This window comes from Vulpes lagopus, chromosome 5, assembly GCF_018345385.1.
Source record: "Vulpes lagopus strain Blue_001 chromosome 5, ASM1834538v1, whole genome shotgun sequence".
NCBI lineage: Eukaryota > Metazoa > Chordata > Mammalia > Carnivora > Canidae > Vulpes > Vulpes lagopus.
The window spans coordinates 123,228,079-123,300,167 of NC_054828.1; positions in this window are offsets into that span (position 1 = coordinate 123,228,079).

The following is a 72,089-nucleotide window of genomic DNA, read 5'->3' on the forward strand; positions in this document are numbered from 1 at the left end:
CATGACATCTTCTCTATCCTCTAAAGTAAGACCAAAGAGTGGGGCCGTAGTGAAACACTGAGATTTTTTTCCCCCGGCTCAGAGTTCCTCATGTGGGATGTGATGGTATCTATTGATGACTTCTCTGAGTACTGGCTCCTTCATCAACAGAATGTGGGAGGATAAAGCACAGGATTGCTAGAGGGTCACATGAAGTTTCGTAGATTTAAGCGCCATAAATTAGAAAACTCTGAGCAAACTTTGTCATTCTTTTGGCCTCAAGCCGTTTGTGGAATGGATATGGAACAAATATATATGTTTGTAACTAAATATATGAATTTATATACAGTACAGATTATTAGCAGTGACTTTCTCCCCCCTCCCTCTCTTTTAATAGAGGGATCTTGGTTATTTTTGCAGAAGGCTTGGGACAGGTACCAGGGATATCCACTCACACTGTTTTGAGAGCTATTCCTTCGTCTGACTCAAAAAGGGCTTTGACTGAGTACAGGATTCAACATGGTTTTGGTCTTTGGTTTGGAAACTGTTCCCCATTTTACTCAGTGAGACCAGTGTGACTGCTATTAATTAACCAGTCTGGAAGAATAGTAATGCTTTAACAGTGCAATTCATCCTTCTTTTGAGAAAAAAAAACATGCAGAAAGGCCTTCAGAGAACCTTCTTTCAGTTTGAATTCAGATCTCTGACCTCTGGCATCAGAAGAATATGATTAGAAGTTTTGATTGCCCATTTTTATAGGGACATAGTAGGAGAGAATATAATTAAGAACATGAGAAAATGACAAAGGTTTTACTTTTTGAATGTTGCCCTCCTGGTCATTGTCTCAGGGAAATTTCAAAACTGTTCCATGAGATCAGGACTGAATACAAGACTCTATAATAAATGCACATGTTTGGATTTTTCTTTCTTTCTTTCCCTTTTTTTTAGAGAGAGAGAGAGAACTGGTTAATCCTACCCCAGGGACCTACTCACAGTCTGTTAAACCTTTAAAGAACATTTCATGGGGCTTCAGTCCCTGCTGCACTCAAAGGGGAACTTTTATGAAAGCAGCTTATGCTCTGAATTGATAACGATGAGGTCCGCAGCCCAGCATTTTGAAACACTGTCCCCATATTGAAGAAGAATAAGCACTGATTTCAAGGTTTCTGTACATTCTTTCAAATAGTGTCCCTATTTACATAAACTTTGACTACATCATTGCATTACATGTTGTCTTCTTGTTTTGAAGCTTCAAATTTATGGTGCTGGCCTATGTCCAGGGTTCCATACATTTTCAAGAGTTCATTTCCGAGGGTCTTTCACAAGAATTCAGAAAAGAGGGTGACCCCATGGTCTTAATGTCACAGAGCTTAATGTCACTAACCAGATCTGAAGGCTGATTGTATCAGGCCCCAGGGACATGGGCGTTGTTGGGGATGTGGTTTATGGCAGGAACAAGAGGATCTTTGGGAGGATGCCCGTTCCCCAGAAGCCCAGCACTTTCTGCTGCTTCTTCCTTGTCTCTGCGGGAGACCCAGACAGGCTGGTTCTCTCCCTTGGCATTGGGGATTGTTGGGCTGCAAGACATGCCAGGCCTTGGTGCTTCTCCCTTCCTGTGGGTAAGGTGGTCCAGGCTCTCTCTCCCCAGCCCAGGGTGTACTCCAACTCATGGGGTAGCTGAGCAGGGTGAAGACCTGACGTCCTCTAATTCTGCTTTACACCCCCCCTCCGAACTTTAGGCTTCAGTTTGTGCCTTCTCTTATGGTTCACTGTATGAGGCCACCATCCCCAGCCAGCTCCAGGGCCCAAGGGAGCACCTCTGCTCCTGTTCCCATCACATAGGGTCTCTGCAACCTCTCCCCTTTGCCCCCACCCATCCCATGGGGGGCACCTCTACTTATTGAAAAACTGGAACTAAGATTTATATCCATGGTAGGAAATGGTACTCATTTAAAGCTCCCCAGGGCCTCATTCTCTTTAATGCACTTTGGTTTTCAGGAAATAATAATTTTGCTTTATTCCAACAACAGAGGAACTTGAAAAGTTTGTCAGTTTGGCCACCATGTTTGAAGGGTATATTAGGAATGGTTTTAGCTCTGGGCAGGAAAATATGTTTTGACAGTTCCAAATGGAGTCAAACCTGCATTTGGATACTTACTGAGCCACTAGTTTAAAAAATGATTTACTTTTCAATGGCAAAATGTGGAAATATTCCATCTTTTGGGGTTTTTTTCCTCCTTGTTTTTCTTCTTACAAAGTGAAAAGCTGCAAATTTAGGGCCCTCTAATGAAGAATTAACCCCAAACTGTATAGAAATTTTGCCATATTCCAAACATGCATTAAAAAGATCTAGTGATGCTTTGAGGGTAAATGTTGAATTTTAACTTATAGTAAGGTAAAAATGCACGTTTGTTGATTGTTAATCTTAAGGAAAAGTGTACACACGTAAAGAACATGAAATTTAGAGTCAAGGTAAGGATTTCAGTCCCGGCTTTGCTACTTTCTAGTCCTGTCCATCTGGGCAAATTCATTTATACTTCCTGTGCCATGGTGATCTTAACTGGCAACATTAACGTCTGCTTCAAATACCGCCAAGATTTAATAACCATAATATATGTGGATTTTATAAACTGTAAAATATTAGTTAATATTTACCTTTGCCCTTCTAAAAGCAGAAACAATTTGTGGTAGTAAAGTCTGTGTATTGAGTTTGATGCTTCTCTAATCCTCAGTGAATCCCATCAAACATTATTGAGGTTAGAACAACCCATCATGCCTCTTTACTTCCGTTTATTTGAATCAAACAATTTAATATTTTATATCAACCTACGATATTGCTGCAACCATCTGTATTTAAGAGTTATGAACTCAAAGATTAGTAGAACCAGAGGCATCTTGCAGATATGTTAGTCCAAAAGTGCCTTTTACAGATGTGTAAACTGAAGCCCAGAGAGGGTCACCAGCTTGCCTGAGTCACTCATGTTGCTCTTCCCTGAGCCAGAGCATTGATGCTCATGCCCCTGCTCTTCTCAGGATTCACTCACCATGTGTCCACTGTGGTTTTGGAAAGAGGAAGGAGACAGCTGTGGCAGGTGGGCAGGAGTAGACCCACACTCCTTTAGGGGCTAGGTGTGAAGTCCTGCACCAGCCCTGCCATGCTTCCTGAGCTTCATTTATTCTCAGACTCTGAGTGAGCATTTTTCTAGGATGGAGATTTGCAGGCCCCCCGCCCAATAGCTGCCAATATTAGGGGGAGCATTGTCAATTATTTACACATGCTGAAAACCAGGATCCTCACTTGTGATTTTTCTTAAGGCCTAAATGCAAGAATTTATATACAGCATACAGTATAATGTCTGATAATAGAAGCTTCCAGCATTTGCCATCTGACTGAAGGCTTTTGGCTTCCTCTAAGTCTTTTTTGAAGGAATTACTTGCCCTTAAAAGAAGAGAGGTTTCTGTTCATTTGCTTCCTGATTTGTTTTTGTACCTCGAAGTGAAAATGCTAAATATTGTCAGAGGCAATGGAGGGAAGGACCTTAGGGATCACATTCTAAAGTTCTCTAACCCCACTGGTCACCTCCATTCTTACAGAGGTCAGCAGGGTGGCAGGTGGCACTGGTGACCTGCCCAAGGCTGTCTCCCGATCCTGTGGCCATCAGGAAGAGCCCTGATTTTCGCTCCTGATTGAGAGAAATTTTCCATTCACCTATAGGGCATTTTAGCAGGCAGGTGAGTTCCTTAAGTGCTTGCTGACAGTCCTCTGAGAACAGAGACCAGGTCATAATTGTATTGAAAAGGTCCCTGAAAGAATTTCTGAAAGGTGTCCCCAAACATCCTGTTTTTATGGCTAATGGGGCTCCATGCAGGGTTTCTTCCAAATGACTGATGGCCTTCACCAGCGTCTGCCTCTCTTCATTCTGATGCTGACAGAAGAAAAGAAAATGTCTCAGAACCAGGCTCGGCCACTAATGCAATGTGATTTTGTTCTTCTTCCTTGAGGAAAAGAGAGAGAGAGAGAGAGAGAGAGAGAGAGAGAGAGAGAGAGAGATGCTGTGAAAAAAACAGGCCCAGCATTCAGGAGAGTCTGACTCTGAACTCTGAATCTTGTCATCTGTGAGACATCTGAGATTTGCCTCCTTGCCTCTACAGTTATGCCTGTAGAGTTAGGCATAAGAGGCAGGATATGGGCCTTGGAGACAAGTGGCCCTGGGTTCAAATTCCGCCCAACCCACACAGCCGGTTCTGGAACAAGCTACTCAAACTTAATAAGTCATGGTTTATCCATAAAGGTGCCTCCCAGTTTTGCTTGGGAGGATCAGGTGAGGTCATGTAAGCCAAGTGCAGGTACTAGGTTTTGAGTGTGCCTAAGTGTTTGAGAAGCCTAAAGTCATTAAGATAAAACCTAACATCAAAAAATCGGAAGCCAAGTAACTTGTGCAGAAGGAATACACAGAAAACTCGGGGTGGTTTGGTTAGACTATAATTAGGGGAGGGTGTGCATCTTCTCCCATCAGTTACTATCAGTTTTTCCCTTTGTTGTATAAGGACATACACTTTGGGAAAAAAATAGGTGGTGACGGAGAGCATAGCACAAAATCATAGGTAGAGAGTAACATTTTGATAAATTGCCATCTCTTCAGAAGACAGGAAACAGCTTCTATTCTTAGTATAACCAGATGCTTTACCAAAGGGTTGCCCTGGAGGTGATCAATATTTTATTTTTCTTTCTTCAGCAGCAGAGGTACTATGCTTCTTGGTATGAGTCAGAGCAGAGAATCACCCTGAGTTCCCTGAGGATACCTTCTTAGAATACCAGATCACCTGGGCATTACTGACCGCAGGCTCCCTTAGGAAGCTGGCTAGCGAATGCATGTCTAATTGCCCAGGAATAAGATTTAATAAGGCTTTTTTGTTTTTGTTTTTAGGAAGTTGAAAATTAAAGATGACCCAGTGTTTTAAGGAGTCAATAACCTGGGAGGCAGGAGGCATAGTAATTTCAGATTTTTGGTTTGAGGTATCTGAGCTGTTTTTATTCTGGGACGTGTGTGCTGAGATTGCTAAGCGCTGTCACCTTGGGTACCTTGTTCACAAAGGTGGATCATCTTTCTATGAGAAACCAGGGGTTTAAGAGCAGATTCATCATTGTTACAGTGAATAAACATCGCCAGTCGGATTGTGTGGGGTGTAAACTTCAATAACAATACAGTGTAAACATAGGGATCTATGACAATAAAAGACTAGCTGGAGTCTAGCTTATCTCATGCTTGGCATTAGAAGATTTGGCTCTTTGGGTCAAGCATGACACTGCGGGTTCTTCTATGATTAAAGGGACACGGTACAAGTATGAATATTTAGAGAGGATTATTGGACTTCCTGCTAAAAAGGAATTGGAGTTCCAATGATTAGTTGGGAAATAAAAGTATGATTTTTTAAAATCCTCGGTTTGTGGAGACTTCAACATTGGTTGCATTGGACACTATCCTTCTTTTATGTATCTGTTTTTAATGACCTCTTATTTCCAGGATACTTTTTTACCTTCCATCTAAATTTTGAAAATTCCATGTTAGCCATACAGAGTACTTCATACAGCGGTAGGAGAGCCTGCACACGCAGAGTGTCCCTACACAGCAGCGGAGGGAAAGCTGTTGGGGAGACAGGTGTTCACTTTGAGGATTGTGCACGTGAGTTACTATCAGGAAGAGGGAAAATTAGGGATGCCTGGGTGGCTCAATGGTTGAGCGCCTGTCTCTGACTCAGGGCGTGATCCCGTGGTCCTATGTCTCTGCCTCTCTCTCTGTATCACTCATGAATAAGTAAATAAAATCTTAAAAAAAAAAAAAAAAGGAAGAGAAAAAATGAAAAGAAGACCAAACGTATTTCTCGTGACATTGATCTGACCTTCAATTGGGTGTCCTGGGCACAATTTTCTAGGGAATAAGATATTTATTATACAAACAAATTACAAAAAAAAAAAAAAAAAAATCCTTTCGCTATAATCAAGACTGATTCTTCTTTCATTCTCTTTGTGTGTAATTGTGATACTTTATTTATACTTTTAAAATTATGTAAAACTTTTCATTGTAACCTGAAATCAGAGAATACTCACTTCCCGTTCTTAACAATTTGCATTTGATTAATTCAGTTGTGAGTTGCTTTACTAAATATTGGAATTTGTGAATAGAAAAGAAGTTTCACATTCAGCTAAAATGGATTTTCTACCAATTTTGGAGTAATTGTTTCCTTGGTTTAGCAAGGAGTAAATTGCTTCAAACCTTTAAAGTAAATCTTTAAAGCAGTAAAACTTTTTTGCTGACCCAAGATAGAGGGAGGGCAGAAGCAAAGGAGATTCTTTTCCCAATAAAGATGCTTTGCATTTAGGGATCTGATACATACTGGTCTGGCCATATGACTACATTAGATTGGAACAAAAACAAGAATTTTATTTTTTTAACTGTATTGTTGTGTGATTAACTCTTTTTCATATAACGGATGAGTTATCTGATGAGAAGGACTTTTTAAGATAGATTTAAATTTTTAGAGTAGTTGTAAGTGCACAGCAAAATTGAGAGGAAGGTACTGAGATTTCCCACATAACTGCTGTCACTACACCCTCACAGCCTCACCTGTCATCAAAGTCCCCTGACAGAGTGGTTTATTTGCTACCATTGGTGAATCTACATAACACACCATAATCATCCAAATTCCATAGTTTACACGAGGATTCACTCTAGGTTTTGTACATTCTATGAGTATGGACAAGTACATAATATTTATCCAGCACTGCAGTATCATACACAGTAGGTTTACGTCCCTAAAATTCTTCTGTGTTCTTTCTGTGCATTCCTCTCTCACGCTTCACAACGCTAACAATCACTGATCCTTCTGTTGTCCTTGTAGTTTTATCTTTTCCAGAATGTCAAGTAGTTGGATTTATGCAGTATGAGGCCTTTTCAGATTGGTTCGTTTCACTTAATGATTGACATTTAAGTTTCCTCCCTGTCTTTTCATGGCTTAATAGTTCCTTTGTTTTTAGTATTGAATAATATTCCATTATCTGGATGTACCGTCGTTTATCCATTCAGCTACTGAAAAACATCGTGGTTGCTGCCAAGTTTTGGCATTTGTCAAGAAAGCTGCTGTACATATTAGTGTGCTGGTTTTGTGTGGATTTAAGTTTTCAATCCATTTGGGTGTAAACTAAGGAGTAGGATTGCTGGATCTATGTAAGAGTATGTTTAGTGTGTAAGAATCTGGGAAACTGTCTTCCAAGGGATCTATACCATTTTGCATTTCTGCCAACAATGGGAGGGAGTTCCTGATGCCTCATACTTTGCCAGCATTTGGTGTTGTCCAGGTTCCAGATTTTGGCCATTCTAAAAGAGTAGAGTATCTTGTTTTAATTTGCATTTCCGTGATGACATATGATGTGGAGCGCCTTTTTGTTTGCTTATTTGCTATTTATATATCCTCTTTAGTGAAATGTCTATTTAGAACACTGGCCCATCTTTAAATTGGGTTGATTATTTTTCTTATTGTTGAGTTTTATGAATTCTTTGTATATTTGAGTTATTAGTAGTTCATCATATATGTCATTCGCCAATATTTTCTCCTGGTTGGTTTCTGTGTCTTATTATCTCAATCTTTTGACAGTGTCTTTTACATAGCAAAATATTTTAATTTCAGTCAAGTCCAACTTATCAATTATTTTCTTCATGATCATGCCTTTTATGCTGTATGTAAAAAGTCATCCCCATCTCCAAGGTCATCTAGATGTTCTTCTATGTTATTATCTAGAAGTTTTATAGCTTTGTGTTTTATGCTGATTTTCTGATACATTTTGAGTTAACCTCTATGAAAAGTGTAAAGTCTATGTCTGGATTGATTGATGATTGATTGATTTGCATATGACCATCAACATGGTTGGTCCAGAACCATTTACTGAAAAGATTATCTTTGCTCTATTTTATTGTCTTTGCTCCTTTGCCAAAGATCAGTTGACTATATTTATGTATATAGATTTCTGGTATTTTATTCCATTGATTAATTTGCCTATTCTTTTACTAATACGCAACATGCTATCTTGATTATTAGAGCTTTATAATAAGTCTTGAAATTGGGTAGTGTCAGTCCTATGGCTTTGCTCTTCTCCTTCAAGACTGTTGGTTTTTCAGAGATTCTTGCCTTTCTGTATAAAATTGAGAATCAGTTGTGAATATTCATGAAATAATTTATTGACTGGTTTTATGTTAAATCTATAGATAAGTCTGGAAGGATAGATATCTTGAGAATACTGAGTCTTCCTATCCATAAAAATGGAATATCTCTCTCCTTTGGTTCTTTGATGTCTTTCATCAGAGACTTGTAGTTTTTCTCATGTTCTCATAGATCTTGTACATATTTTGTTAGATTTATACCTACATATTGTTTTGGTGTGATAATGTAAATGGTAGTGTGCCTTTATTTCCATTTCCACTTGCTCATTGCTGACGTATATGAAACAGTTGACCTTTGTATTTTAACCTTGTATACTGCAGCCATTTATTTAATTTTATGTCAATTTTCTTTCTTTTTTCTTTCTTTCTTTCTTTCTTTCTTTCTTTCTTTCTTTCTTCTTTTCTTTCTTTCTTCTTTTCTTTCTTTCTTTCTTTCTTTCTTTCTTTCTTTCTTTCTTTCTTTCTTTCTTTCTTTCTGAGAGAAGAGGGTGGTGGAGGGAGAGGAAGAGATTCCTAACCAGATTCCACACCTAGCATGGATCCCAGCTTGGAGCTTGATCTCAGGACTCTAAGATCATGACCTGAGCTGAAATCAAGAGTCTGACCCTTAACTGATTGCACCACTCAGGAGCCCCTTCTGCAACCTTTTTGTAATTGCCTATTAGTTCCAGGAATTTGTTGTCATTGTTGATTCTTTTGGATTTTCTACATAAATAATCATGTCATTTGGAAGCAAATATAGTTTTATTTCTTCCTTCCTAGTTTGCATACCTCTTATTTTCTTTTTTTGTCTTACTGCATTAACTTGGACTTCTGGTATAGTGTTGAAAAGGGATGGTGAAAAGGAACATCCTTGCCTTGTTCTTCATCATGGGGGAAAAGTTTCTATTTTCTCACTATATACGATGTTAGCCATAGGTTTCCTGTAAGTGTTCTTTATCAAGTTGAAGAGGAATAAGACATTTGTTTTTTTCTAAATATTTTATTTCTTTATTCATGAGAGACACATAGAGAGAGGCAGAGACATAGACAGAAGGAGAAGCAGGCCCTCTGTGGGGAACCTGATGTGGGACTTGATCCCAGGATCCCAGGATCATGCCCTGAGCCAAAGGCAGATGCTCAACCAACCACTGAGCCACACAGGTGCCCAGAAGAAGACATTTAATGTATGTTTTGAAATATCTGAGGTTTAGAGAAAAAAAGGAACTATTTTACAGATATAAAGACTTTTTTCTCTTATAATGAAAGAAATAGAAGCTTATAATAACACTTTCCAGCAATAGGGAAATTTTAAAGTTAAAAAATGTACCCATAGGGCAGCCCAGGTGGCTCAGCGGTTTAGCACCGCCTTCAGCCCAGGGTGTGATCCTCCAGACCCAGGATCCGGTCCCACGTCGGGCTCGCTGCATGGGGCCTGCTTCTCCTTCTACCTGTGTCTCCGCCCCTCTCTCTCTGTGTGTGTTTCTCGTGAATAAATAAATAAAATCTTTAAAAAATGTACCCATAAATCGTATCTAAGTTTTAGATTTATAATATTTTTGTTAATGTATATCTGTTGAATTATCCATCCACCCATCCACTCATCCCACTATCATCTTTAGATTGTCTGGTTGCCTCTTCCTACTTTATAATAGTATGCTTCTCACTCATTGCAGTAAATAGAAATTATGTTTTACTATCTCTCTACACTCTTTGAATTTGTTACCATTTTGGAACTCTTTTTCCTTCTACTTCCAGTTCTTTGGGGAGCTACCCTTCTCTTCTACTAGTTATTGCCTTAAACTAGTCAACATAGGAGTGACCTCAGCCCCATGGAGTTTTCAGATTGATGGGGTTCAATGGTCCTACTTTTCCTTACTCCCCCAAGACTGCCAAACCAGACTGTATATATTATTGATTTTTATACCCAAAGAATAACATGAGATAACCGTCTTCAGAAATATTTGTGAATATATTCTCTTGAGGCCTGACATGTCTTAAATTTTTTTCTCTTAATAATAAATACAATTTACAATAAAATTTTAGACTCACAATCCTCTGTTTCTCCCAGAATCCAGAGTTGTTTTTAAATTTTTTTTCTGGGTATATCATACATATCTCCCATAACTTCTATTCCCCTGTATTTTTGCTCTGAGTTTTGGGAGAATTTTGGCCATATTTTTGTTAATTTTGTTTGCAATTCTGTCCATTATGATATTCACTACTTAAATGCTTTTTTTTTTGTATTTTTATTTTATGATGTATTTTTTAAAATGTCTCATTTGCCAAAAGAAGCCAGCTCTTACTTTGTTAGTACTCTCATAGCACCTTAGGTCTCCTGCAAAATGTGTATGTATGTATGTTGTGTGTGTGTGTATATATATACATTTTTGGTATCGTGATTTTCTGTGTCTCAAACCTTTTCACTGGGCAATATTCGCTATGACTTCTCTGGTAACCTTTTTTATACTTACCTATTTTCTTCATATGTTTGGTGATCTGTGCTTGCCTGCTCACTTTTACAAACACAAATGTATGTTGATTGTATTGACAACTACCTTCTGTGATCCCCCCTCAGCACATACGCAATTATTTGAATCCCACAGCAGAATCCTATCTGAGGATGGGAGTTCTGTTGAGTTAGTGGTGGTGGGGTGAAGTCCTGCACTTCCTTTTAGACGTAAGTCCTGAGAAACATAACACACCCTTGCAGAACTACATTTCCTTCATACAGAACAATATTAATTTTGTCATAGTGCTGCTTCCTTGGTTTGCCTCTTCTGCAACTATTAGGTAGGATCTGGCCCAGCAGGTTATCTATATACAGTAATTAACTCAGTGAAATTATTTCCTCTTCACTCCTTCTTGATTACGAATGAAACGGTTTAGGGCTTTGCATTTTTGTTAGAACATTCTTCACATTAGCTTGTGGCTTAGATATTAAGTGCTGGTTTGACTTCTACAGCTCAAACCACAATGATATCATTGACATTAGTTGTTAGACATTCTGCTTTAGACACATACACTTGCTGGAGCCAATAGTGTTTAAGAGAGAGTTTTTAAAAAATAATTGATTGCTTTTAAAATTTCTCTACTTTCGCTATTTATGAGGTTAGTCAATTGCACTGAGCAAATCTGATCACTTCTATTTCTAAACTATTATTCTTTAAAATGCAGTTTATGAACTGCAGTGTTTGAAAAGAAGTGCCGTCCTTGTGTAAAGGGTATAGAGTTTTATATGTGCACATGTGTATAAAAACAAACACAGATACTTGAGATAGGCATTTTTATGGATATTTTTCAGATACTCTGTATCAGGGGTTGGCAAAGCACTTCCTGCTGGCTAAGTCAGCTGGCAACTGTTTTGTAAATAAAGATTAGTAGGTCACAGTTATGCCAATTTGTTTACACATCATCTATGGTTGTTTAACACAACAGCAGAGTTGAACAGTTTCAATAGAGACCATAGACCTGGAGACTTTAAAGTATTTACTATCTGGCCCTTCACAAAAGACATCTGCCAACTTTTGCTCTGTATCTGTGCATAGTTGTGTTTATTTAACCTGTAAACAATGAAAAAAGTGTGTTAAAGATTCCTGTTTATGTTACATTTTTTATATCATTTGTTGCCTAATTATTACTTTTTGTTGCTTGACTTATGCAAACATACGTAAGTCATACTTTCCCTGTTGATTTGTCCCATTAATAATTATAAAGGGAAGCCTTATTTTTTTATGATTTCTTATATTAGTTTTGAAACCACTGTTCCTTTTATGTTTGCGTTTGCATGATATTTTTGTTGTTGTTGGTATTGTCTCCCCACCCACCAAGCATTTTAAGGTGGTACTCTGGTTAGGTAAGTATCACCTACCTGTGATTAACTACTTGTGGCTCTCTATCACATGGGTACATGTTACAGACACATTTTATTTGTGTCTACAGCCTGTCTTTCCATTCTCTTAACAGTGTTTTTTGCAGAGCAGATTTTTTTAAATTTTAATGAAATCCAAGTTATCAATTTTTTTCTTTCATACATCATGTTGTTGTTGTATCTAAGAAGTCATTGCCAAGCGTAAGGTTTATATTTTCTCCTATGTTATGTTCTAGGAGTTTTATAATTTTGTGTTTTATGTTCAAGTCTATTTTGACTAAAGTTTTGTGAAAGATGTCATATGTGTCTACATTCATCTTTTTTGCATGCAGATATACAGTTGTTCCAGGGTTATTTGTTGAATAAACTATCCTTTCTTCATTGAATTCACTTTGATCCTCTGTCAAAGATCAGTTGACTATATTTGTGTATGTCTACTTCGGGGCTCTCTATTCTCTTCTAATGATCTGTCTTTTTACCAATACTCTATTCTCTTGATTACTATAGCTATGTAATAAGGCTTGAAGTTGTCTAGTGTCAGTTGTCCAACGTTGTTCTTCTCCTTCAATATTGTGTTGGCTATTCTGAATCTTTTGCCTTTTCTTAAAAACTTAAGAATCAATTTGTGAACATCCACAAAGAAATTTACTGAGATTTTGATGGGTTTGTGTTGGAGTCCTTGCCTCTTAGGTGGGCAATTATTACCTAACTCTCCTCCCCTAACTGCTCTGTATCCATCCTCTCATCTGGTACAATTTTTCTCTCATCTCTTTACCTTCCAAATCTCTCACTGGGCACTCTAGAACTTCTGCACTGTTTTCTTTTAATGTTTGAATACTCTGAACTTCTTTTTCTGAATATTCCTATTATTACTTTGACTTAAGTAAAATAAGGCTGCCCTGTGAAGATACTACTTTTCTTTATGTTCTTTCAAAATTAACTTGATTGTAGGATTTTGTTTGTTTGTTTGTTTTCCCCTCTTATCTTAGGGCCAGGAGTTTGGTTAGGTGCCCACTTGTTCCTCATTACATCCTTTCTTCTCTTGTGAACTATGAATGGGGTGGACAGATCTCTTCCTCTTTTGAAGCTCCTATCATTTAGTTAGGACCTTTTCTTCCCTCTTAGTCACTGTCTTCTATGAATAACCTTGTCTTTTCTTCATTTCATTTTAGCTCTGCTACTGTAGTATTTATCTCAATTAATGTTGTTCAGGACTTCGATGTCTACATGAATAAATCATCCAGGAGTCTCTGGTTCTTTATCTCTTCAACTCCAGTAAAATTATTTACAACCCCACTATAGGTTACACTCCAAAATTTATTACCACCCAACATGATAACCTCTGAAGTTACAATAATAAATATCCTAATTTCTACCCACAAATTTCCTATTTTTCTTGATTTAAGAATCTCCATTTTTTTCTTTGCTCCCCCACTCCCCTCTCCCTTAAAAAAACACATCCAACACTTCAAACCAAGGAACCCATCACTTTCTCACTGTCAATGAATTCCATGCTTTCCAGTTGTTGGTCATGAATTCCTTCACTCATTCTTACAGATTTCTTGGAAATACTCTCAATATTTTTGTCTTTATCTTCTTCTCTTTTACTCACCTTGGATGGAAATTATGATCCATCTTCTTAGGATCTGCCCCTGAGCAGCTGACTCTGGATGAGGAAAAATCACACAAGTGAATGAGCAAGTTTTGTTTTCCCCATGAGATCACAAAGTGGAAAGGAGAATGGCCTAGGAATCCTTCCATGAGTCTCTAATACCTCTGTTTATCATGATCTAAGGTGACTATCTCAAAGCTAATTCACTCCTCAAATCATTTCTTCATCACTCTCAGCTGATGACCTAACTTCATATTTCAAACTGAAAATTGAACTCATCAGATGTGAATTGCTTTATCTTTTTGGCATGGGAGGCCTCTTAATATATACTATGTGACAGCTGGTATTCATCTCTCAGGTGTGTGTGTCTAGCACCATAAATTTAACTAAGACATGTCTCCCTTCACAACCTCCAGCCTACTTATGTGTCTTGTTCCACATTATTTTTGAGATAAGTTTCTGAGAAGGGGAAAAGAAGTCTAACTTTCATTATACCAATCTTTGGTGCAGGTGTTTCACCTTCTCTGTTCTGAAATCTCTAGCAGAGGAACACATTTGGAAGAGAGAGTTATTACAATGCAAGAAGCCAAAAAACCCACCTGCATGCAGGTATAAAACGTGCCCTTTGGGGAGTAGATGCAGCTTGAGGTCAGCACTACCTCTGTGTGAAACTTCCTTCTGTAGCGACCACAATACATTAACCTCAGCACAGCATCCTTGCAGACTTGTTTTGCCTTCCAAGACTGGGCTTCAGTAATGATGACTGCAAAATTGGATAGCTTCCGGCCTCCACTGGTTATTAGAAGTCACTACTCTAGCTGACTTCTCCAAATCTAACAGGAGGAAGAGCCATCCTAATTGAGGAAGACTCTACTTGAGCATTCCTCACACACACCAAAGCTATCGACACTTTTGCACCATCTTTTCTTCCTATTTTCAGTGGAGAGAGCATCTTTCTATCTTTCAAGGACTCCAAAATTCTAATAGATTTCTTTCCCTCTTGCTTTTCCACAGCCTCTGTCTTTGGTTAGTCCATCTCTCTACTGCATCATTAATTGTAGCTTCTCTGGCGAATCTTTCCCAATGTCTCTGAAGCATTCTTTAGTCTTTTCCACCCCCCTGCCCCCGCCAAAAAAATCCCTTAACTGCAGCTCCCATAGGTTTACTCCATTAATTGTCCCAGTTCTTGATTTCTTATTAATAATCAGATTTTTCAAGATCTTTTTTATCCATCTTTTTCCTGTTTTTTTGCTTTAGTGACCACTGAGTGCTCAGTGTATGTGTGTTTCATTTTTGAAAGGTTAAAAAAATTATAACTAACCAACATCAAAAAATAATGAAAATGCTTTCTCATTTAAGCTCTAGTCATGCAATAAGGAGGAAGAAATTCCTTTTTTCTCAATTGTGTTGCTAAGTCTCCCTTGCTAAAGTAAATGATCTTGATCTGGGTGTGTCTTTTCATGCCATTTTGGAGGAGTGTGTGTGTGTGTGTGTGTGTGTGTGAATGTATGTGAGTCTTATTTCCTTAATGCAATCATGTCATAAATGTTATTCCATAATTACATATTTAACATTGTGAAGATTAACAGAGATCTGGTTTGTTTTAGTTTTAAAGCATTTTATTTAAAAATATATCATATTCCTTGGACATTCATGCTATTTCAAGTTTTTCTGGTAGATGTGTCTTTTGTTTTTGTTTTTTTTTTTTAATTTTTAATTTGTTCTCAGCTTTATTGGAGTATAATTGACAAAGTGGTGTATGTACACAGTGATGACTTGACACACATATGCTTTATGAAATGATTAAGCAGTCAGGTTAATTAACATATCTGTCACTTCACACAATTATCTTTTTGTGTGTAGTGAAAATACTTAAAGCTTATTTCTTAGTATATGAGTATGTGAGTTTTTCTATAGTGTAAACCAAGGAGCAGAGTTACTGTAGAGTAGATGTGTCCATTTCAATTTCAGTAGGCTTTTATATGCTTTGTAAGTTAGTTTCATGAATTAATATTCATTCAGGGAGTATGAAAACTTTGGTTTGCCCTCATCATTGCCAATACTTTGTAATGTCAAACTTCCTGAATTTTGCCAGTCATCTGATGTGATTTACTTCATGTTTTACTCATTGCTTTACTTCATGTTTGCCTAATTTCTCATGAAATGACATGTATTTTCATATTTATTGGCTATTTTCTCTTCTGGGATTGCCTGTTCAATTAATTCTTTTGTTCATTTTTTTCTATTGGATTTTTTTTTCTTTTAAATATTTTTTATATTTAGCAGAAATCGCTTCTCCCCATTTGGCCCTTCTCAAACTTGGTATATACCATCTTTATATTATAGGAATTTTAAATTCTGATATAATCAGAGTTATTGACTTTCTCTGTTCATTGTTTTTTAATCTATCTTATCTAAGAAATGTTTATATTTTTAGAAGTCCTAGAGACATCTTTCCACATTTTCTTTTAAATGTATTATAAGTTTGATTTTATAAATTAGATATTTCGTGCATTTGCAATTTATTTTTTGTCAGATGTGAAATAGCTCTAGATTTGGTTTTCCAGGAGAAAAGCCAATTCAGTCACTATAACTTTTACTGAATAGCCCATCATTGCACAGGATTTATATGCCTTGCACACCAGGTACTAATCTCCATACAAACCTGAGTCACTTTCTGGTCTCTCCTGTTGATTCCCTTCATCTGTTTGTTTACAGTTGAGTGCCCTGATGTTTTAACTACCATAGTTTTATAAAATCATATGTTTAATAGGGCAAGTTACCTTGATTCTTTTTATTAAAAATTATTTTGCAAAAAAGAAAAAATATTTTGAAATATATTAGATAATTGCTTTTTCAAATAATTTTAGAATCATTTTACTTAGTTTCATGAAAAACCATGTTGAGGGGTGCCTGGGTGGCTCAGTTGGTTAAGTGGCTGTCTTCAGTTCAGGTCATGATCTTAAGGTCCTGGGATTGAGCCCCACATTGGGTTCCCTGCTTAGTGGGGAGTCTGTTTCTCCCTCTGTCCTTCCCCTTGCTCTTTCTCTCTCTCAAATAAATAAATAAAATCTTTAAAAAATTCATGTTGAGATTTTTATTTAAATAGTCTTGAATATATGGATTATTTAGGTGGCGGGGGGAAGGCTGTCCACATTAGGATGGTGAGATTTTTCTGGCCATGAACAAGTTATACATGCTCGTATGCTCATTTATATAAATATTTTATCTCCTTCAGTAGTGTTTTACAATTTTTTAATGTGGGTGTTATGCTTATTTTATTATTTTATTATTTCTATATGCCTTATGTTTAAGTTCCTATTGTGAAGGATACCTTTTCCAATAAAATAAATTATTATTAGTGTTCAGGTTATCTTTGAATCTTGATCTTGAATTCAGAAACACAACTGAATTCCCTTGTTAGCTTATTCAGAGTAGTGTTCTCTCACCATAATCATTCTCTAACTCAACCCTGCATTTGTCTTCCTATGACATTTGTTACTCTTCTGACCTCAGTTATAATTCATTTATTGGTAGGCTTAATTTTTTCAAAATAAACCAAATGAAATTAGAGGTTATGTCTCCACTGTTTATCACTGCATTTCATATCTTAGCACACTTTATTGAATAAATGTTCACCCAAATTTTAGTCTGTTTGTTGTTGTTGGTGGTGGTGTTTGTTTGTTTTATATCTGGAAGACGTGGCCAGAAGTGGTTGCAATTACATCCTGGTTTCATTTTACATGGGAATTCCTTTTCTGCTTTCTTTTTTTAACACAAATTTCATGGCTTTCAAGGAGGGACCTGTGTAAGAAAGTACTCCTTCCATGGTCTAGCCTAGAAGATCATTGTGTATTTCATTACTGATTTTTTTTTATCCCTCTGAACTTTTTCCCTGATAAATTCAACTCATCCTTTGAGGCCCAGTATGAATCCCCAAATACCTTAACCAAGGAGACTCTTGTCTCTTTGAACTTGTGCCTTTTGGTATACTTAACACTCACTGGGTACAGGCCTATGATATCTTGAATAGTGGTCTAAATTCCAACTTAGGAGCTACCCCGTAGTTTTCTACGGTAACTTGGCCATCATCTTATTAACCATCTTCATTTTGTTGGGGTTGAGTTACTAGCAAGTGCTACATGATTATAAAAAGGCTCTGATGAGGGCGCCTGGGTGGCTCAGTAGTTGAGCATCTGGCTTCTGCTCAGGTCATGATCCCAGGGTCCTGGGATCGAGTCCTGCATCAGACTCCCTGTGGGAAGCCTGCTTCTCCCTCTGCCTGTGTTTCCCTCTGCCTCTCTCTCTGTCTCTTATAAATAAACAAATATAATCTTTTTTTAAAGATTTTATTTATTTATTTATTTATTTATTTATTTATTTATTTATTTATTTATTCATGAAAGACATACAGAGAGAGAGAGAGAGAGAGAGAGGCAGAGACACAGCAGAGGGAGAAGCAGGCTCCATGCAGGGAGCCTGACATGAGACTCGATCCCGGGACTCCAGGATCATGCCCTGGGCCAAAGGCAGGCACTAAACCACTGAGCCACCCAGGGGTTCCCAAAATAAACAAATATAATCTTTAAAAAATCTTTAAAAAAAAGGCTGTGATGAACACCTTTGAACATGAAGCTTTTTTTCACTTTTAGATTCTTATGCAGTAGTGGAATTACTTGGTCAAAGCAGGCCGCATCTTTGTTGATGCTCTGGCTGACTCTAGAAACTTAATCATCCCTAACATTGGCTATTTAATAATAGAAGAGCTGTAATGATGATTCATCTCCAGTTCTTGAAAAACGGTACCCTCCATTTGCAAAGAGCTTCAATGGTATGTGGGGGCCATAGTTTTGCAACAGAGAGATAACCCTATTCAACCTCATGCAGACAGCTTGAACATTAACTTTTCATCTCTTCCTCCATGGAACATTGTCTGCCAGACCCAATTTAAGTGGTCTGTTGCGCTCTGATACTTTTGAACATTCTTTTCACTGGCGGAGTTTCCAAAAGTCATTCTGAGGATGAGAAAAGGGAAATGTTTCCTTGTTCCTACTCCTTGGGTTTCTTCCTCCTAAGTGTAATTTGGACCAGAACATGCTAATATACACCTCATGTTTCTCCCAACATAGACTTACTAAGTTGCTATCTTTACAGATAGTGTACAGATTTCTACCATGGCAAGTGGTATGATTTAAAAATCAGCTACCAGGGGACCTGGGTGGCTCAGTGGTTGAGTGTCTGCCTTTGGCTCATGTCTTGATTGCGCGGTTCTAGGATTGAGTCCTGCATCAGTCTCCCTGTAGGGAGCCTGCTTTTCCCTCTGCCTATGTCTCTGTCTCTCTGTGTGTCTCTCATGATTAAATAAATAAAATCTTTAAAAAAAGTCATCCTAGGAACTAAGATAGGGATTTTCCCCAAGGAGACTGGTAGCAGAACAAGCACAGGGTTCTGAGATGTTCATGGATAGTGAAGCCACGCTGACTTGTGTGAACTTTTGATTTGGGCACTTAGCAGCTCTGCAATTCATTCTCCCATCTTTGTGGCTTGTGCTGCAGTAACACATACAGGGTTCTCATAATGATAAGGATTCGGATTTATTGCATAGCCTGTTTTCCAGGCAATTTCTTATCCAGGGCAAAGCTTCCCTCTCACTCCTATCTCATCCCCACCAGCAACTCAGATGTGGCTTAGACTTGCATACCTTCAATGGGGAGGAGCATTGTGGGCAGCTTTTATGTTTTGTACTGAATTAATCCCCCTTGCTCTGCACTAACATCCATCTTACCTAGACATGAAACAGGGGAAAGTAGAACAGAGGTCACCAAACATCTGACTTGAATGGGGTAGTCTTCATGAGGCATGGACGCCCCCTGGGTATTACAGGGGTACAAATGCCAACTACTAGGAACACTTTTGTGAGATCTTGCTGGAGCTTCTCCAGGGAAGCTGTCCAGAATATCAGTGAGGTGGTCTGTGGCTGTCTATTGCCTCCTTTCCTTCCTTAGCTTCTTCCACTGCTGGTGCCATTCCAACTTGCATCTGCTAGAGCCATTTTGATCTTGCCAGGAGGGATATACTGAGATTAAAGTTTTTCAATCTGACTACAGCTTGACTTGTCTGACAGGTCCACTCAGACCTCATAAAACCTCACCAACTTCAGCTGTGAGATGAAGTAGAGGGCTCCCACTAGAGTTACCTGTGCTCAGCCTACTGTCAGGGGAGCTCTGGCTGGCTTCTTATATTCAGACTCTTCCAAATCAGAATCTGTACTTGTCCCAAGCATCCATCCCCTCAAACACCACTTGGATCCCTTGGTAGCACTGGGCTGATGATTTCTGTCCTCAGGAGGTGGTGGGAGACTGCAGCTAGTGAGTGAGAATGGCCACAGGGAACTGAGGAGTTGCTAGAAGTGTGGGCTTGCCACCAGGAAACCTGCATTTAAATCCTACCTCTGTGGGTTGGAGATGTTGTGACTTTAGGAATGTTTGTCACCCAAATCTGATTTCTCCTGAGTATCACATGTTGTGTAGACTAAAGAAGAAGATGAGGTTAGGTTCATATACAGCCACACAGGCATGCTCTAAATTTTGCTTTTATTTTGGCATTGGCTCTTCAATTCATAAGACGCTTTCAAGGAGAGAAATCCCAAATCATCAATCAATCAATCAATCAATCAATCAAGCTTTTTCTTCCCATATGGGGCAAGGCTAATGTGGTTCACATGGAACCACTTCCTTCGGATTTGCAAAGTGGAGGTAGCATCAGAGGATGACATTTCTCATGCTCTAAGCTGGTGATGGCTCCCCTGATGGCCCAGGTGCCCCCGATTTGGAAGGTAAAGGAAAGGCACATGGTACTTGGGAGTGAGCCCGAGGAGTTTCTTCTCCTTGTGATCTTATTGATTCCATATTTTTTCTCACCTGGCACACTGTATGCAGCTGAGGTCAGCAGATAACTATAAATTTCCTCATACTTACTCCTCCTAAATGTGTTTAGAATTGGTTTCAAAGAGGCAAAGGAAAACATGAGGTTCCTTTCAATATTTCACTCATCCCTTATACTGAATTAGACCTTGAGTTTGACCAAAGCCATTGACAGTGGAGATAACTTAATTTGCCATTAATCCAAATTACATATATAAGGGGCACCTGGGTGACTCAATGGTTGAGCATCTGCTTTCAGCTCAGGTCATGATCCCAGGGTCCTGGTACTGAGTCCTCTATCAGGCTCCCCACACGGAGCCTGTGTCTCCCTCTGCCTATGTCTCTGTCTCTCTCTGTGTCTCTCATGAATAAATAAATACAATCTTTTAAAAAATACAAATAAAACACAGGTGAGCTGTTCTATACTCTCTGGAAGCAGAATCCTTCCATTTGTGTAACCTTTAATTATGATGGACACTTTCTCTAATCTCTCTGGGTTAAGATTGGGGCCTCTTTGTTATTATTAAATATTTTCCTTTAGAGCCTGGGTCCTACATTTCTTCTCAAAAGTTTCCCATATTGATGACATTGGGTATCATGAAGGCACTTAAAGTTTTTAGAACTTCTGCATTCATTCAAATGTAGGCTGTGCATTTCTATCCCAATTCTTTGTGTCTTCAGTGTTGTGTTCCTAGAGTGTTTATTCCATTATTCATTTATTTATTCAACACACATTTATTAAGAATCTACTCTGTGACTGGAATTCTCTGTCTAAATTCAATCTATTCTTTATGAGCCAGTTGAAGTGTACCTCTTCCATAAGTATGTCCCCTTCTGTGTAACTAGATTTAATTTTGTCTCTTTTTATTAGCCAGCAGTAGTTTGCTTACATATTTGTAAGATTAAATCTCACAGTATAACAGTTATCTCATAATTGCTTGTGTTCACTCCCATCTCCTCCCACTTGACTTTAAATGTAGTTCAGAGGCTATATGGACAGAATAAGCCTGCCCAAAAAGTGATGACTACCTTTCCTTTGTGCTGGACTATAAGCCCCATTCGCACAGGGACCATATCTCTGATGTTCAATGTTTTGCCAGGGCCTGTCCCTGTCTCTAGGACATAGGAGTCATAGGATAAAGTTTTGTCTAATAAATACATAAACAAATATTCTCATGAATGGAATTTCAGCATATACCAATACAGAGCAAGAATAATATGGTGTACTTTGAAGAATTCCCTCAGGATTTGCAAAGTGGAAAAGGAGATATTTGATGATGATGATGATGATGATGATGATGATGATGATGATGTAGTCAACATAGATACATTGTTTTTTCACTAAATCTTTGGTGAATATATACTGGAAGATATCTTGTTTTATCTGTTGGAGATTATAGTATATATTGATGTGTATATTAATTTTGTAATAAACTATATGGATCAGAAGCTCCTAATTTTTTTCTAATTGTCTATGAACACAGCTTATTTTAATTATGACTATTATAACTAATTTACTTTTTAAAAGATTTTATTTATTTATTTATTCATGAGAGACACAGATAGAGACAGAGGCAGAGACAGAGGCAGAAGCAGGCTCCATGCATGGAGCCCGACATGGGACTCGATCCCAGGTCCCCAGGATCACACCCTGGGGTGAAGGCGGCGCTAAACCGCTGAGCCACCTGGGCTGCCCGATTATAACTAATTTACATCATTTTCTCATGCCTTATATACTCTGTGAACTCATTACGGGGTGGGAGCTATTTGGGATGATTTTGGCATGTGGACCAACCCTCTTTCCCCATGATTATGCATCTAGTTCAGCTCCTTACACAAAAAGACCTCAGCAAATGTCACTTCTGTTTCCTTTTTCTTAATCTGGATGAACAAACCAGGAGAGATAGATCTGTGCTTTATAAATAAGATTGCAAAGCTCCTTGGAGTGGCATGATTCCCCCACGAACATGCTCAGTCTAGCTCTTTTGCTTTTGATCCTGCAATGCTGCAGGAACCCCAGCACAACCGGAAGCTCTTCTATTCTGGCTTCCTAATCCTAACTTTGATTGCCATTCACATGGGGGAAGGAAATTTTGCACTGGACATCTAGAGACCACCTTGCATAATTCTGCTTGCCTATTTCCCTTTGCAGCTTCTATCAGAGGTGACCTGAAACTGGTAGTTATGGATTGTTCTCACTTTCCGTTCAGGATTATCATTCCAGGCATGCAATTGATGTAAACAGGAATGCGCACGCACAGGAGAAAAAGGAAAGCTGTGTTGCCAGAGTTCAAATGCTAAAACCATCAAATCAGTGCTTGGGAGGGTGAGGGAGCAAAAGGATTAGAGGAAACTCATTCCCTATGTTTGTCATTGTCAAATTTGCTCACTTTTGGTTTGTAGATACTATACATTAACTCCCACTCCAAACTCTGTCTTGCCAGCTTGCCTGTACCAGAAAGTTTGCAAAGCTAGAATCTACATTTCCCAGACTCTCTTACGGCTAAGCTCATGTTTGTGACTGGTTTTTCAGGGAGCTATACCCACAGGAATCTTGGAGATGAAAAGAAAGTGAGCCACGTAAGATGACAGCAGTCCTCCAGCTCATCACAGCCTCTGAAAGCATGATGACAGAGGTGTTGGTACATTTGGGCCAGAATTCCTGGGGTCCAGGCCTTAGCATCATTGGTGCCAAGAGGAGGTTGTGTATAAAATGATGTGTCTGCTGCATTCATTCTGTGGTATGTTTGGGCATTACTCTGGATCTGTTGTTCCTCACTGTGTTTTTCTCATTGTGTAGTTCTACAAGCCTAGTTTCTCTGCCCTCCTGGAAATTTAGTGAATAATACTCTTTATTAATTTCACTTGAAATGGGTAGAGTGAATTCTGCTATCTACAATTAAGGACTCAATGACACATACTGACATATGTTTCTGATAAAAGCTGTCAGGGGAAAAACACTTTGGTAGTGTTAACTGGAATTCTTAATTTAAACAAATAATTTGTGATATGCTCTTGTAGAAAAATGCTGGAGAATTTTGTGTTTGGAAATCCCTTTGAAAATAACTGAGAGATATCATGGGCATTTGTAAATCGTTTTCCAGTTTATAAAATCCTTTCTAGCATTTCATCTTTTTTCCTTTATTTATAAATATATTAAATGCCTACTACCAGCCCTGTTAAGTTTGCAGATGGTTTCACAACTAAAAGGACTTAAATCATGTATTTAAAATTGCGTTTATACCAGGGATGTCTGGGTAGCTCAGTCAGTTAAGCATCCAACTCTTGATCTCAGCTCGAGTCTTGATCTCAGGGCTGTAATTTCACACCCCATGAGGTCAAGCCCTAATGAAAAATAAAAATAAAATAAAATTGTGTATCAGTAAATGAGAAAGTTGGAGTTAGTGTTAGTTTCTTTTATAAAGATTTTATTTGTTTATTTATTTGAGAGAAAGAGCATGTGCTCAAGCAGGGGGGAGGGGCAGACAGAGAGAGAGAGGGAGAAACAGACTCCCCACTGAGCAGGGAACCAGACATGGGAGGGGAGCTCTATCCCAGGGACCTGAGCCAAAAGCAGATGCTTAACCTACTGAGCCACCCAGGAGCCCCAAGTATTAGTTTTTTTTATTCCAAATGTTTACTTAGATTCAGCAAATGATTCTTGATATTAGCTTTGATCAACATTTTTCAGTCCGTGTTATGGGCAAGCCACAGTACTAAGTGCCACATGGATACTCAGATGTCTCAGATGAAAGCTTCAGCCTCGTAGAGCTCTGATAGAGTGGGGGTACCATTTGTACTCACAGCTATTCGTAAGTCAAGGAAGAATGGGCTGTTTTCTGGACCCCAGAGAAGGAAGAGATTTATTTCAACTAGGGTCCCAGGAGAGCTGGGAGAGGTGGAGTTCGAAGTAAGATCAGTAGAAATAGGGCCATCCTCACAGGTATGTGACTTGTACAGTTACACAGGCTACATGCTTATACTTCCTCTCTTGGTTTAATGACCTGCTGTCTTGAAATTCTTAATAATTTTAGCAAAGGTCCTAAGATTTCTATTGGGACTGGATACCACAAATTATAGAGCTGGTCCTACATAGTGGGAATTCCATGGGCAGATATATTGAAAGGAAATAGGAACTTTAAATAAATATTCATATATGAAAACTACCCATCATGTAATTACATGTTTAAATGTGTGCATATTAATATATGTTTTATATTAATATATATTTACATGTTAAACATAAATTCATATGCTAAATTAATGCGTATAGAAATATAAATGACCTGGGAAATAAACCCGCTTCTTAATTTTCATGAATAATGGTGATTGTGTACTGTCTTCTCTTTTTCTACTTCTTTAAGTATAAAATAAGGTGTAGAAAGAGAAAATTGTTTTTCAAAAATGTGTAAATGTATAAAGTGGGAAGTGTAAATGTCTCCCCTCTTAATCTCACCATAAGTGAACAGCACTTAAATTTCAGTATACTTACTTCCTGAAATTTTCATTTTTCCGGCATTCACTTTCTTTGCTTGTTTCTATGACAATTTTTAAACTTCTTTTAAATTCAGTCTTCCTGTATTTCCTAAAAAGTTAACTAATTCATTTAGATTTTTATGTTATTGTCATAAACCTGCACATAATGTTCCCTTATTTAAGTAAAGTTCTTTGCATCTGAGTTGCATCATCTTCTCAATCTTCATATCCTATATCTGTACTTTTTCATTCGTCAGGCTCAAAGGCATTCCCTCCATTTTAACCATCTCTAATTCTACACGTTTTGCCTCTTCATACCTTAATATTTGCTCCTGTCATCATTGGTTTATTCATCCTGTTTTCTTTTTTTTTTTAAGATTTTATTTATTTATTCATGAAAGACACACAGAAAAAGGTAGAGACCTACGCAGAGTGAGAAGCAGGCTCCCTCTAGGGAGCCTGATGCAGGACTCCATCCCAGGACCCCAGGATCATGACCTGAGTCAAAGGCAGATGCTCAACCACTCAGCCACCCAGGTGTCCTATTCATCCTGTTTGGATTTGCTTTTGCTTATTTAAAAACTAAGTTACTTTTTAAGTGCTTTTTTTCTGTCTAGATCTTTAAAAAATTTCCTCCTTTCTTCTTCTTCTTCTTCTTCTTCTTCTTCTTCTTCTTCTTCTTCTTCTTCTTCTTCTTCTTCTTCTTCTTTTGTTGAGAAGCTGAGACAGGTAGAAGGAGAGAGAATCCAAGCAGGCTTCACACCCAGCACAGAGCTCCATGGGGGACTTGATCCCACAACCCTGAGATCACGACCTGAGCTGAAATCAAGAATCATATGCATAACTAACTGAGCCACTCAGATGCTCCTTTCCTCCTTTATTCTTAGAATTCAGGAAAACTCCTTAGATATGTGTAGATGAAACTCTCCTTCAATGTGAAGACAAAGTTTTTCATCAGCTCAGGTCATTTGTCTTTTTTTATTTCTTTAATAATTGCTTTCATTACCTCTATTCCTTGCTCTTATGGTGTCCTAATTATACGGCTAATGACTTTCCAGATTTATCAGCCATGTCTGATCTTTTCTCTCATAGTTTCCTTTTTTCTTCTTGACATATTCTGAGAATTTGAGTTGGTTTGTCATTATTTTTGTCCCTTATTTTCAGATTTGCCAGCTATTTATCTTAATTCAAAATCTGCTTAAATGTTTTAATTTATTAGTATCTAACTTTTTAATATTCTCTATTTCTTAGCTTCGGTTTCTCTTTTGTCTTTGAGTTGCTGTTTCTCTTTATTTCTTGAATGCTATGTACCTGTTGTTATTGGTTCACATTCATAAAGATGTGGAAAGATGAGTCTAAGTGATAACTTAAACTTCTGCTGTGGTACAGACACTCCACTTCTTCTGGCAGGACACTCCTCCAAGAGTGGGAGTGATTCCAGAGGCCAGGGGGCCATGTCTCTGTGCTTTGAACACTGTTTATACAAATGAAGACTGGAACAAATAATACAGCTCACCACATTCTATGTAGGAGGCTGGTAGGATGCCTGAAGTTTTCAAAGTGCTTGATGACTTCTCCATTATCAACTGCTCTGTCTCTCTGTCTTTGAGCTCTTTTTCTTTTTCTTCTTCTTTTTTTTTTAAGATAGAGGGTTTGGGGAGAGGTAAAGGGAAAGCAGAAGAGAGAATCTTAAGCAGTCTCCATGTCCAACACCCAGCCAATGCAGGGCTCCCTCTCACAACCCTGAGATCATGACCTGAGCCAAAATCAAGAGTCAGATGCTTAACCGACTAAGCCACCCAGGAGCCCCTGTCTTTGAGCTTTTGCTGCTGAAGCTTAGGGGACTGTATTCTGTTGAAGATGCAGTGGGTAGTGGAGCATAGTGGAGGAATTAATTAGGAAGAAAAATACAGGAGATTTCCTTATTTTTTTTTTTTCCAGGGGCAGCTTTGAGTTAACTGGTAGATTGCTTCTCACTCTTGTTTCCTTTGACTATTTCTCAATGAGTTCATATTCTTGGTCTTTCCTCTGAATTTACATTAAAAGCATAATCTGTTTTAGATGAATTGTATTTGCTGGAGAATTATTCAGTCTATAAAATTAAGTTGGCAAGAGGCCTGCCAACATGCTGTACTTCTTTCCCAATTATAAACTCTATCAAGTGCTTATCTGCTGATGGCAAAAATTGAGATAGATGTAAAAAGGAAAACAAACTTTGGCATTCGGTGTGGGTGGAAAAACTTTCTCTTTTTTTTAAGTAGACATTATTTTTAAGGCCCTTTTAAATTTATAGAAAAATTGCAAAAATAGTTTCCCCAATTATTATCTTATATTTGTATGTTACTTTTGTTAAAATTAATCAACTACTATTAATATGCTACTATTAACAGATGTCCATATCTTATTCAGATTATCTTACTTTTTACCTAATGTCATTTTTCTGTTCTAGGATCTCATCCAAGATACCAATATTCTATTCAGTCATGCCTCCTTAGGGCCTTTCTTGACTGTGACTATTTCTCAGATTTTATTTGATTTTGAAGGCCTTGACATTTTTGAGTAGTATGGGTAAGGTATCGTATAGACTATCTCTTAATTGGTATTCATCTGATTTTTTTTTCTCATGGTTTTACCAGGGTTATGGACTTTTGGAAGAAAGAGCACAAAAATAAAGTGCCATTTTTTATCAAATTATATCAAGGGTATTTAGTATCAACATAGAGTATCACTGTTGATGATAATGGATCATCTGGTCGAGGGAGTGTTTGTCAAGTCTTTCTACTGTAAAGGTTTGCACCCCCATAGGCATACTGTACTCACTTAGAGGAAGTAGCTATCCCTAACTCACACTTAAGGAGTAGGAAGTATGCTCCCCATCCATGAGGACAGAGTATCTGTGTAAATTACTAGCAACTCTCCTGCATAGAAGATTTTTCTTTTGGGATGCCTCGGTGGCTCAGGGGTTGAGCATCTGCCTTTTGCTCTGGTTGTGATCCTGGGGTCCTGGGATGAGTCCTGTCTCAGGTTCCCCGTGGAGAGCCTGCTTCTCCCTCTGCCTATGTCTCTGCCTCTCTCTCTCTCACTCTCTCTCTCTCTGTATCTCATGAAAAAATAAATAAAATCTTAAAAAAAAGATTTTTCTCTCTTCCTCCATTTATTTATTCATTCAGTATTTTATTTATATCAGTGTAAACTCATGCATATTTATTTATTTTTAATTTTTTATTGTGGCAAAATACACATAACGTAAAATTTACTATCTTAACTGTTTTTAACTGTACGGTTCAGTTGGTATTCAGTTGGATAATGTAAAATACATCCATAATGTTATGCAACCACCACTACCATCCATCTCCTTAACTCTTTTCATTTTGAAAACTAAAACTCTATACCAGTTAAACAGTGACATCCCTTTCCCCCACCCACCTCTGCCAGCACCTGGCAATCATAATTCTACTTTTCATCTCTATGATTTTGACTACTCTGAGTAACTCATATAAGTGAAATCATGCAGCATTTGCCTTTTTGTGACTGGCTTATTCTACTTAGAATAATGTACTCAAGTTTTATACATGTTGTAGCATATGTCAGAATTTCCTTCTTTCTCTAAGGCTGAACAATATTCCATTGTATATATATATATATACCATATTTTGCTTAGCTATTTAGCCACAGACACTTGGATTACTTCCATGTTTTGGCTATTGTGAACAATGCTGCTATGAATATAAGTATACAAATAACTCTTTGAGACCCTTCTTTCAACTATTTTGTATATATATCCAGATGTAGAATTTCTTGATCACATGGCAATTTTTAAAAATTTTTAAGGAGCCAACATACTGTTTTCCATTAAGGTGTATCATGTTACATTGACCTTCACATTGCAAACGGGTTCCAATATCTCCACATCCTCACCAACATTTTTTTCTGAAAGTAGGATTTATGGCTTGGAGGTGGTATCTCATAGTTTTATTTTGCATCTGCCTAACCATGAGTGATGTTGAGTATCTTTTCTTGTCCTTATTGGCCATTTGTGTATCTTCCTTGGGAAAATGTCTCTTTGAGTCCCCTAGCCCATCTTTCAGGAAGGTAGTGGTTGTTGGTAAGTTTTATGAGTCCATTGGAGAGGTCCAATCTGGGTATTAGTCCCTTATCAGAATATGATTTGCAGACATATTCTCCCATTGTATCAGTTGCTTTTTTACTCTGTATTGACAGTGTCTTTTGAGGCACAAAATTTCAAAATTTTTATAAATCCAGTTTGTCTATTTTTTTCTTTTGTTGCCTCTGCCTTTAGTGTCATGTCCAAGAAATCATTGTCAAATCCAATATTGTGAATATTTGTCCTATGTTCCTTCTAAGAATTTTATAGTTTTAGATCTTGCACTTAAATATTTGATCCATTTGAGTTAATTTTTGTGTATGGTGTTAGATAAGGGTCCAACTTCATACTTGCACATGTGGATACCAGTTTCCCAGCACCATGTGTTGAAAAACTGCCTTTTCTTCATTGAATGGTCTTGACGCCTTTGCCAGAAATAATCTGGCAATTTTTTAAACGTACTTCTCCAATTGATTGATTGATTGGAATGGATTTTGAGAAGACAAAACATGCAGCAGAGAAGTGTGGAATAGGAAATAAATACAATTGTAAGATGTTTGCTAATTGCTTTATAACTATAACAAATCAGTATAGAAGGTGCCCTGTACAAAACAACACAACAAAGGTTCAGAGATTGAGATATTCCTTTAGGCAAAGCTAAATATTTTGGTCTTTGGAATTTAGGCTACAGTCATTGTTTCGGAAAGGGTCACTGGGTGTGTGGCATAGTCTATCCTTTAATTAGAAATTAGAAGTGGTCACTTTATAATTTTCCCCATATATGGCATTGCTTTTGAATGTCCATGTCTTCAATGTCTGGCTACCAAAAGAGGAAAAGGAAAAAAATAAAAGGGGGAGAGGGGCTGGCACTTTAAGTCTCCTGGTAGTCAGCTGGAGGGAGAGAGACTTACAACAGTAGGGGAGTTGCAAGAGTGGCCCACCTGTTCCTTTGCAGCTCAGGAATCAGGAGCACCAATCAGAGATCCAAGCACAGATCCCCAGTATTTGGAGGTCAGGATCCTTTGGGCCCACCTTGGTTCCTGCAAGTTGTGTACAAGCTGCTCCAGGAACACATGCACAGCTGTATCCTTTGGGGCTGAAGGTAGCTAATAGGTAACTGCTACTGTGTTCCAAAGGCTAAGATTGATCAGAATTAACCATGATTTACTATCTAAGCCTTTCCCTGAAAACAGCAAGTTCCAGCAGATTCCAGAGAAGTTATATCAGACATTCGGCCAACGCCATTGTTTTCTAGGTGGAGACAGATTCTTGGTGCTTCCTATTTGCCATCTTCCCAGAATATTTCATGTATACTTATTTGTTTTATGCTTTGGGCTGTATTCCAATACTACTTGATTTATTTTGTCACTCTAGATTTTCTAGATTTGTAAATTAAGGGCTCCTTCAGTTGGCTTCTGTGTCCCTTTGACATATTCCCATAACATGGATTTCCTTTTCTTTTTAGTACTTTCTGGCCTTTAAGATATTCCAAAATCACCTTGCATGCTCCCTGTTGGCCCTAGGGTCAGCTGTTTCTCCATGGAGATCGGTCTCCTTTTATTGGAAAATGGTGTCAGAAACCAAGATCTGGGTGCTTGGTATGCTCTTGTGACTTGGAGCATTGTTTCTGCGCTCTCTTATATGACTGAGAGGACACTCTTTTCATAGGCAAACGATCCATATGTGGTTTAAGGAGGAGGACATAACTCAATTCTGGGATTGTGAATATTTCTGCAGTCTGCTCTGCTTTCTATACAAAGCTGGTTGCTGCCAAATTAATGCTTAGTATTAGGATTGGTCTCCTTTAACTCCAGGGTGATGTACGGATTTGCCCTTTCCATTCAGAATCTGCCTAAAGGATAACAATGTATATAATCAGCCTTACTCAGGGTATCTCGTATAAATACATTGAGATTTTTCATACACTCTTATCCATGTCTTCTTGTTCACTACTGGCTTCCTTTACACTGTTCTGAGCTTCTGTTTATTACAACACTCCCAATTTAACAACCCGAAGCATTGGCTTCTTTGATCCTTGAATACTGCCACTGCTTGCAACTTTGTACTCAAATTTTGCAGCTTGTGTAGACTCCATTTCCTATTATTAATCTTCTTTGGTTTACTCATCCTATGAATACTCTATTATTTCTTGAGTCCTTATCAACTTTTGCCATGTGGCTTTGCCCTTCTAAAGAGGCTACAGTCAGTGTGGGCCAGTGTTATTAGCCCAAGCTTAGAAACTTGGAGGACTTTGGTCAGGGTAAGCATATTCTGCAGTGGGCCTGGCTTTAGAACAACTGATCTTCACTGTATTCCAAATTAGAATGAGCTCCTCCCTAGAAAGCCCACCTTAAAGGGAAAGCTCTGACAAACAGCTGGGAGTCTTTTTAAATTTTTATACTTTCATTCCAGCCATTATCAGGACACCTTGAAATATGAGTTTATGAACCAGGGCCTTGGATCAGAAGTACAGTTTTCTTTCTGATGTTCTTGAAACTTGCACAGAGCATCAGAATAATCTTTTACTTATTTGTGTTTATATAACCTAACACATTAGTTATGAAATCTCTGAATGTCTTTTAGCATTCAATTCTAATTTCAAATAAATAACAAAGAGTGGGTAACTACCCCCTTCCTGTCTTTTTAAAAACAGTATTTTGAAAAAGTATTTTAAATAGTATTTAAGAGCATTCTAAAAATGTGTTGTCTTTCACAAAAAGCCTTTCTCAATGTGCACGTGGGCACTGCCATTGCTACAGGAGAAATCACTCATCAACCCTAAGATACAGTCCTCAATACCTCTTTGGTCCTGGCTTCTCCATGCACAACTGTCTCTGAATATATGCCCACCTCATTGCACTGGATATACCTCTTCACATCTTTGTGTCTCGGCAATTCCATCCTGCTATTCTACAGTGAAAAGCACTTTGAAGACAAATAGATTAATAGATTATATTTATGTACTAATTATACCACTGACCAAGTGGGAGACCTTGGGCAATGCTGGTAAATTCTACAAACCTCATCTTCTGCATCCATAAATTTGGGAAAATAATATTAAGCTTATGATATTTTTCTATTTTAATGATGTCACATTAATTTGAACAGTCAGGGCTTGACATAGATAGGTTGTCTATAAATGTCCACTTTTCCCCCTTCATCTGATAACTCCTATTTATCTTTCAGGGATTACTGGAGGCTCCCTACTTTCCAAAAGCAAGTCTTCATTACTTGTGCTCCCCATCAACCAGCATTATCTGCTAATCCTGTGTACTTAATCCCGCAGTAATTGTTGCCTCGCCCTATTATAACTGTCAGTCTTACTGGGGGGACTATATCTTTCTTATCTGAAAATCCCCAGGGAATGTCCCTGCTCCTGGCTCTACCTGTCATTGGAATATTCATTGGAATAATGGATGTTAATTTTGTTAGTCAGCCCACCTAAATAAGTTTACATTTTTTTAACTTGATATGATATCCTCGTGTAATTAAATGTCAAATATCCTCATCTAAGCTCCCGGGCCCCTACCTGTCTGTCTTGGTGATGTTTTCATTTCCCAGACCATCTCTTTAGAATGAAAGGTGGGGTATCGTGCTTCATCAGCAGAATTACATACACATCAGCTTAGTGCCTTGGCAGCTGTTTGAGAGAGACTTCTTCTCAGATTGAAATTCTTAGGGCTTTGAGATCTCCTTGTGTTTGAAACATGCAATTAAGACATCTGCATCACCCATGTCGAAGCAAATGGTGGGTATTTGTCGTTTCTAATCGACTGGGTGACGGGCACCGAGGGGGGCACTTGATGGGATGAGCACTGGGTGTTATTCTATATGTTGGCAAATTGAACACCAATAAAAAATAAATTTATAAAAAAAAGACATTTGCATCACTGATGCATGTGGAATTTCTTGGATTTCAATCATATTTTTCTTCTGGGGACCATGGTCTCAATCTCAAACTCTAGCTTCCTAGGAACAGCCGACTAGGTCCATCAGAATTTTCAACTTCACAGGAAACAGGACACTCAGTTTCTCTGCCTCATTGTGCCTAAGTTGTTCAGCCAATCCCAGATGTGCCAGGGTCTCCCCACCTATAGCTGACTGGCCCCACATGGTTCTCATGCCCTGTTCTCATCTTCGCTGATGCGCTGGCCAAACAGCAAAGCAGTGAATGTTGTGCTGTGTTAGTTATGGTTTAGTAATTATGAATCACCATTGCTACAGACACATGTACACACTTTGCTGAGCACAGTAATACGAGGCTGGTGACCCACTGAGCCCACTGACTGGCTCTCAGTTCTGCACTCAGTTCTGCACTGGTCAATGGGATATAGCTCAGATCCACAGGATGACCTGTCTCAGGCACCGAATTAGTGGCTTGAGCTCCATTGGGTCATTGACACTCTCTTGTTCTAACCCAGCAGTTTTCAAAGTGTGGTTTTGGGGTCCCCATTCCCTCCTGAGGATCCCCAGGTAAAGTCAAAATTGTCTCCACACTAACACTGAAACTATTAGCCAATTTGCAGCCCTTTCATGAGTATACAGTGGAGTTCCCAGAACCTACCTGTCATGTGATGTTACAAGAAGACCGAATGCAGATAGCAATATTAGAATCCAGCTATTTTTGATGAAGCTGGGCATTTAAGAGATTTACCAAAATATCAAATAATGACAGACTTTCCATTATAGTTTTGTTTTGTAAAACACACTAATTTTAAAATGTAAAATTTTAGGGGCACCTGGATGCCTCCATCAGTTAAGTGTCTGCTTTTGGCTCAGGTCCTGATCCCAGGACCCTAGGATCCAGCCCCTGCGTTGGGCTCCCTGCTCAGCAGAGCGCCTGCCTCTCCCTCTGCCTCTGCCTGCCACTCCCCCTGTCTCTCTGTCAAATAAATAAATGAAACCTTAAAAAAAAATAAAATTTTAAAACTAAAATAATGTGTTCATGTGAAATGGTTTTATGATGGTCTTTTTGTGTTAGTTTCTAACACAGTAAGTATTGATAGTAATTATGAAGAGACACAATAATAGATTTAACCCACACAAAGAAGCCTTTAAGGGGTCCTCAATAACTTTTAAGAGTGTAAAGGAGTTCTGAGCTTTCATGTGTGCCAAAATAGAATGATAATACTTGTCTTCTGGGGTTCTTGTAAAGATTACTTAATATAAAGCACTTACACAATGTTTTGTGAAAGATGATCCTCATTATAGTAAAAGATGATATTGTTCTCATTAACATTTATTTTGGAAGGGTAAAAGATTTTGACTTGGAAATGACTTACACCAACCTCATGGCTTCCTTCTGCTTCTGGAGATCATTTAGTTGTTAGTGACAGCATGGGATGTAACAAATACCATAGTGCCTGCAGTGGGTTTTCATTGTTTCTTATAGCTTGAAAGGTATCTGTTATTATAAACTACAAGAAATAGAATGTGGTTTCATGATATGTGTTTAGAATTTTTTTAAGGTTTTATTTATTTATTCATGATAGACATAGAGAGAGAAAGAGACATGGGCAGAGGGATTAGCAGGCTCCATGCCGGGAGCCCGTTGCGGGACTCGATCCCAGGACCCCAGGATCATGCCCTGGGCCAAAGGTAGGTGCTGAACTGCTGAGCCACCCAGGGATCCCCTGTGTTTAGAATTTTAACAGAGTTTCTTTCCAGTCAAAAAAAAAAAAAAAGGTAATAAGTGCCAATTATGTGTCTAGGCACTAGAAATACAAAATGAAAACATATAGTTCCTTCCCTTAAAGAGCTTGTGATCTAATAGGGGAGATGTATGTTACTACTTGATTGTGTCAAAGCAGTGTGATGGCTGAATTCAATGAAAATATAAAGTAGACGTATGGTGGGAACACAGAGAAGGGCCCCTGAGCCAGTAGGAAAAGTGTTAGGGAAGGCTTCCTGGAAGAGATATTACCTACATTGAGTCTTTTTTTTTTTTTTTAAGATTATTTATTTATTTATTCATGAGAGACACAGAAAGAGAGGCAGAGACACAGGCAGAGGGAGAAGCAGGCTCCATGCAGGGAACCCAGTGTGGGACTCGATCCCGGGACCCCAGGATCACGCCCTGAGCCAAAGGCAGACACTCAAGCACTGAGCCACGCAGGGATCCCTACATTGAGTCTTGAGTGATTAGCAGGAGTTTCCCAGTGTGGATGTGCAAGTAAAGGGAAATAGGGTATAACATAGGAAAGGAAGAGGGCAGAGAACTGCAAGGCACTGAGTCGCAGAATAGTTTGGTGATCTCCTACAAAACTGAGATATTTGGGATGACCGAAGCCTAAAGGGGGAGGCAGCCAATGGTAGGAAAATAGACTGGAGACCTAGGATAGAGTGTGAAGGATCCTATAGGAACTTGAACTCAATCCTGTATATAAAGGGACTTCATTAAAAGGGTTTCAATAGAGGACTTGTATGGTGAGATTAATCATTTAGAACATTTACTGTGTCCTCAAAAGTTTTGTGAGAAAAGGCATCTGACTTTGCTACCTAAGCAGTGCTGTTATTGAAGGACTTGGCTGTAGTTTTGTGAAGTCCTCTTAAAGATCACATCTCATTTCCCGGTTGTATCAATTAGTCCCTTAAACATTAAAAGAAAACACATATGCACACATACACACCATTTAATGATCTCAGTTGAATGAGGTGTTGAGGTAGGCAGTTCAAGAACCCGTTTTCCCTTGGAAATGCCATCTTCAGCCTGTCGGTGGTCTCTCCCTTCAGGTCTGCAAGACGGCTGCTGTAGATGTAAGTATAAGTCCCCATATAAGAGTCTCAAGTAGGAATGGTGTCTTCTCCTCATGAAATGATCTCCTTTATCATGAAGGAAATGACTTCTGGAAGTCACCTACTATATTTTATGTCTTGTAAGCTTGGCTACATTTTTACTGCTGGAACAATCACTGTTTAGACAAATCATGATTTATAAAGTACAGTCCCTATCCCCCCCGCCCCCACATACACAATAGAATCAGGATTCTGGTAGCAAGACAAAGGAGAGAGTTAGATGGTGGATAAATACCCACATTCTCTGCCATGTCATGCTAGTCTAGCTTCAGCATAGAAAAACAGGTGTTTGACCCAACAGGTGATCTACGTAATGCTTTTGAGTCTGATTCTAAAATCGTAGCTCTTCTGTGTTACTTTTGGAACCTTCCTGGGCTTCACTGGCTCCCCGATTAGATAGTAATCCTGGCATCCTTGGCTCCCTCTGAGTCACCTGTGCAAGTGAACATCTAGGCCCTCAATTTCTTCCTCCCCAGGTCTGGCCTCCTTGTCTATGTCTAATTCCTCTGTCCTCAGGCCTTTTCCATCAGATCTTGAGTTCCTCTTTCTTTGTCTTCTCAAAGTCTTTACTGAGCCATAAAGAATGGTGCATACGTTTTAGTGCAAGCTGTTTAATATACTTTGCAATGTATGCATGAGAATTGCCAAAACCCTCTAGCAGCTTTTTTCTTAGATTAATCATTCCAGTCATGATTCCAGTCTGTTCTTCCTTTGACTAGTTGGATCTGGGATAAAGAAAGTACCTACAAGGAAGGAATGGCTCTTAGTATTTTACCGCACTACACAGGGGTTGTCAAAGAATGGTCCTTAAACCAGCAGCATCAGGGGAAAATGGAAACTCATGCGGCCTACTCCAGACCTACTGAATCAGAAACCCTGGAGTGGGGGCCGAGAAATCTGTTTTAATAGGTCCTCCAAGTGTTTCTGATCCATGTTCAAGTTTGAGAACCACAGCGATAGAAATACCAGAACTCTGGAGTTCAGAAGTGAGGTTTTGGTTGAAGTCATACACTTTTATGGGTCTCTGTTATGCTTAAGAGGCATAGAGTTATTTATGATAAAATACTTACTTGAAGGCAATTAAATAACAACTATTTGTAGAGCAGTTCGCTTGATGTTTATCACTTGTGAGGAATATAATTTTGTCCTCATACCTTCTTCCTGTCTTTCTGAATGTTACTTACAATATACTTTTGGAATCACAATTTTTATGTTAATCCTATACTGGAAGGCATTTATTCCAATTACTCACCTAAAATGGTTTTATGTGTTAGGTTCCTCTTTGGAAAAGATGGATACATGTTAACTAGTGAAGTTTTCCTTTCCTTCCTCAGCGTTTTGACTTTACTGTCTGTTACTGGCATTATGGCTCCTCAGCACCCAACTATTTTGCTTTGCTCAAAGCTCTGAGGAGGAAGCTACAGATGAGTCTCCAAGTCGCCTACTCTCTCTTTTCTCTCTCTCATCTCTTGGTTGGGATTCATACAGCTGGTATTTCATTTCCTTAAAAGTCACTTTTCTTCAGGTGAAAATGATGCCTGCATATGCCAAGTTTCATGGCCATGGGATTATAATTGAGAAATATCACCGTCTGTTCTTATCCTGCCTGAGACATGTGCTCAAGTAGATGTTGATGATGGCTGCAAATGGTCTGTTACCAGGAGTGTGTGGCTTCACATTTTGGTGCATGATGTCACAACATAAAGTGGGCATCATTTCTGGTACTGCACACATGTTTCTAAGTGATTCCAAGCTCTGGCTCTTTTGAGCAGCATGTAGACTGTTCTTAGTGTGGGTAATGGGTGATGGTATTTCAGAATGTTTCTGGGAGGAGAGACTCTCTGTTTTGTTTTCACCTCTGAAAAAGCCTATTCTAAGAACTATAGCATAAGAACCAGCATTTCCGGAGCTCCTGCTATATGCAGACACTGCTCTAGGTGCTTTTAAACCATTGACTTGATTCTTTACAACAGTCCTTCAAAATAGATAGTAAGTACCATTTTACAGGTGAGAAAACTAAGGTTCAGAAAGTGTAACTGAGGGACACCTGGGTGGGGTGGCTCAGTCAGTTAAATGTCTGACTCTTAATTTCGGCGCTGGTCATGATCTGAGGGTTGTAAGACTGAGCCCCCTCTCAGGTTTTGCTCTCAGGGCAGAGTCTGCTTGAGAGTCTCTCTCCCTCTGTCTCTCCCTCAACTGGAGTACTCTCTCTTTCTCTCAAATAGATAAATAAATACATAATTAAAAAAAAAGTAGAATTGATATCTTCAGAGTCACACAACTATTAAATAGGAGCATTTTATTACTACCCAGATCTCTTTGATTCCAGTTTCTCTGCTGTTTTTAAAGTGACGTGCTGAATAAGATGGGAAATTATTAGAAATGTACAGTGAACCCTCACATCCTAGAGGATATGATCGTATGTATTTTGGTGTAAGGTAGCTGGATATTGTATATGTGCATGTGTGTGTGTGCACGTATGTGTGTGTGTTTTAGATAATGGATATGCCACCAGCTGAGAACTACTAGTTATGAATAATCTTTGGGTTGCTGAATTTTAGCTTAAACTCCTGCTGGGTATCATAGAATCATTGCGTATCTAGTTAAAAGAGCAGAACATTCACTTATTCATTTTTCATTGTTCACTACTCATTTATCAGTCATCACAAATATTGGGCAGCCTCTAGGCATTGCATAATGCACTGGGAATAAGCAGGTAAAATGCCTTTGAGTCTTTGACCTTCACATCTTAAAGAAGTTGTGTGTTTTACATTCAAGACTGTCACGCATTAGTTATTTCAGAGGTTTAGAAGGCATCATGTTCCGTCTTTGTTCTGCCGTATTAACTGGATCTATGTCTCTAAATGACTTTATCTTCTGAGTTTATATATTCATCTGTCAAATGGAAAGTATTAGTGCTTACGATGGCATCTTCTCAAAATGAAGATCAAATGACATGATGTATGTAAGGGTGTCTTGCAATCTCCAAAGTATGATAAAATATTTAATGTTAATGTATTATTGATAACATTTTACTATCACTACAATTATTATCAAAGAGATCATGTAAATAAGCTAATAAGCCTACCAGTGCTCATGGACTGTACACCCATTAAAGTCTAGTACTCTGCTGTTTTTACTCAGTAACTAAGGGTGATGGCTTTTTCAGTTCTATTTCAAGGGTTTGAAAGCTTAAATAATTCTCATCTGTAGTCCTGAAGAAGCTCCAGTGGAAGCTGATTGAGAAGTTTTACACAAGATTGGAGAGATAGCATGTGCTGGATAATCATGCAGACCCGCTTTCCAAACTCTGCCTCAATTTTTTGCTAAAAGACTTGTGGCTAGAATTAAATGTTCCTTAACGAGAGGATAGTGGCATCTAACTTGCAGAACTGTTGTGATGATTAAGTGAGATAAAAATACATAAAAATGATCAACACATTATACAACATTGTACACAACTTCGCTTGTTATTCTTAGAAGTTTACAAAACATAGTCCTAGGAGGGAATGATGGTGAATTTATTTTTTCATTTTTAAACAGTAATTTTCCCTGTTTTGAGAAAATTCAAGTAAATCTGAAAAATTAAATTTAAAAGATTTAAGTGTTGGTTTCTTCCATTCATAGAGAAAGTTGTAGTTATTACATAGCCACGCAGAAGTCAAGATCGATGAATGCTTCCCTAACATCCACAAGAGATATGTATCTACTCCTTGCTTCCCATCCCTACTTTCCTTGCTGTATCTTTTCATGCTATCATGTACATATCTTTCTGCTCACTAGATTATGAACTCCTGAGGATAACAACTCTTCCAATTATCTCTATGTTCCTAGAACATTTCACAGTTATTGGCACGTGGAAGACACTGACTACATATCTCTTGCATAAATGCATGATTGGTTCTAAATATATGAAAGAATTCTTTATTATACAAAAGCAATTGTACTGTTTTCTTAAAATATTTTATTCCTAACTGTACATAAGTTATGACTCAGACAATTGATTTTAGACACAACTGAAAAGGATTCTATAGCAAAGTTATATATAGAGATCTTTAATGAGACCTCAAAATACACCTTCTGCACTTCTATATATAGATAAATTGAAAGTGTTTTAGGGTAGGACTTTTCAGTATTTCTAACCTCAAAAGGTAAGTTATTGCAAATAACTTTTTTGAGTGCATTTCAATTATTCTTTTGAGTGCATTTCAATTTTTTTTTTTGAGTGAGGTTTTGTGTATTTTCAACTCTGAGTGAGGTCACCAGGCAGTTAATTAGTTTGGAAAATACATCTGTGCTGAAGAGAGCTGGAATTGTTTTCTTATAGGGATAGAGACCAGATCAAGAATGAAGCACTAGACATGTGTAAAAATGAGAGTTAATTTTCATTAAAAAATGTCAGGTCAGGCGTTAGCTGACTACTTACCTGAGTGCAGGTGTTATGAACATGTATGGTGTGAGTTCTATGATACTGTGCCTGTATCACTATCCATATTTAAAGGTTTTTCTTTTCTTTGTGGAGCAGAAAATGTATCACTGTCATAGTAACTCTGGTATAGGGGCAAAGAAGGAGTGTCAATCTATGATTGTGACACACTTTACCTGTTTCCCATTTTTCTTAAGGTAGGTTTATCATTAGATTCTATAGAGGGGAATGATGTACAAAAGACATTTTGGGATGTGGTATACCTGGTTCTAAAGAATGGAACAAGACAGATGTGAATACAGAAGAAATCATTGGACAAGAGGCTCACAGTCTACAGAGATATGAGGATTTTTGAGAAACATTATTTTTTTGAGATACATTGTGATTGTGGTAGTGATCACACAAATGTACACATGTTGTAAACTTTCATGGAACTAAACACAAAAGAGTGCACCTGAAACATAAAATCTAGGCAGCCTGGGTGGCTCACCGGTTGAGCATCTGCCTTTGATTCAGGGCATGATCCTGGAGTTCCAGAATTGAGTCCCACATCAGGATCCCTTCATGGAGCCTGCTTGTCCCTCTGCCCGTGTCTCTGCCTCTCCCTCTCTCTCTGTGTCTCTCTCTTGAATAAATAAATACAATTAAAAAAAAAAACCTGATAAAATCTAAAAAGCTTGGATTATATCAGTGTCAATTTCCTCAGTACATTGTTGTACTATAGTCATGCTGGATGTTATCATTAGGGGAGAGTTATATAGGATGTCACTGTATTATTTCTTCTAACGGCATTGAATTTATAATTATTTCCTCCAAAAAGCCAAAGGATGCATGATACATTCTTTGGGTGGAAAACAGGAGTATAAATATGGGTCACTCATTAAAAATAGTGAACTTTATAGGACAAAGAAGGAGAAGATTAATTGTTATCCATTGATCCATCCATTCATCCGTCCATATACTCCCAATTTCTTTTTAAAGATTTCAGTTATTTATTAGAGAAAGAAAGAGAACGAGTGGGGAGAAGGAGTGGAGGGAGAGGGAGAAGCAGGTTCTCCACTGAGCAGGGAGCCCAATGTAGGGTTTGATCCTAGGACCCTGGAACCATGACCTGAGCTGAAGGCAGATGCTTAACTGACTGCGCCACCTAGGAGCCTCATATACCCATAATTTCTTGAGTGCTATAGCACTAGACAATGAGAAGAGTATCAGGGATAATACAACACCTGCCTGAGAGGAATGTCACCTTTAGAGGGAGGCAAATATGTAGCTCATCATACAGTGGAGCATGACTGGTTAAAGGATGGAAGTGTGGGGTGACATGGAGGTGCACTGAAGAGAGTGGTCAGTACTTCCTAAAGAGTGTTGCTTCTCAACCAAATGTGATGGATTGAAATCCCTGGAGGAGAGACATCCTTTTGTACACGTTGTTTCCCCTGCAGTATGTGACACCATATATATGGGAGGGATTTGACACATCTCTATTGCTTACCATGATTTTCAGCCTCCTCTTCATATCCTGTAATCTACTGTGATTTCTTTTCAAACACTTATTTTTACTTGCTGAAAATATAAATGTTCATTCCTTTTTAAATTGTACATTTCCATTCCATTTTATATGTTTAAAAACCTGGTTCATTGCAGAAGAATTCCAGTTAGAATATGTAGATACTCCACCCTCGAAGAAGTGGAACATAATTTTCCATTCTTTAAGTGTGAACTGTGCATAGTGACTTTCCCCCCAGTGAATACAGTGTGGAAAGGGGCAAAATAACCTACAGTGAAGAATCTTAACAAATGTTACCTCAGCTGGGAGACCAAGGTCACCATCAGCAGTGATAAGCCATATAGAAGGTAAATACTTTGATATGTGATAAGAGTGACAGCTTTACCTCTGTAGTTCTCCCCTAAAGCAAACCATAACCTCAGTCTAGCCATGAAAAAAAAATCATACAACTCTCAATTGAGGGACATTCCTCAGAATACGTGACTATTACTCTTCAAAATTGTCAAGATCATCAAAAACTAGGGAAGCTAGGGGGATCCTTGGGTGGCTAAGTGGTTTAGTGCCTGCCTTTGGCCCAGGGCATGATCTTGGAGACCCGGGATCGAATCCCACATCAGGCTCCCTGCATGGAGCCTGATTCTCCCTCTGCTTGTGTCTCTGCCTCTCTTTCTGTGTCTCTCATGAATAAATAAATAAAATCTTAAAAAAAAAAACCTAGGAAAGCTAGAGAAATTGTCACACCCAAAGGAGTCTAAGATCCATGATGACTATTTATTAGTTTTGATAATATTTATTAGATTCATCACTAATAATATTAGTTTTGATAGTAATAGCATGGTTACAAAGGACGTTAACATTAGGGAAAACCAAGTAAGGAGTATACAATAACTGTATTAAATACGTAATTTTTCTGTAAATCCAAAGTTATTCTAAGTAAAAAGTCGATTAAAACAAACAAAAAAAGGCACAGCTGTTCCATTCCTAACACAGTTGGGAAAGATTAAGGAGAGATTAAGTAGGTATGGGAATATCAAGTACCTGTGGTTTTTCCATAAAGACTTAGGATGATACCCAAGCTACTTTATAGTTTGTTAACTCCAGAGTCGTCAGGCCTAAATAATGCCTATTTAGTATATCGCCAAATCCCTACAGATAGTGTTTGAACCCAGTTTTAAGGAAAAGGTTATAAGAAGGTTTTGGCTATCAGCCTTGATAGGATATTCCCTTACCTGTACATTCTTAAATATTTTATTTACTTATCCCATATCTTCCCAGGACACTTGGAAGCTAATTGTATAATTGGTAGAATTATTGGTGTTTGGAAAATGAATGTTAAAAAGAGTAAAATAATTTCCCTTTGATGTCACCCACAGTTTCTTAAAGGTTTAAACACTAAAAAAAAAAAAAAAGAAAAAGAAAAAAGAAAACAGGGCAGAGTCATCATGTTGGCCTTTAGAAAAATTCTAGTCCAGCAATTCTTCAACCGAAAGCCAAGGAAACAGTAACAGATGTGACTTTCCAACACCCCAGCATGTGATTCTGATACACCTTTGTGTTCTTGACTTTACTAAGAATCAGTGCCATTGTGACATGCTGACTGCTGTTGATGAGAGCATGTCCTGTTCATCAGGTATATTAGAGAAAGAAAAATATGGAGAACCTTCCTTTTGATCTAATCTTCTCTTGATAGATGAGAGAACTGGAGCCTGGGGTGTAGTTATAATTTTTTGAAGGTTATATCATATGTGGTTGACAGAGCTGGAATGAGAACTGGAGTTTTGTAGGACTTCATCTGCTTCTAGTGTGTTTTCTTCTCAAATGGTAGTCTCAGCCACACCTGAGTGGCTTAGCGGTTAAGTGTGTCCGCCTTCAGCCCAGGGCCTGATGCTGGAGTACTGGGAGCAAGTCCCGCATTGGGCTTCCTGCATGGAGCCTGCTTCTCCCTCTGCCTGTGTCTCTGCCTCTCTCTGTGTCTCTCATGAATAAATAAATAAAGTCTTAAAAAAAAAAAAAAGAATGGCAGTCTCCACCTCTGCCTTGTAGGCAAGCAATGGGTGGAGGTAGGTACCCTGAAATCTAGCTGATGTGTGTCAGCTTCATCTCCATCATTTCTTAGCTGTGTGAACTAGAGTGAGTTACTTGGCCTTTTGAAGCCTCATTAATAAAGTGGAAATAACCAATTTCATCCATATGGTTTTTGTGATGATTAAATGAAGTAGATGTAGGCCTGAGACACTCAACCAGTGTTTGTTGTTTTCATTAAGCAGCCACAGAGAATAATGGGTAATGCTGGTGATTATGGTTCTAGGCTCTTCACTTTGGCAGGAACAAGAGCAGAAAGATCTTTATCTTCTTTTTTTAGATCTTTATCTTCTGTTTTATATGTTTTGTTAATTTGAAGAAAGATTTCTGCTGCTAACAGTAAGTTTGCAAAATGTTGCTCTATCTTAAGCTATTGTAACATTCCTAGTACCGTTGTTGAGAGAAGCTGTTCCATTTCTTCTGCTGTATCTGATGCCAAGGAATTCCTGGAAATATTCATCCACGCCCTTGTCTGTGTGAGTACCAGCAGTACCACTGAACCCACGTTAAACCTTCTGAGGTAGACCCTCATATTTGTGTATTTTGGTTTTCTACTTCTGCCCTCAGTCTTGAGAGACTCTCTTACCAATTTGTGGCATGAGAAAGTATGCAGGAATCATTGTTTGTACCAAGAAAGGCACAAAGGAGAAAGAGTCTTAAAGAGGGGCTCTTGATCCTAGAAGCTGACGTTGAATTAGCTTAGCTCAGAGGAAATATGATTAATTCAGATTAGTTCAATATTTACTGCCAGGCACCTGCCTTATTATTGCACTTATGTTATATTCTGAGTACCTGTGAACTTGTTTAATGCTTCCACCAGACTGTGAGGCTTACCGTTGCCAAGTCTGCCTCTCCCCTTACCCTCCCACCCTTAGCACAGAAGTAGCCATTTACCCAGTGTTGATTCAATTACTGAATGATGGCAGTGTCCTTCAATCTTGAAGGAAATGTAAAAAACATAGATAGCAAAGAGTAACAGAACAGCATGTGTATGGTGCAAAACTTTAATTCAGAGGGAATAACTGACCACTTTTGAGGTTGTGGGTAGGTGGAAATATGCCCAGGAATCTTCTGAGAAGAGATTGCACCTAATCTAGACTTGAATAACAATAATTGACCCTAAGCAAATATCATCACTGTAGATTGTATAATTATTATTCACAGTTATTCACTTTTCCTCTTCCCTATAAGAGGCTTCTGCATTCTTGCCCATTACCACGAATCTTGTCCACTCCTTGTGGAAGTGGTATCCCCATCCCATTGACTTTAGGCTTAGCCATATGACTTGCACCGTCCATGAAAAGATGTAACTATGGATATTCCACTTACATTGGAATATGAACAGATGTAACTGTGTCCCATCCAAGAAAACTCTAGCATGGTTTGGGTAGTTACATTTTTTGTCTTTTGTTTTTTATTTCCCCTTTATCTCTGCAGTAAGAATAGGTATATCTACCATGGTATCTGCTTCTTTAGCCTGGGTATGGGAATAAGACATGTAGGGCAGAGCCATGCAAAACTGTGGCTGACCCACAGATGAAAATGCAATGTGAGCAAGAAATGATTTGTTGTTGTTGTCATAAGCTACTGAGATCTTGGTGTTTATTTTGTAGAAAAATTCAATAATAAAAGCCCAATGAAATACAGACTATTATTTTTCTTTGCAGAAAATAAAACAGAGATGATTAGTACTTGCTCAATCACACATTTAGTAAAAAGGGAGATTTAGGACTTAAAACTAGATATGCCATAGTATATGTTTTTCTAGGTATAAGGCCCCACATGTCAAGAAGAGTTTATGCAAAGGCACAGAAACAGAGAACAATTTTTACTCTGTAAGCAAGGAATTTGGTATTATTGGGTCAGAGATTATAGACGGAATGAGTAATGGTGGGAGATGAAGCTAGAAAAACAGACAGAGGTCTCATTTGTGAATGGCCTTTTAACATATCCTAAGATGAATGACTTATAAATCATGAACCAATGTCTAAATTGATTAGATGGCATCTGGGGTTGGTATCTGCCTTAGTCTCCTTGGGCTGCCATCACAGATTACCACAGGCTGGATGGCTTAAACAACAAAAAAAATTATTTTCTCACAGTTCTGGAGGAAAGAAGTCCAAGATAAAGGTGCTAGAAAATTTAGTTTCTGGTGAGTCACCTCTTCCTGGCTCGTAGACGGCGACCTTCTCTGTGTCATCACATGGACTTTGCTCTGAGCTTGTGAAGAGAGAGAGAGAGAGAGAGAGAGAGAGAGAGAGAGCGAGCCTACATATATGCAAGCAAGAGAATGAGGGGAGGGGTTTGATGTCTCTTTATTTTCTTATAAGGTCGCTAATCCTATTGGATCAGGGCCCCACCCTTTTGACTTCATATAACTGTAATTACTCCCTTAAAGGCCCTCTCTCTAAATACAGTCACATTGGAAGTTAGGGCTTTAAAATGTGAATTTTGAGGGGGACACAGTTTAGTCCATGAGAGTATGTAAGTCTCTATATATTTAAAGTTTGTTTGTTTGTTTGTTTATTTATTTTAGAGCTAGAAAGAGAGAGTAGGGGGAAGAGCAGAGGGAGAGGGGCAAGCAGACCCTGCACTGAGTGTGGCACTCGACATAGGGCTCAATCTCATGACCCTGAGATCATGACCTGAGCTGAAATCAAGAGTTGAAGGTTCAACAAACTGAGCCACCCAGGCACCCTCAGGAGAAATACATTGTCGATGTGAATATTTTGGAACTCTAAATTGTTTGTACTGATCTACATTAAGTAAAGGGCTTTAAATTTAGACTGCTAATAAAGGCATGGCTATATAATCTTTTTGCACGTTTTTATTCTACATCAGTTAACTATATGGACGTAAAAGAAAAGAATCTTTGGCTCGGGCCACATGTGTGGTTAATGCCAAGCAAATACTAAGTAGTAATCTTGTGACTCCCATTGAGTTCCTACTCTGTAGTTACTCCTGGTAGAGGAAAAGAAATGCATTTGCACTTGAGATTTCTGCAAAGTACTGACTTCTCTCAAAGCCCAGATGCCTTCCCATGGCTTCTCAGTCACCTGCTTTGCTTCTTTGGGTAACTTGCTTCTGGGATTTCCAAATTTGCATAGCACCCACTTCATTCCAACCGTCACATTTCCATCCAGATTCCTGCCCTAGGTAATGTTACTTCCAAGGAGAGTAAATGAGCCATTGTGTGCACCCAAGGAGCTAACCCAGTAATTTATTGAAGCATGGGAAAAAAGACTTGAAAACACTAATGAAAGTTCTAGTAACATGTCAGCTTTTATTTTTTTCTTCCATTGAAGTATCATGTATTTCACAACAATGCCAACATAGGAACAAATATTATTCCTCTGTAACATTTCAAATGGAGGGGCACCTAGGTGGCTCCGTGGGTTGTTTGCCTTCAGCTCAGGTCATGATCCAGGGTCCTGGGACTGAGCCCTGTATCAGGCTCTCTGCTCAGTGGGGAGCCTGCTTCTTTCTTTCTCTCTACAGCTTCCCCTGCTTATATTCTCTCTCGTGCTCTTTCACTCTCTCTAGAAATTAAATAAAGTCTTTTTTAAAAAAGATTTTATTTATTTACTCATGAGAGACACACACACACACACAGAGGCAGAGGGAGAAGCAAGCTTCATCCAGAAAGCCTGACGTGGGACTCCATGAGTCTCCAGGATCACGCCCTGGATTGAAGGTGGCACTAAACCACTGAGACACCTGGGCTGCCCATAAATAAAGTCTTTTAATAAAAAATACCAAAACACACAAAAAAAATCAAATTTAATGAAAGGACAACTCTGTTCTCAAATGTAAGTGACCATGAAAGTAGCTGGGAATGTGCTGGCATGTGATCTCTACCCGAATAGATACCTTCAGATATGTGGAATTTCTCTCCAAGGAGGTCCACATATTTGGTCAATGATGCAATTTCATCTACAAACAAACTTTACGATCACAAAGTTGCTATGACTATAGTAATTACAATAGAGCTATCACTGAAGAAATGGATTTGACAATGGGGACTTTCTAAACATTGTAGATAGATTTTCCTATCCCATTCAATAAAGTAACAGGAAACATAAAACATTCTCTTTATTGACTTAAATATCTCCATCTCACTTACCTTATTTTTTAGTATAATTCTCATCAAATGTTAAATTTGCTTTGGATATTTTCTTTACTTTTTTTTTTTTAGCTGAAATCCATACTTTATTCAGATTACCTTATTTTTTCTTTTTTAGCTCCTGCCATTTTTCTATCCTAAAACTCCATCCAGGATATTATATTACATTTGGTTGTCATGTCTCCTTGGCTTTGGATATTTTCTGAATACATAGTATGGGCTAAGAAATGTTCCTGGTACTTTAAAGTCAAGAGTTGACTGATTCTCAGATCTTGAGGTTTAATTGTGGAAATAAGGTAGTGACTCTATTCAGGGCTACAAGTTCTTCTAAATTTGATTCCTTTGGAATATTTTTTGACACAAGTTCTTCCATTTTCCTCTTGCATTTTAAACCCTACCTATAGGCTGGCTTCTTATTTGCAGACTATAAATAGTCACAGATCCCACTTAAAAGATCCCTTACTTGACATTCTGTTCTCTCTGAGACACCGCTTTACCCTACTCCTTGCTTTTACATACAAAATGTTTCACCAAACAATTGTCTCCATTTCCTGAACACCCATTATCTTTTTACTCACCTGCAGTTGGGCTTTGCCTCCACTGAAACACCCTTATAAAAAAAATGCCTTCAGGTAGCTTTGTAATTGCCAGATTCAGTTCTTATTCCTTCTCTTCTCAAATGGCTTGATGCCATTGGCTACTCTTCTTGATCTATTGCTTCTGTGGCTTAACACATCTCTTTTGATTGATTCTTCTCCTCACTCTGATGTTGTTTGCAGGCTCCTCTGCTGGGTCTTTTTTTTTTTTTTTAAGATTTTATTTATTCATTCATGAGAACACAGAAAGAGAGGGGCAGAGACACAGGCTGAGGGAGAAGCAGGCCCCATGCAGGGAGCCTGACATGGGACTCGATCCCGGATTCCCAGGATCACATCCTGGGCTGAAGCCAGAGCTAAACTGCTGAGCCACCCGGGCTGCCCTCTGCTGAGTTTTTACAAAAATTTTTTTGATACATTATATAGGGCTTTGTCTTGGCATTTATTTTCCCCATCAGCCCCCTGACTGACCCTTTTACTATACCTTGAAATTCAGCCAAATATGGATGTCTCCCAAATCTGTTTTCTTAGCCCAGATTCCTTCAGATTTGTGTACCCAGCTGCATAGGAAATAGCTCCATTTAGGTGTTTTGTAGCACCTCAAATCTGCTAAGTCAGATGGAATTGTCTGCACTTCTTCCTGCATTTTTTTGTCTATGATGACTATCATCAAGATCCAATCAGGCACTTCACCAGAAATTCAGGAGTTCTCCTGATATTTTTCCTCTCTCTTATACTTCTCTCTTTTTTAAAGATTTTATTTATTCATGAGACACACACACACACACAGAGAGAGAGAGAGAGAGAGAGAGAGAGGCAGAGACACAGGCAGAAGGAGAAGCAGGCTCCATGCAGGGAGCCCAATGTGGGACTTGATCCCACGTCTCCAAGGTAATGCCCTGGGCTGAAGGTGGTGCTAAATCGCTGAGCCACCTGGGCTGTCCATCTCTTACACTTCTCTATACTCAATCCAAGCAATCATTTAGCTCTGGAGATTCTATTTAACGATTCTTAAATACAGGTGTGATCATCTCTTACCTCCCTATTGTAATAGTTTCTATCATAACTGGGCTCTTAAAAAAATAACTGAATTCTTTGTCTCTCTGTGTCTCTGTTTCTCTGTCATACAGGCACATACATACACATTTTTTTGCTCTCTCTTTTCTTCATCTGTCATAGGTTGGCCTGTTCATAACACAAGCAAATCACTCCTGGTTAATTCCATTGGGTGTCTCATGCATGACCTAATTCTTGAGCATGGCCTGCAGAGTACACTGTCATATGCCCCAAACCCTATTTCCACCCTCCTCTCTTTCTTCAGTCCTATCCAGTTACTTGCAGTTTCTGGTTTCATGTAAATGTTTCTCATTCAATGCCTGTGCTAATCTTGATGTTTTCTTCCAGTAGTGCTATACCCCTAAACCAATCCCCTTGGCTAATGCAACTCTCAAGGTACCTCATGGTTATATGTTACCTTCTCTATATCACATTTTATGATCTCTTACCACTCCAGGTAGAATTGATCTTGTTTCTCTACCAGAATCTATGCATTTATCAGTGTACCTCTAATATTGATTGGATGAATGTGGTATGCCTTTCTCTTCTCCTGGTCTCTATATCTTTTGTATATCTAAGCATGGTGCCTAGAACATAACAGAAGGTGTATGATAAAAGTTGGTTGAGTCGATGACCTAAAAAATAGACAAAATTTCATAGAAATTATTGGAAAGGGAGAAAAAAATGCTCCTGTTTCAGAAATGAGTGGAAACAGAATTTTTGGCAGTAGGAAAAGTTCATGAAGGAAATGCAATTGTTTCAGGCCTACAGCAGATATAGGAACCTAGAATGAGGGGAAGATGAGCATGAGACACAGACTATTGTCTGTCATTCTATCTTTTATTATTATATCATTGCATAGATATAACATAAAGCAAAATAATTTCTGGCCGATGGAAATTTCTTTTTATTTGAAGTTTTTCTATTTGATTAATCATATTTTTTTTCTGACCATTAGCAATAAATGATTAGTATTGTCCTAGGTAATTTATTCTATTACACATTTCTTCTCTAGTCTTTGCTATTATAAATACTTTTCTTGTATCTGAAACCAGAATTTCCATTGTTTTTTTCCTGGTGATTATTTGTTGCTATTTTCTAATACAGATTTTTTTTTTAATTCCTTAGAATGGTAAGGATAAGTAAACAACACCCTGGTTCTTTTCTGTATTTTATCTTTCCACTGAATCCCTGAAATGATTATGGACAGCCTCCATAATTATGGATATGCAAAAATTTGTCTATATTCCAAAGGCGTTGTGTACTTTGGAATCTAGTTAGTTTATGAGAATTCCAATGACTTAATATTTTTTCCTCATAAAAACATCAACTATTTACCTTTGCATAAGGCATAACAATTTATAAACCATTTTGGTTTGCATTATTTTATTTCAGCCTCACAACAAAACTGGAAGGCAGTATTGACATTTTCTTTATAGAGATGAGAAGACTGGAACTCAGACTGACTTTCTTACTCAAAAGTGTACAAGTGGTAAACAGTCATACTGGGACTTGAATTCAGTCAGACCTTTTTCACTTAGTACTTCCATCAGGATGGTACTCTTTCCTCTAATTATTTCTCTTCTGAAAATTTTTTAAAAAGATTTTATTTATTTATCCATGAGAGATACAGAAAGAGGCAGAGGGAGAAACAGGCCCCACGCAGGGAGCCCAACTTGGGACTCAATCCCGGGTCTCCAGAATCACACCCTGGGCTGAAGGCAGCGTTAAACCGCTGAGCCACCCGGGCTGCCCCTCTCTTCTGAAATTTTTTGCAATGAGGCTATGACATCTCAGCTCATTTAGGGTTAGTTTTAAAGAAAAATTAGATTGAATAGAAGTTTCCTAAAATATATATATATATATATATATATATATATATATATATATATATCTCCACCATTTATGTTACTGATAATTCAGATTATTTCCCTAGCATTTTAATATAAAATAATACAATATAAAAAATTGGAGACTTTTGATTAAAACTCAAAGAAAATATTTCTTACCGATTGGAGAAGAGGAAAATATCACACACTCTAGCTGGAAAACTAGATCTACCATGAATACTTGTGCATGGCTTTATTCATTAGTTTCTGCATTTATTCATTTATCTGAGAATCAACTTATACAAAAAAAAAAGAAAGAAAGAAAGAAAGAAAGAAAGAAAGAAAGAAAGAAAAGGAAAGAAAGAAAGAAAGAAAGAAAGAAAGAAAGAAAGAAAGAAAGAAAGAAGAAAGAAAAAGAAAGAAAAGAGAAAGAAACCTACAATGAGCCAAGCATGTGTTGGTCCTGAATGGGCCACAGAGGTAACTTGATGAATCCTGTTCTTAGGGATTAATTATATCTTCACAGGTTGAAGTTAATTCAGACTCTTCTACAAAAATTATGTAGGAAAAACTGTAGGAATATTTTGAAAGTGTAATCCACCATATCACAAAGTCCTGTTTTTATGAGAACTCCTAAGAGAAATTTCATAGGTTGGAACTAAGAGTTTTCTTCTAAGCAGAAAATATGTTGCTGTTTCTAACTAGCTTACTCCTTTCAAAGTAAGTAAATTCCACCATTGTGTTTATACTTCTACCTTTAATGTATTAGTCTTAGCATCACATGATTTTGGCCACTAAGAGGCACCCAGCAACACCTATGGCTCCCTTCCAGGAATGGCATACTCTTCTGTGGTTTACATTTTGGCTCATAATCTCTGCATACTATCATATTTTCCTTTTATTTTGCCTCTATTTCCTTATTTTCTCTATATTGTGTTTTATTGGCAACATCTCTGTAAGCAATGTTTAAGTATTCTTCTGAAAACCACAGGGTATGTATTTAAAACAGAGAATGTGTGAGGGGGAAGAAAGGAAAGAAAGGGAAAGAAAAGAATAAGAAAGAGAGAATTTTGGATTTAGAAGGAACTTTCAGAATTTTTTTTTTGCATTACACCCAGTGCTCATCCCGCCAAGTTCCCCCCTCAGTGCCATCACCCAGTCACCCCAACCCCCCCCCCCCCCGGCCCACCTCCCCTTCCACTACCCCTTGTTCATTTCCCAGAGTCAGGTGAACTTTCAGAATTAACTTAGAGTTTGCTTCAATGCACAGGAATCTTCTTATCAGTGTTCCTAAGTGATATTCATCTGCTTTCCTCTTGTATATTTTTATAGGTAAGAAAATCATTGTCCACCCCCCCCCCCCGCCCCATCCTTCCACGACAGCCCACACCATCGCGGGAGAGCTCTGATTATCTGTAAGTTTATCCTTCTGTTAAGTGAAATCAGCCTCTGACAAAAATTTCATTTCCAACTTCAAAGCTTTGAGTTTTATTTAGATTCATAAACACGGGGAAAAATAAACAGCATTTTCTTTTTTGTTTTCCTTTGAGATGACATGAAGCCCAAAACCCAATTGTAGAATAAGAGGTGTTAATAGGATCTGGAGGAGAGGAACACAGTTTGATATTCAGAGACAAAGACAGGCTTGCTGGGCTGTTTCCTCTATCAAATCTTCATTACCAGCCACACTGTGTCATTACTCACAAGCTTTAGCATCAACATGCTGCTCTGACATCCCTCCCTAGCCCCTCTTTCTAGAAATAAATGCTATTGATCAGCAGTGGCCATATCGAAAGCTGGCAGCAATGCATGAGCTTATTAAGTTTCTTTATTAAAGTTGAATATAATCTGGAAAGAAGAGTTGATTCCCCCTGGATTTATGGTCATTTATATTTTTCCTTTGTAATCCTCCATTTGTAACATTTCATTACACACTGTCTAATGGGGTTTGGGGATATTTTTGTTTGGTAAAGGATTTTTGTCATGCTGCTTTTTCCCAATCATTAAAACCTCAGTAGAGGGTCTGTAGGGAAAGATACAAAGTGCAGCTGTGGATGTCTACAGGCTTAACATGTGGTCAATTATATTTGCTCTAATTTATAAGGTGATTTGAGACTAAATTTTAGATCCCAAGAATTTAACCATACCATCATCCCTCTGTGTCCTTATGTCCTGTCATCTTCCCCTCACCCACACCGCCATCCCAGGTCTCTCAAATTTCTTCACAGCTTTATTTTTGTAGGTTTTGTGTGTGTGTGTGTGGGGGGGTGGAGGTGGGGGTGTTTGTTTTTGTTTTTAGATGAGGCCTCCTCTTGAATTTTGGGAAAGCCTCCTGTTTTCTCTGTTTGACAGTCTCTCCTTGTCCTCTACTCTCCCATCCTTTATCTTTCTTCTACAGCCTAAGCAATCCTTCTAAAATGCCAACCTGACCATATCACCCCACTATGTACATTCTCCAGTGACCTCTCATTACATTTAAGATGTAATTCCAAATACATTGCTAAACTCACCAAGCCTCCCTCTTATGAAAATGCCTTGCCTGATTCTTTGCTGTACATTTAGCCAATCCACCTGACCCTGCTCATCGCACATCTCACCTCTTCAGCTTTGATAAACCTCTTACCATGTTCTTAAGCATCTTCTTGGCCATGCTCATGACAGCATATCCTTTCTTCATCAAACTAACTTGTTCACTCTCTGAGAGTTACTTTGTTTTCCCCCGGGACTTCCTTCTTGCTGTGTGTCTCCCATGTGTGTCTAGGGGATCACTGCCTCTCTACCAGAGCCCTTCATCCACATTCGATCACAATTACCCGATTGAGTTGTAACCACTGCTCTGAAGTGCTTTGAAGATAGAGCCTGTGTCCTTATAATTCCTCTGTCTGTAGTTCCTGGCTCTCTGCCTGGCACAAAGTAGCTATTTAATAAAGTTTATTGAATGATTGAATGGAGGAATGAATCAATAAGATGTGAAATAAAATCATATGGAGCAAATAGTATGGAATTGGTAATGCTTGTCAGAAAATTCTCTGCTTCAGAAAGCAAGGGTCGTGATGTCAGAAAAACCAAACCTAGATGACATGTTATATAAACACACGATGCTTAGAACTTTATGTCTCGAAAGGACTTGATAGATTCCTAAGGTGTTTGAATGACTCTTGTCCAACCTCTTCAACTGGTGATGGCAGAAACTAAATCCTGAAAAAGTTCCGGTCTTCCTGGGGTCATAGAACTATACCCTTGGAGCTAGAGCACAAGATTTTTAATCACTGTTGATATATGACTGTGAAGAGCTAGTTACTTCTTTTTTATCAGGATTGCAATGGTATATGGTATGTGCTATCTTCCTAAAAATATATATTACTCAGCAACCCATATGGTTAGAGGCAGGAGTTCTAAAAGAAGACTCTTCAAACCACAGGGTTCTCTAAGTTTTCAAGTTTTACTGGGGAGAATTTCAACATTTCTCTGAAATATATTTTTGACTCATCATGAGTTAGGAATGCATTAACGCCCCCACAAAATGTAACCAAGAAAATGTGTTTCACCTGGAGGTGTATAGTCTAATTAAAAATGAATAAAACCTGAATATCTCAGTTTCTTCTTAATACTTATTTTCCCTTCTACTCTAAGGATTGTCCAATTATCTACTTAGGTCTTCCCATCTAGTGTTGAGTATCAGGAAATACTTAAATTTCTCAATTCCAGGGGGCCACAGGGATAATTTTGAGCAAGAATTCTCCTGGCTCATTAATGGTGATGTCGGAGGCACTACAGAACTTTCAATATGTCTCCTACTAAAATAAGTGTTATGCATTACTTCCCAACAAAACTATACAGATTTACTGGAATGTCAGTTTGGCTGAAATGAGTACAACTGGGAAGTGCATGCTGGTAGGAAGCTATTCTAGATAGTTACATGTTTCTTTGCCAATAACAAATGGAAGCAAAAAGAAATAATCATTATAGAATAAATGTAGTTTATTGCTTTCTACAAATTGGTGTTCAAAAAGCTAATAAATTAACAAATTAATGGTTCCCACAAATAATAAAAGGTTGACGCCCTGTGGTAGAGTGGCATCTCCTCATTTCCTAAGAAATCTGATATTCTGGAAAAAAGACTGTGGGAATGCATGAATTGAAGCCATCGTTAGTTTTTGGCCCTGCCTGGTGACCTAACTGAAACTTTTGTGAATTCACCAGATTATTAGACTTGTGGGAGATAGTCATTGTGGGCATAGTCATCTCTCTATCTTGCCATAATAGCAACATTATTGCTAATGCTACTGAAGAATCTTGGAGATTGAGCAATATCCTACATTGGGTCTCTGAGGAACCTCTTAGGTCAGAGATAAATTGTGTCAATATAATTATAGGATTTGAAGGACCGAGTAGGAGCTCACAAGTCAGCAAACTGTTGGAAAGTTCTGGGACTGCTTATAATATTTGAATATTTGATATCCAGCCAAGGTGGCCAGATATGAAAACTGGTAATGGGAAGGTTTCTAACTGATTAAATCTCACAGCTGCTCAGTGGCAGCTCCTCTGCTGGTTGCCAGTGCCCAAAAGACAACAGCTCTCTTTAATTCTGTTGTTAACACCGTGATCTGTCAACCAACTAATTGTCATTATACCCAACTATAATATAAAGAGAGAGGATATCATCAGAATATTTTTAACAGAAATCACACTATTCAAAAACATTATTTATACGCTTATACATACTGCTTATATACTTATATACAAAAACGCTGAGATTTTGTCACTTTTCTATTGCCAACACATAGGGAAAGTGAATCTTCCTAAAATGCAGTTTTCTATTAGTGATGTTGTATATGAAAATAATACTAGAATTGGAGCTATAACCTATATCTAACTTTGTTTCTTTTGCCAAATTTTTCTATGACCTTGGATAAGTCACTTTTACTTTCTAGCTTTCTTTTCCTTATATATAAAATTGGTGTGTTTGTGTATGTGTTGGGGGGGGAGACTTGTTAAAATGTGTTCTTAGGAGCCTTATGGCTTCTTTAAAACAGCCTTCTGACAAGGATGAAGCCACTTCTATTGCAACCAGTGCTGATTATGATCTCTTAAAGAAATCGGCCATAATATCCCTTTTATATTTCTGGCAAATTATTCAGCTACATTTGCCTCTTAAATGCTCTAAGCTTAGTGGACAGTTTGAACGTCCACATTTTATGGAAATGAGTGATTTCCTTAAACCATAGACATTTTTTCTGCTAGGCTGAATTGTTAAGGCTTTTTAAAAGTTCTAACTCAGGTTATTTCCTTTCCTTCAGTGATTGATTGGCGATGGTTGAAAATAAAATTAGAAGGTGTCCCCCAACTGTGAAATGACTCATAAGGAAGGTTCAAAGTGTTCTCTTTTGAAAAGTTCTTTGATTAGAAAAGTGCTTTATTCCCCTAAAATATCTTGGATGAAATGTCCAACCCACTTAGAATGATCTAATATTAGAACTAGAAGGGACCTTAGTTTCATTTTCTACAAGCATCTTTTTATGGATGTGAAATTTGAGGCCCAAAAAAATTTTCCTGTCTGGGGAAGGGGAGCAAACCAACCCTATAGTATTCTAAGCTCTTCACTAGTATCTATTTCTTATATTTATATAATATGTTAAGGTTTACAAAGCACTTTCTTATATAACACTTAATTTCATAAGCAATCAGCCAGTGAAGAAGGTAAAACAGTTATAAATATTTCATGTTGAAAAGGTAATAATTAGCAAAGTCAGGAAGAGAATTGAGACCTTTTTCTTCAAACGAGTGTTATTTCTGCTTACTGATCTGCCTTAACTTTTGACTAGTTATAAAAAATGAATAAGATATTTGGTGCTGTAGTTATTTTTATTTCTCAATCAGATTGTCACTCTCTCTAGTAAAATTATCAAAAGTGATATTGAAAAAAAATTACGGAGGAAGAGCCTGATCCTACAAGGATGAAATGAAAGCTTAAATATCTTTGTACACTTCTTTCCATATTCGTTAACTGAATAGCAGACAATAAGGAAGGAAGGAAGGCTGGGGCAACCATAGTCATAAAGTCAGGAGTCTTGTATAAGCTGCTAGATTTTATAAGGGGAAAGCGTTTGGCCCCACTCAGTGACCTAATTGAAAATTTGTGAGTTCACTGGAGTGTTAGACTCATGGGAGATAGTTTTTGTGGGCATGGTCAGCTTTCCAGCTTGCCAAGACAATTTGGAAACAAAACAGACATGACCCTTCCAATTTCTTTCTGATACTGACCAGAAGATGATCAGAAAAAAAGTTATGAATTAATAAGTCATGAAAACATAAAGCCAGTAAATGAAATATGTAAAGTAAAACTAAGCTTTAATTGGACATAGATTATAGAGGAATACAATGAGCCATGAATGCCAATAATAGATGTTCAACATGTATCATAGAAAGGAAAGAAGGAAGGAAGGTTGAATGGGGAATAGAGCTCTTCCAAGCCAGATTGGAAATCGCCTCCTGTCCAGCACAAATATCACAGCATGGGATAATGGCTAAGCAAAAGAAAGAAGTAAAAGAAGCTCCCACTCCAGTGCAGCACAGAGATGGCTCATATCCCTATCTTCTCCTACCTCATACTGCTTTCATTTAAGCCATTATGTTTAAACATTGAATTTTAGTATCACCCAATCATTCTGGAAAGACTGTATTTCCCCCAAGGCCAGAAAGACTGAATTGATGGCTTTATATGCCAATGGATTAGAACCATAGAACCCCCTGGTAAATTCCAAAAGAGAGTCTAATAGGGGGGAGAAGATCATTTCAAATCTTATGCTTTGATGAATAAGGGGAGGTAGCGAAACTATTGACATTTACACAATATTTTATTTACTTTATTTGGCAATTCAAAGATCAAGCATATGAAGTAGTCAAGGGAAATATAGCTTTAATTTACAGATGAATAACGTGAGACTCAGAAACATCAAATGATTTCCCCAGGGCTATATGAATGTCAGAATGACATGAGACTAGACCTAGGTACTTTAATTCATAATTTATGAGGTTCTCTAGTATCTAAGTGTCCTCTCATTTGGGACAGGATTTTTGTGTCATAATCCATCCATTTATTATTCAAGCATTATATGTTATACACCTGGTCAGGCATAAATAAGTCTTCATTCAATGGTAAGGAGTATACTGTATTTAAATTCTCCTGACATTATATAGAAAAGACTATGTTGTGTAAAACTGTCATTTCACTTTCTTCTTAATTCCCTCTTAGCCACCTAACTATTTGTGGATTGATTTGCCTATTTCAAGGCCCAGGAGGCTATATAAGAAACAGAAACATATACCAGAGTGTTGACCTCACAAAGCCCAAAACTGGCCTGTTCTCCAGGAAGAATATAAACATACACAACTTGGTTGAAAATAGACTTTGCAGTGAACTACTATGGACTAAGAGGAAAAGATGTTTGGGAGTTGGAAGGAAAATCCACGTAGCTCTTCCTACATCCCAATCTCAGTCTGTATATAGAGAGTTCAGATTTACACTCAAGGTTCTCCCCAAGGGAGGAAAAATGATTCCTTAGAAAACAATGTCACGGGGGCATCTGGGTAGTTCAGTTGATTAAGTATCCAACTCTTAATTTTGGCTCAAGTCATGATCTCAGGATGTTGAGATGGAGCTCTGCATTGGGCTCCATGCTCAGTGCAGAGTCTGCTTGAGATTCTCTCTCTCTCTCTCTCTTCCTCTCCCCATCCACCTGCTCTCACATGCTATGTATATGTGTATATATATGTATATGTATGTATGTATATATATATATATATATTTAAAGAATAGAATGTCATGATATCTACTGGACCATGTAGTAAATGGGTAAAATTGATTTGCCTAAATGCTTTTATCTGCCTCTTCAATTTGATCTTTTTGCTCTGCATGCCAACACCCTGGCATGTCTGCCATCACATTTTAAAAACACTCCATGTATTATTGTCTCTTAGTTTGAGAGAGAAGTGGGAAATAAAACTTAAACTTCTGGCGCCAGCCATGTTTTCTAACCTGTCTTTCCCCAGAAAGCCATAAGCTTAAGGGTATTAGAATTCTTGTAATTATTATAAAATCAGTAGTTTTTGCCACTTGTTAAGAGATCATGTGTATTTGTATTAACTCAAGATATTATATCAAAAGAACAAAAAAGAAATTTATATCTGAGACAATTTATACCAACAATTACTAAAGAGCCAAGGTGGCCACAGTCCCCTTATGTTCTACTTTATCAGTTTTCAGAGCTAGTAGAAAAAAAAAATGTCACAAGTTATATAGAGACCTTAGAAGTACATGTGGAATAGAAAGAGGAGCAAAGCCGAAATTGGGAGAGCCAGGAGCTGAGAGAACTGATTCTATTGCAAGTGTAAATTTCATAATTGAAAATATGTCATCCATAGGAGTATGTTTAACTAAATATGATCGTAACTGGTGCTATTCTCTAAATAGTCCAGTCTGGTGTGCACAAAACCATCACGTGGTACTGGTACTAAAAGTCTAGAAATGAATGGTACTTGAAGTCATGGAAGGACATAGGGGAACAGTTCCATATGGTCTCTCTCTCTCTCTGTTGAGTGGTAGAGGGATAGAGAGCTCTGGGAGATAAGAATGGCTTAAAATCAACAATGTGATAGGTTCTAGATAGATGAGCTACAGTCTGGGTATACCCTCAACATTGACAGCAGCGAAATCAATTTCAGGGGCAGAATGGTGCATGGGCAGGCTTTATGAACTCATGTATTGTCATTTGCTTAATCTGTGACCATGATCTTCATTTTCCTCCTCTCTGAACTGAGTATGCTATCCTATAAAAATGTTTTAAGGATTGAAGATCATGCATGAAAAACCTTGCACTTAGATCAGGCTCTAAACAAATGGCAGCGCTCTTGTTGTGTGGTTATTGGTGTTAGCAATTTTTTATTATAATCATCACCTGACTTTCATCATTATTAATAAGTTCCCCACTTCCTTCTCCCAAGTTTAGAGGCTCTTCCTTCTGGCCTTCTGAGACTCAGAAAGTTACTATAAATTGGTTCCCAGTTACTCTTACAACATCAGTCTTTGTCCCTGATTACCTTGAAGCCTTGGGTCATCAAAGAACTTCATCAAAATGCTTCAGATGCCTACTCTTTGTGAGAGGTGGTAAAGCACCCCTGGAAGGCTTCAATTCTCCACAGGAAAGGACCAGTCATCAAATGGTAAGACCCTGGGAGGTAAACACAATCACAAGATGACCAAGAAGGAAAAGGATGGTAGAGAAATATATTTTTTCTCTTCTCAATGCAGTCATGAAACCATGAGCTAGTCCAAACAACAAAAGAGAAACCCAAATGGACACACACACAATAGACCAAACTTTCAGAATCTCAAGGCCATTTTGGCCAAAAAAAGGCTGAAAGCAAGCATTCTCCTTATTTAGGGGGTATGAATTAAGAAGAAATTTTTGAGTGTGGAGTGGGTTCTCAGTTCTGCCATAAAGACTGTGGTATGATGGTGGGTATAATTTCCCAGAGGAGAAAGATTGTGTATTTTTCTTTTTGGGGCCTTCCCTGCTATTGTAATTTTATATTTGATTTTCTGATTATTGTCTCTCTGTTCAGTTAGACTGTAAGCTCTTTAAGGTCAAGGGATCATGACCGCCTTCCCCATTATATCCCCGGAGTCCCCTTTTTAAACACTTGATATTTTAAATCCATGATGTTGATCCTAGCACTGGCCTCATCTGAGGTTCTGATTTCCTACAGACAAAAACTGAGATGCGCTTCTTATGAAAACTCAATGAGATTGTGTTTGCAATGTTCCCTGGAAATCAATAAGTACTATCAAAAGTTCCTTTCCCTTTACTTCCTTCTCTTTTTCATTCTAAATAAAATTGTCCTAAAGTGATATGGTACAGAGTATATACAACAGGTTTCCAAATATTACCGCATTGAATTCTGCATTTTTTTCCAAATATTACCGCATTGAATATTACTTTCATTGAATTCTGGTAATGATTCTGTGAGGTAGGCAGAGAAATTGATATTGTCCACACTTTATCATTTGGGAAGTAGAGAACCAATAGGTTTATATGTAGCCAAGTCCTGGACCAGAATTTTAAAATACAGATCTTCTAGCTCATGGTTTAGTGTCTTTCCTGCTGAAATAGAGCCCTGCTTCACAGTAGGGCAGAAACTACATTTGATACCCTTTATAATTAAGAAAATAGCACTGTAGGTCCCTCTGAGTCTGAGTTTTCTCATGAAAGGTGAAAATTGAAATACCTATTTCATGAGATTATTAGTTGTGAGGATCAAATTCCTACATACAATAATGCAGATCCACATGGGTTTTGAAATAGTAGGTGTTCTATACAAAGTTATCTTCTTTCCTCTAATTTAGTTTTTACTTGGTTCACAGGGAAAATCTGCAGTGAAACTGAAATAGATATATCCTAAAATGCCTTTGAAATAAGTCCGTTCACAAACAATTGATTTTTGGAGGGAGAGAAATTGAATGAGCTGGTCAAAAGAGAAAGAAGACTTTGGGCTGAAATCCTGCCTCTGGCACTTAAAAACTTTGTAATTTTGCAAGACTGCCTAAGTAGGAGACTCAGTCTCTTTGTAATAAAAAAGTGTATTAAAGTATCTAGGTAGTTCCTGGCACAAACGGAATTTTATAAATTGTATGAATGCTGGTTATTAGTACTGTCACTACCGCTACATTTATTTCATCATCACTGGTACTGACAGTAGTATTATTTTCAGTACACAGGAGCATTTGTTCAGTTTCTTTCAAAAATTATCAGTGCACTAAGCATTGCATTAGTTTCCTAGGGCTATCATACAAAGCACCAAAGCTGGGTGGCCTAAAACAATAGAAATGTATTGTCTCACACTTCTTCAGGCTAGAAGTCTGGAATCATTGGTTTCTCTCTCCAGTAGCTTCAGGGGAAAATCTTCCCTTGTCTCTTCTAGTTTCTGGTGTTGGTGAGTATTCCTTGTAGATACATTGCTCCATCCTTGTATCTGCTGTCAGATGCCTCCTTTCATCTTTCTATGTCTTCACATGATCTTCCCTCTGTGTGTATCTACTTCTATGTCTAAATTCACCCTATAAGGGCACCGGTCATGTTGGATTAGGACCCAACCAAAGGACCTCACCTTAACTAATTGCATTAGCAACAAAGCAACAACCCTATCTCTAAATGAGGCCACATTTAGGGCTTCAACATATCTTTTTGGGGGACACAATTCACCCTGTAAGAAGTACCCTTTTAAAAAAATTTTCTCTCTTCCCAATGACGTCAGGATTCGATTAGTCAGGTGATTTGAATTATTTCAGCTAAAAGTTAAGCCCCTTCATACAATACTGACTTCTGTACTTAATGAAAATAAAACTGGATCTCTAGGGAGTTAATGAAAATCAGAGTGCGGTTTTCAGACTGTCACAAACACGTAGGATTTCTGAACAATTCTGAATAAATTGGAGAACCCTACAGATCTGTGTTTGAGAGAAACATTTTGTTCCCTCTAAACTCCGGAAGAAACAAAAATTGCAATAAGCTAGTAGAAGAGTCCATATCTAATCATATACCTGACACCATCAGGGGCAGTGAGCACAATAAAGAGAGTCTGAGAAGAGAATCAGGATCTGAGGGATGAAAGTCATGTAGAGACCACTGAGTACAGCTTCTAATTTTAAGTGAGTCCTGTGTCCTTCTGTTGCAGATGTTCTGGGTTTATGAGATGAGTAATGGGACAAGACAACTGGAAATGTCAAACAGGGTTAATGCTATAAGTAAGAAAATAGTATAAGGAGGGGACACTGTACTCCATTCTGGGGCAAAAAGGAGGCTAACAATTACTTTGTTTTTCCTGCCACATTTCTATTTGTCATAGTGAGAGGGAGGTGATTCCAGAACCAGGTGATCAGAAAAGAAGTACTTTTAGACTCAGGTGAGTTGGAAACAGATTAATAATACCTTGTCTTTTATCCATTCTGGTTACAGGAATTTAAAAAAAATCAATTACTAACACCTCTTATATTTTTGTAACCCTCACAGAATTGGAATGAGCTGGGACACTCCGGTAGGCAGGGTAACGGACACCCACATATCTCTGGATTCTAATCCCTGCAGCCTATGAATATGCTGCCTTTTGTGGCAAAAGAGATTTTGCAAGCGTGGTTCAGCATCTTGAGATGGGGAGATTATCCTGGAATATATCAGAGTGGTGCAGTGTAATTATAAGAGTCTTTATAAGGGGGAGGTGACATGGTCAAAGTTAGAAAGAAAGATGTGACAATGGAATCAGAGGTTGGAGTGTTGCTCTTTGAAGAGGAGGGACCAGGAGCAAGGAATGCAGGTGACCTCTAGAAGTGTGGAAAGCAAGGAAATAAATAGATTCTCCTTTAGAGACTCCAGAAGGGATGCACCCTGCTGACACTTTGATTTTAGTCTTCCAACTTCCACGCTGCGGAAGAATATATTTGTGCTGTGATAAGCCACTAGGTTTGTGGTAATTTGCTTCAGCAGCTATAGGAAAGTAATACAGGATCACTTGGGGAGGATGGTACATTTTAAAGAAGAGTAAATGAAGGAACACAAGACTTAAGTGTCTCAGTTTCACATATTAAATGACAGGGCAATTTCTTCATTTAATCCTGCTTTTATTTTAGTTAATCCACCCGCACACACTTCCTGAGTACCAAAGACGCTCCCAGCACTGCGTACTGGGTTTCTCACTTTAGGGGCAGTGAGGGCGTCTGAGCCACACAATTGATCTTAAAAGGCTTTTGAGTCATCGTTGAAGTATATACTGGGTGGGAAAAGAGGAGCTTTAGGTTGGGACGTTCTTTTAACAAAGGAAGAACAAGAATAAAAGAAAAAAAAAAACAAAGGAAGAACAAGAGACTGGGGCAGGACTCAGTGCAAAAGAAGCAGGGCTGGTGGGTCGGGTCTGGGTGCAAGCTGCACAACAGACTGGAAGGTCACTTTAGGTTTATTATCGGTCCTCCCTGGATGAGGAAACTGGGGGAATCAGGAAGGATACTCCCTCCAGGCATCAAGGCAGTGCATACACCCTTTCCTGATGCTATCTCTCAGGTATTTGTATCTGGTAGACAGAGTGTAGGAAGTGGAGGAACCAAAAACATGGCTCAGGAAAAGAAATTATCTGCCCTTGGGCACGGTTGGACTTGCTTGGAGAACTCAGATGGTCCTGGCTCCTGAACCAGTGCTCCACCTCCTCCCCTCTCCCCCACCCCTGCCAACTCCACAGCTTCCAAACAAAAAGCATTTGGCACATTTAATTCAAAACTTGCAAAGGGTCTAGCTGAATTTCTGGCTTTTCCACTGAGTAGCTGTATCTCCAGACAAACGGTTGAACTTTCCCAATCATTTTGCCATTGTGAAAGACAGGTGTGAAAGCTGCTGGAAATTGGAAGCTATTTTACCTGGTAGGAGTTAATTGTGCTAACCCTCCTGGGATATTGTGTACATTGCTTTAAAAAAAAAAAACTTAAACTAATTCCCTTTATGAGAGGTGAAAATTTTATATCTTATACCTTTCTTTGAAACATCATTATTTTAGTAAATAATTCTATAAAATTAAAATATTACCTGTCATCAACTAGGAATAATAGTAGCTAATATTTATTGGGTATTTATAATAGGAAAATTGCTAGATAAGTGTATAATATATATATATATATATTATACCTCACATATATATATATGTGATATATATATATATATCTTCATTGTACCTCACAGCAGTTAAGCAAGATAGGATGTATCATTATGTCCATTTCATTGATAAGGAAACTGAGGCCTTGAAGGGAAAGGTGACTTTCATAATAAATTCGGACTGTGGTGGAGAAAAGGGTTGCAACCAAGGTAGCCTTCTGATTCCCAAATTGTGTACTCAGGGAATCATGTTACTGCCTAAAGATGAGAGCTTCATTTTCTTTAATTTTGAAAGCCCAAGATGTAGGCTAATTCAAAGCTTGCAACGGATATTTAAACATATTTATTGAATTTAATTTTCACTTTGAACTCAGGCACTGGCTTTGTATCAGGCTGTCACGTCCATTACAAAAGACAGACCAAGAAGCACATGGAAAAAGTCAATAGTATCAAGCTCTAAAATTATTTTAAGGAAATATAAGTTGAATGAATCCTCTTGGGTTTTGTCCTGTCATGCACAGGTGGAGACATACATACAAAAGTGTTGGGTGGATTGCCCTGGGTCCCTCCTTTTGAGAAGGCTGCCAGGTAGCCCCTCCAGCAATTTCCAATGCTGAAGGAGAACTACTAGTATATAAGCACCTTACCCCCAACAGACATTTCTCCCTGGCAACACATTATCAACACGAAGCAAGTGGTCAATATCGATTGAGTGGAGATTGACATTTCTATATCAGAAGCAGAATGGATCCTGCCTCTGGCATTACTCCATCTTCTTCCCAAGATGTCCTCACACAACATCTAATTTAGTCTTCTCCATCCCTGTCCCAATATGGAATGACAGATCACACAAACAACTTTGGCTAATTGTCATAAGCAGTGACTTTATTGACTAATAGGTTGATTGATGAACGGAGGTGCTAGTTCTAAGAATAAGTTGTTTGTAAAAGCACCAAAAGCCACTGTAGAAACAAATCACTCAGACAGGATGCACAAAAGATGCTATTTTCTTAGCTTAGAATGAAGAGATAACCTAAATGTTTAATAAAATAATGTTTTGACCTTTCTCAAAAATCCTACTGGAGTCTTTTCTTGATCCATTGAGAATATTATCTTTCGTAGGAAGAATTTGTAAACAATATCCCTGTGTGTAAAGACCACCTCTTATTCATTAGACACAACAAATAGGGCACAAATAGTCTAACTGGCTACCTATCAGGCATACTGGGATGAGGTAAAAACACGGATTCTTGGGCAGCCCGGGTGGCTCAGCAGTTTAGCGCTGCCTTCAGCCCGGGGCCTGATCCTGGAGACCGGGGATCGAGTCCCACGTCGGGCTCCCTGCACGGAGCCTGTTTCTCCCTCTGCCTGTGTCTCTGCCCCTCTCTCTCTCTCTCTGTCTCTCATTAATAAATAAAAAAAAATCTTTAAAAAAACACAGATTCTTATGAGCCACTCAAGACTTTCTTAATCAGTGTCCAAGTGGAGCTTTGAAAATTTCTCCTCAATGATGTCAATGTGTAACTAAGTTGGTAACTTTTTTTAAAGGTTTTATTTATTCATTCATGAAAGACGTAGAGAAAGAGGCAGAAACATAGGCAGAGGGTGAAGCGGGCCCCATGCAGGAAGCCTGATGTGGGACTCAATCCAGGGACTCCAGGATCATGCCCTGAGCCAAAGGCAGATGCTCAACCGCTGAGCCACCCGGGTGTCCCAAGTTGGTAACTGTTAAACTGGTGCCTCTTTTTTTTTTCCTTTCTTTTTAATTAGGAAAAGCATGGAAAAATTCAACCTTCTTTAAGCACATTAAACTGATAACTTTTCATCTCTTGCTCCAAGGTTGTACTAACCAGTTTACCTAAATTAGATCAAACCAAATTACCTAAATTAGATCATCTGCTCAGGGTTGGACTAGCTTGCTAGTGACTCTGCTGATCATAGGCAATGATGTCCTGCCCCTTAAGCAGACCACCTCTCATAAAACAGGCAGCAAAATAGAGGCAGTACATACATGTGCATGGAGGGATGGGTCCCAGTAATTGTGGTATTTCACTCTTGAGCAGACTTTTACATAGAAAAGACAAACTTTGACCTTTCTGTTCTTTTATTCCTTATGGCTCTGTGAATTAGGCAGAGCAGGGATCATTTGTTTGGGAAGACAAGGAAGCTGAAGCCCAAAAACATTAAGAAACTTGTCCAAGATTGTATAGGTTAACAGTGGTCCCAAGTAGGAACCAAATTCAGCTATCCTGACTCAAACTGTTTTCTTCTATAATTGGTTGTCACTGATTTGGCTCTAATGGTTAAACTTGTGCATAAACACAGAAGGGTGACCACCCTCTGATCTGGGTCAATTAGATGTCCTTATATAGTGATCGGCCCTATAGCTAGGCTAGTGGAGCATGACTGATATGTCTCTCTTAAATATACATTTTCCCTCTAAAGTTTTTATATTTGTGTTTAGCTAAGCACACAGTCATACATTAACTATATAATGTCTTATAACAGCTTGTGTTAAATATTTATCAATATATATGACTCATGAGTAATTTTCCATCCTGCTAAACTTCCACCAATGCATGATATGGCTTCTCCTTTTCACTTTCAGAGCTCTGACATTCTCTTCTCAAAAATGGGATAATCTTTGGGACTCAGCTTTGATGTTCTATGGCGTTTGCTTTATAGTTTGTTCTGTATGAAATGTCTTTTACTACTAACTCTGTCTGCACAATTCCTATCCAGATGGTATAGCTCCAGATGTCAGCCATGGGATCTAGGACAGGCAAAAATGCTACATTTTTCTGTTAATGGTTATGACATATAATCCGTACTTCCTTATGTCTCACTTCCTACCTTATTGTATAGTTATTTTTGCAATCATCTTCTCTATCCTGTTGAACTCTGTGTGTGTCTTATTCATCTGAGAGGCTCGTGGTCCAAACACAGCATAGTGAAAGGGCTACCACTGTTTGAGGACAGTAAGATTGGAACTGTCATTACACCCAACTGATAGACAAGGGAACCAAGGAACAAAGAGGTTAAGTAAATTGCAGAGAGTCATATAATTAAATGGCAGTAGCAGAATCTACTTTTGTGACCACCATGCAATACTGTCCCACCCCCATGTATTTATTGAAGGCAATTGATGGGCACAACTAGGTCCAGTCTTCTCGACACTTTGGAAACCCATTTCCTCCTTCAGAAAAGGTGACAAGCAGGAAGAACCTGATTACCTGTCCTGAGCAGGGCACACAATGAATCTATTTCATGGATGGTGAAGGAATCAGCCAAGTGGAAATTGAGAGCACCTTGGCCAGCTAGTTGTGATTATTTACTTTCAGGAGTCACTACACTGTTAGTCCTTACAGATCCAGGAAAAAAAAAAAAAGCTGCTTTTGGCAAAGGCTAATAACCACAAATAAAGCCTCCATTGTCTCCACACTGCCTTGTTTTTACTCTGTGTCTCAACCAGGACGTAGAAAAACAAAGAAGCAGACACTGCGAGCCTGGCCCTATCTCCTGGGGCATGTTGAAAATGAAAAAGAAATCAGCAGCCCTGGACGCAATCACTTTCATACTTGTTTTATAACAATTGTGCCAGGTAGAGTATTGAAACACAATGAGTCTTTGGGATCATTTTCAGAAACAGTGTTGAAGCTCACTTTTTAAAGGGAATGCTCTATTTTAGGGTAGAGGTTGGCAAACTTTTCCTCTAGGAATGAATGGTAAATATTTTAGACTTTACAGCCACGAGGCTAAACTGAGGATGATATGTGGTTGCTGATATGACAAGAAAGGCGAGAGAACACTTCTACCCCTGGCTCCATTTGTCCGGTGTGGTCCAGGACCATCTGGGGTAGTAGGCATGCATTGGGCCCGATGGCTGACATTCTTCAGAGAAAGCATGACTGGAGCAGAGAGGGTGTCAATCTGTTTGTAGGAATGAAGGTGTGTTCCCTCACTTTGCATCCCTGTCCCAGGGACATCCAGATCCAGGCATGCCCCTTTCCCCTCCCAGAGAGCCTGGCCTTCTTAACTAGGGAAGCTGGCTGAGGCACAACTACTCACTGTGATTCTAGAGTGAATCCAGTATCCAGCACTTGCCAAATGGCAAGGCCCCAACCCATGGGGGACAACTAGTCCAGAGTGTGGCCAGTGGCTAAGCCTTGCCACTGGATGCAGAGGCAAGCCCTGAGGGCAGCATGGGGAAATGGAACAGAAGATACCCTGGCTTGGTTTCCATGGATCAAGATGCTAGTTCATCAGAGCACTGCCATGGGCTGTACAAAACAGGCAACCCCTGTTTTAGGGCATGGCTGAACATGACAGGATTCTATTGAGGAAACACAGTGAAAGTAAATAGAAACTAGAGGAAAAAAATGTTCCTACAAAGAAGCTGAGAAGACAGATCGAGCTGTACCTACGTAAGTATAATCCAAAAGGCAGAATTTGGAAGGTGTAGGCATATGAAGTCATTGTCAACATAGACATTAACACAAAGGGCAAGGGGAGTTTCCTAGGAGTTTACAGTGACTGGGATCTCAGAAGCCAGTGTGGCTCATTGTTTCCCCTTCCCTATAAAAGGACTGTACATTCCTGCCTTTCGCCATGTAACTTGTAGGCTTTTTCCGTGGGAGCATTTCTCCTGCCTCTCTACTCAGCTTGGCCATATGACTGGATTTGACAAATGGAAGTTTAAGGACAAGTGACAGTGTTAGGCTGGAGCAGAATCTTCATGAAACTTCTCATGCTCTGTCTCAGTAGTTCTTTTGTTCCTTTTGCCAAGAGAACATCTGTATTCCTTCATCTGAGCTTTTGGATCAACTGCAAAGCCACACTGCCACTCAGCTCACATGACATGAGGTTGAGAGAGAAAACTCCATTTTTATAAACTACTGAGATTGGGAGATCATTTGTTACTGCAGCAAAGCTGACACACTATTGAAAATCAGAAACGCAGAGTAAAAGCTATTAGTGATAACACCAGGCTAAGGGTTGAGGCCAGGACTGCAGCATCCATGATGATAAAATAAGCCAGAACATGAAATCTAGAAGCCCTGGTCCCAGATACCTGACAGGATGCCAGGACAGGAATTTAGGTTTAAGAGTTTTTCTTTCCTGAGCTACAAGGTTATGGCTCGCAATAGAACCCGCTGCCCGCAGGCTTAGCCATTCAATCACCTGTGTAGGAAGAGTTACCTACTCTTTTATTTATTTATTTATTTTAGATTTTATTTATTTATTCATGAACGATAGAGGCAGAGACATAGGCAGAGGGAGAAGCAGGCTCCCTGCAGGAAACCTGATGCAGGACTCAATCCCCCTCTCCCCCGGGATTACACCCTGAGACAAAAGCAGACCCTCAAACATTGAACCCCAGGCGTCCCAGAGTTACCTTCTCTATACCAGTAAACAGACCAGGAGCTAAGAGTTCAGAGGCAAATAAGAATGATGGGGAGAGGACATTGTGAAGTTTCTACAGAGGACATGGGGTTTCAAAGGATAAGTAGATGAATAGGTTGAGTGACTTGCACATAAAGCAACATGGAAATGAGGATGGGTCAAGTTCCTTATATCGTTGCCTCACCGGGGTTGCTGTAAAACCAGTTCCTCAAAGGCTATGTCATGAACCACCTGCACCAGAAGCAGCTTCCTAGAATAAACAGGTCCTGTGTCCCCAGATGTACTGAATCAAAGTTTCTAGATCTAAAGCCTCAAAGTATTCCAAATCAACTAACTGACCCTCTGAGTGACTCTTTGCACACTCTATCTGAGACCCAATCGTATAGCCCGGTGGGTATCAAACTGGCTACATATTGAATCATCTCAGCTCTTCTTAAAACCTAAGCTGTCTGGACCTTACCCCAAAGCCTCTGATTTGATTGATCTAGTATAGGGCAGAGGCACTGGTGTGTTTTAGAAGCTCTCTAAATTTATTTTGATGTACAGTCCGTTTGAGAACCATTGGTAGAGAGAGAGAAATCAATTCGTACTTACTGCATATCCATCATGTGAAGACAACATCCAGGACACTGTTGTAGCTACAGTGACAAAATTGATGGCGGTCTTTCTTAAGAGGACCTTACAATATTAAAAGTTAAATAGGAAGGTAGTGCCTGGCACAGAGCAGATGTTCAAAATCGTATGTTGAGTGAATGGAGAGAAATGTATCCAAAGAGGGTCAACACTTTAGCCAAGCTTTCCAGATCGTTCTTGTACGCTCTAACTGAAGTTCAGGAGCCACTGTCTCAGAGAGAGTTGAGGAGCTAGCAGAGAGTCATGGAGCGGGAGAGAAGTTTGAGTTCAAGTGGAGCTCAAGATTCCAGGAACCAGGCTGACCCTGATAGGACAATCTGGCTCTAAGAACACAGGGGGCTCCGTTCTCCTTGCCTTGGGAGTCTGGACATTTCTGTGTTCTGGCTTCTAATAGAGAACTATCCTCAGAACATGTGTGAAGTTATCTACCAGTTTCGGGTTTTGCTTATTGCATTTTCAGAATTGAAATTTTCAAGAGCAATTGCCACAATACAATTTTGTGAACTTGTAGCACTGAACATTTCTAATTAGGTTGCTATAGCCCTTAGCCAAATTACTGCAAATGTCATCTCTCTGCTCTCTTTTTGATGCACAAATGTAGGGCAGTCAGCAATATACACAATTTAATCTTAACGCAGGCAGACGCCGCTCATGGTGACAGAAGGGTCTGTTTTCCATTAACCCAAAATTTGCTTAGTCAAGCAACTCCCTCATTACACAGCTTGCATCCAAAAGGATGTTTCTGTCTTTCAAGCAAGCTGCTACTTTAGCAATTAGCTGTCCATAA